At 45.7% G+C, this 69,985-nt stretch overlaps 4 protein-coding genes and 1 long non-coding RNA gene across 9 annotated transcripts in view; 2 read left to right on the forward strand and 3 right to left on the reverse strand.

The window, feature by feature from the left end:
- Positions 1-1,227: 1,227 nt before the first annotated feature.
- LOC309816493 (zinc finger protein 75D-like) lies at positions 1,228-19,397 on the reverse strand. Of its 3 annotated transcripts, none has more exons than XM_082644069.1 (9): positions 18,329-19,397; positions 16,386-16,904; positions 14,675-14,870; positions 13,883-13,974; positions 13,479-13,605; positions 11,909-12,000; positions 11,492-11,618; positions 9,478-9,588; positions 1,228-9,295 (listed from the first exon to the last, which is right to left on the reverse strand). In XM_082644069.1, the coding sequence occupies exons 2-9, from the start codon at positions 16,794-16,796 to the stop codon at positions 8,616-8,618; spliced, it is 1,836 nt and encodes a 611-aa protein (XP_082500195.1). In that variant the 5' UTR covers positions 16,797-16,904; positions 18,329-19,397; the 3' UTR covers positions 1,228-8,615. The 3 variants fall into 3 exon arrangements, with proteins under 3 accessions (XP_082500195.1, XP_082500194.1, XP_082500193.1); XM_082644068.1 differs by having other exon boundaries at positions 11,909-12,060; positions 13,883-14,040; XM_082644067.1 differs by having other exon boundaries at positions 1,228-9,298; positions 11,909-12,060; positions 13,883-14,040.
- A 4,027-nt stretch (positions 19,398-23,424) lies between these two features.
- Positions 23,425-25,071, forward strand: TIGD7 (tigger transposable element derived 7; the record flags this gene model as incomplete). Its single annotated transcript, XM_082644536.1, has 1 exon — positions 23,425-25,071. One exon carries the CDS (start codon positions 23,425-23,427, stop codon positions 25,069-25,071), a length of 1,647 nt encoding a protein of 548 aa, XP_082500662.1.
- A 6,249-nt stretch (positions 25,072-31,320) lies between these two features.
- ZNF263 (zinc finger protein 263) lies at positions 31,321-38,317 on the reverse strand. 3 transcript variants are annotated; one of them, XM_082645236.1, is made up of 6 exons: positions 37,502-38,317; positions 36,442-36,622; positions 35,919-35,953; positions 35,528-35,654; positions 33,859-33,975; positions 31,321-33,344 (listed from the first exon to the last, which is right to left on the reverse strand). In XM_082645236.1, exons 1-6 carry the CDS (start codon positions 37,886-37,888, stop codon positions 32,176-32,178), a joined length of 2,016 nt encoding a protein of 671 aa, XP_082501362.1. In that variant the 5' UTR covers positions 37,889-38,317; the 3' UTR covers positions 31,321-32,175. The 3 variants fall into 3 exon arrangements, with proteins under 3 accessions (XP_082501362.1, XP_082501361.1, XP_082501363.1); XM_082645235.1 differs by having other exon boundaries at positions 35,919-35,992; XM_082645237.1 differs by lacking the exons at positions 35,919-35,953; positions 36,442-36,622 and having other exon boundaries at positions 37,502-38,313.
- Positions 38,318-57,846: 19,529 nt separating this feature from the next.
- On the reverse strand, positions 57,847-62,800 carry LOC309817176. The gene is made up of 2 exons (XR_014296098.1): positions 62,722-62,800; positions 57,847-59,952 (listed from the first exon to the last, which is right to left on the reverse strand). It is a non-coding gene; the product is annotated as an uncharacterized lncRNA (long non-coding RNA).
- MEFV (MEFV innate immunity regulator, pyrin) overlaps positions 59,997-69,985 on the forward strand; it is a 12,095-nt gene continuing 2,106 nt past the window's right edge. Inside the window, exons 1-6 of the mRNA XM_082645238.1 lie at positions 59,997-60,427; positions 62,287-63,105; positions 65,072-65,451; positions 65,886-65,981; positions 69,044-69,274; positions 69,690-69,712. Coding sequence (XP_082501364.1) covers positions 60,151-60,427; positions 62,287-63,105; positions 65,072-65,451; positions 65,886-65,981; positions 69,044-69,274; positions 69,690-69,712 — 1,826 coding nt within the window. The 5' untranslated portion in view covers positions 59,997-60,150. The remainder of the gene's footprint in view (positions 60,428-62,286; positions 63,106-65,071; positions 65,452-65,885; positions 65,982-69,043; positions 69,275-69,689; positions 69,713-69,985) is intronic.

The raw sequence follows: 69,985 nt of genomic DNA on the forward strand, positions 1-69,985 counted from the left end.
CGTACACTGCAGGAGGCACAGGTTTGATCCCTGTTCAGGGAACTAAGATCCCACATGTCACGCGACACAGCCAAAAAAACAAACAAAACTCTTTTGGCAAATACGATATAATTGCTCATATACTAAAATGCCTAAATTTTCATAGGAGTTTGCTTTGTCTCAATGTATTATTGAGAATGTATCTAGAATTTACCTGGGGACGCAGTGATTAAGAATCCGCCTGCCAATTCAGAGGACACGGGTTCAAACTCTGGTCTGGGAAGATCCCATATGCCACAGAGCACCAAAGCTCATGCGCCACAACTACTGAGCCTGTGCTGTAGAGCCTGCAAACCACAACTACTGAGCCCACGTGCCACAACTACTGGAGCCCACGTGCCACAACTACTGAAGCCCACGCGCCTAGAGCCTGTGCTCCATAATAAGAGAAGCCACCCCAATGAGAAGCCCGTGCACAGCAGCGAAGAGTAGCCCCCGCTCACCACACCAGAGGAAGCCTGCGTGCAGCAACGAAGACCCAGTGCAGCCAAAAATAATATAAAATAAAATAAATTTATTTAAAAAAAAAAGATAAGATGGAGTGGGAAACTGACCATGGAAAGTCAAACTGCCAAACAAATGAATAACAAAAATATACAAACTGTTTAAATGATGTATAGGGGCCTAGAGAATGCCCACTACATCCTCAGTCCAGCTTTTATTTATTTAGGTTTGGATGTGCTGTGCAGTTGGCGGGAATCCCCGACCAGGGATGGAACCCTGTGCCCTCCTTCAGTGGAAGTGTGGCGACCTAACCACTGGACCACAAGGGAAGGTTCCTCCTCCTCACCCCAGCATTCTTTAGAAGCAAAAAGGCTAAGTGAAAATCTCAGCACCTAAAACAATGCCTGGCACGTAGAAAGTGCCCAGTAAACATCTGCCCAGTGTTGAATGAATAAATGAACATTCCCAGCACATATCTCTCCAAAAGTTTTAGGAAGCAAACATCCACAGGTAGAGATAAAGATGGAACCAGGGGGCTTCCCTGGTGGCGCAGTGGTTGGGAGTCCGCCTGCCGATGCAGGGGACACGGGCTCGTGCCCCGGTCCAGGAGGATCCCACATGCCGCGGAGCGCCTGGGCCCGTGAGCCATGGCCGCTGAGCCTGCGCGTCCGGAGCCTGTGCTCCGCAATGGGAGAGGCAGCAGCAGTGAGAGGCCCACGTACTGCAAAAAAAAAAAAAAAAGATGGAACCAGGATTTGGTAGCAGGTTAATATGTCAATTTGGGAACTGCAGGTGATAAACACTAGTTATGGCACCAAGAATACTGGTTGCAAATACACTTTGTTGATTAAGTCGATATTTATAAATGATAAAGTATGGTAAGTTATATTGGCCATAAAGGGATCTTTCAAAGCAGATTATACCACACTTCTAGACTATTAGAGCACTGGATGTTGAAGCACAGAATAATTACCTTAGAATAACACCAGAAGAGGATCAAGGTAAGGGGTGGACACCAACCAAAAAAAAGAAGAGAAAATTCCTCATGAAGAGGAAGTATGGCACCAAATGAGGAAGGAAACAGAAAAGGTGTATTAAATTTCCACTTCATTTTTCATCTTAGCAGTTAGTTAAATGTGATGGGTAATACTAACAAAAAGAAATATGACCAAGCAGGAATGCTTAGAGGTAAGTGAATTACAATAAATTCTAATTTTTTACTATTCATTTACACATTATTTCAAGAAAAATAAAGATGAAAACCAATGAAAGTAGGTAAATGAGGGCACTTTGAGCTCCTGGGGAAATGTCCTATATGAACATGTTAGACAGTACTTACTATTATTATTTTGTTCTTCAGTGGCTTCCAGAAAACCAACAATTAACTACTGCCACTGGACTCTTAATGCATGAATCACTCTGATGCTTGTTAAAAGTTAGCAGTTGATCATGTAGTTTCAGCTTACTAATAAGTTGGTCTGATCATTACAGGCATCTAGTATTCCTTCTGGACCACCCTCATTATGACGTATTTGGGTTGCCTGTTGTTCTCATAAATGAATACCCCAGCGGGGAGACCAAGAGCGTCCTCTTACAAAGTCACCTTGAGAAGTTGTTGGTCAAGTTCTGGTTGCCCTCTGAGGGAGGGAAAGGAAGTTCCCACGTTCTCAATTAAGACTGCCTCTTGTGGAGAGAAGGCTTCCACAAGAAGGAGAATTCTTCTTTGAAAATTCATTCTCAAACATGGTTTAGGGCAAAGACTGTCAAGAACTGTTTATCTCTTATAAATGAAACTATTTATGCATGAAATGTCATAATGTCTGAGACTGGCTTTAAATATTCCAAAACAACCAACCCAGTCTCCCCAAGCAAAATAAAAACCAAAAAACTGGAGTCCATCCCATCAGGAAACTTACGCAAGGCTCTTAGTTAGTCTCATCCACCAGAGAGCAGACAGCAGAAGCAAGAAGAACTACAATCCTGCAGCCTGTGGAACAAAAACCGCATTCACAGAAAGATAGACAAGATGAAAAGGCAGACGGCTATGTACCAGATGAAGGAACAAGATAAAACCCCAGAAAAACAACTAAATGGAATGGAGATAGGCAACCTTCCAGAGAAAGAATTCAGAATAATGATAGTGAAGATGATCCAGGACCTCAAAAAAGAATGGAAGCAAAGGTCGAGAAGATGCAAGAAATGTTTAAAAAAGACCTAGAAGAATTAAAGAACAAACAAACAGAGATGAACAATACAATAACTGAAATGAAAACTACACAAGAAGGAATCAATAGCAGAATAACTGAGGCAGAAGAACGGATAAGTGACCTGGAAGACAGAATGGTGGAATTCACTGCTGCGAACAGAATGAAGAAAAAAGAATGAAAAGAAATGAAGACAGCCTAAGAGACCTCTGGGACAACATTAAACACAGAAACATTCACATTATAGGAATCCCAGAAGGAGAAGAGAGAGAGAAAGGACCCGAGAAAATATCTGAAGAGATTATAGTCAAAAACTTCCCTAACATGGGAAAGGAAATAGTCACCCAAGTCCAGGAAGTGCAGCAAGTCCCATAAATGATAAATCCAAGGGGAAAAACGCTGAGACACATAGTAATCAAATTGGCAAAAATTAAAGACACAGAAAAATTATTGAAAGCAGCAAGGGAAAAATGACAAATAACATACAAGGGAACTCCCATAAGGTTAACAGCTGATTTCTCAGCAGAAACTCTACAAGCCAGAAGGCAGTGGCATGATATACTTAAAGTGATGAAAGGGAAAAACCTACAACCAAGATTATTCTACCTGGCAAGGATCTCATTCAGACTCAATGGAGAAATCAAAACCTTTAGAGACAACCAAAAGCTAAGAGAATTCAGCACTACCAAACCAGCTGTATAACAAATGCTAAAGGAAATTCTCTAAGTGGGAAACACAAGAGAAGAAAAGGACCTACAAAAACAAACCCAAAGCAATTAAGAAAATGGTCATAGGAACATACATATTGATAATTACCTTAACCATGTATGGATTAAATGCTCCAACCAAAAGACACAGGCTTGCTGAATGGATACAAAAACAAGACCCATATATATGCTGTCTACAAGAGACCCACTTCAGACCTAGGGACACATACAGACTGAAAGTGAGGGGATGGAAAAAGATATTCCATGCAAATGGAAATCAAAAGAAAGCTGGAGTAGCATTACTCATATCAGATAAAATAGACTTTAAAATAAAGAATGTTATAAGAGACAAGGAAGGACACTACATAATGATCAAGACATCAACCCAAGAAGAAGATATAACAATTATAAATATATATGCACCCAACATAGGAGCACCTCAATACATAAGGCAACTACTAACAGCTATAAAAGAGAAAATCGACAGTAACATAATAATAGTGGGGGACTTTAACACCTCACTTACACCAATGGACAGATCATCCAAAATGAAAATAAATACGGAAAAGAAGCTTTAAATGACACAATAGACCAGATAGGTTTGATATTTATAGGACATTCTATCCAAAAACAGCAGATTACACTTTCTTCTCAAGTGCACACGGAACATTCTCCAGGATAGATCACATCTTGGGTCACAAATCAAGCCTCAGTAAATTTAAGAAAATTGAAATAATATTAAGCATCTTTTCTGACCACAATGCTATGAGATTAGAAATCAATTACAGGGAAAAAAACGTAAAAAACACAAACACATGGAGGTTAAACAATACGTTACTAAATAACCAAGAGATCACTGAAGAAATCAAAGAGGAAATCAAAAAATACCTAGAGACAAATGACAATGAAAACACGACGATCCAAAATCTACGGGATGCAGCATAAGCAGTTCTAAGAGGGAAGTTTATAGCTATATAAGCCTACCTCAAGAAACAAGAAAAATCTCAAATAAACAATCTAACCTTACACCTAAAGGAACTAGAGAAAGAAGAACAAACAAAACCCAAGGTTAGCAGAAGGAAAGAAATCATAAAGATCAGAGCAGAAATAAATGAAATAGAAACAAAGAAAACAATAGCAAACATCAATAAAACTAAAAGCTGGTTCTTTGAGAAGATAAAAAAAGTTGATAAACCATTAGCCAGACTCATCAAGAAAAAGAGGGAGAGGACTCAAATTAAAATTAGAAACGAAAAAGGAGAAGTTACAACAGACACTGCAGAAACACAAAGCATCCTAAGAGACTACTACAAGCAACTCTATGCCAATAAAATGGACAACCTGAAAATAATGGACAAATTCTTAGAAAGCTATAACCTTCCAAGACTGAACCAGGAAGAAATAGAAAATATGAACAGACCAATCACAAGTAATGAAATTGAAACTGTGATTAAAAATCTTCCAACAAACCAAAGTCCAGGACCAGATGGCTTCACAGGTGAATTCTATCAAACATTTGGAGAAGAGCTAACACCCATCCTTCTCAAACTCCTCCAAAAAACTGCAGAGGAAGGAACACTCCCAAACTCATTCTATGAGGCCACCATCACCCTGATACCAAAACCAGACAAAAATACTACAAAAAAAGAAAATTACAGACCCATATCACTGATGCATATAGATGCAACAATCCTCAACAAAATACTAGCAAACAGAATCCAACAACACATTGAAAGGGTCATACAACATGATCAAGTGGGATTTATCCCAGGGATGCAAGGATTGTTCAATATACGCAAATCAATGTGATACACCATATTATCAAACTGATGAATAAAAACCGTATGATCATCTTAATAGATGCAAAAAAAAAACCAATAAAAAACTGGAGGGGATAAATGACAAAAGTTGGCAAAATTGTTAAAGCCTATATAGGGGCTTGTCATATTACTTTCTCTATTTTAAATATGTTGATAATTTCTGTAATTAGTTTTTTAAATTAACTAATTCATTAATTTTTGGCTGCATTGCTGCTCGCAGGCTTTCTCTAGCTGTGGCGAGCGGGGGCTACTCTTTGTTTTGGTGCGCAAGCTTATCATTGCGGTAGCTTCTCTTGTTGTGGAGCATGGGCTGTAGGGAAGCTGGCTTCAGTAGTTGTGGTGCTCAGGCTTAGCTGCTCTGCGGCATGTGGGATCTTCCCCAACCAGGGCTTGAACCCGTGTCCCCTGTGTTGGCAGCTGGATTCTTAACCACTGCGCAACCAGGGAAGCCCCATAGTGAAAGCTTTTAAATAGGTATATATAAGAACATTGTTCCTCTCCTACATATATTATCTTAAATCAGGTATTGTTCTATGTATTAGAATGATTTGTTACAATGAAGAGAAACCCCAATCACTCTGGTTTAAACAATAAGAGGAAACGTATAGATTTATGTCGCTAAAAAGTCCTGGGCAATTCTAGGTGTCAGGTGATTCTCGATTCTACCGCTCAGTGGTGTCTCTAAAACCTGAGTATTTAACACTCTGCTCTGCCTTCTATGGTGTTAGTTTCATCCTAAGGTTCACATCTCTCCTATTTCAAGAAGACTGTCAACATCTACTGCGTTACATATGTCATCCAGCAAGTGCTGGATCTGTTCTAGCATTTCCAACAAGACAGGCCACGTTATGCTGCAGAAACACACAGCACCAACATCCCAGTGATTTAACGCAACAAAAGTTTATTTCTTATTCCTATAAAGTCCATTGTAGGTCTGGGAGACTCTGGAACAGATACCCCTCCCCAATGTGGGGTGCTCGGCATTCCAGACTGTTCTGACTTGTGACCCCTCTCTCTGTATGTGCTTGTATGACTGAGGCAGGAAAAGACAACACTAGGGAGTCCTGCACCAAAAAATAAATGCTTAAGCTGAGAAGTGAGAGTTCTGCGCATAACCTACTGCTCAAAACTATCTCAGGATCCTGTCTAACTGCAAGGAGAAAAAAGTCTAGCCACTCCCTTCTTACTGTTCACTAGGATACAAGCTCCATGAGGACATGCATTTTGTCTCCTTGTCCACTACTATATCCTTAGTTTAGAAGACTACCTGGGCACATAAAAGGCCCTCATTAAATTGAGTGAATGAATGTAGTGTCAGCAAGAAATCCACATGTATATCTTGGGAGAAGAAGCAGAGTCCCAGGGGTGTAAGGCTGAGACTGTTGGGTAAGATCTATGCAGACCAGAGCTGCAGAGCTGGCTGAGCTTAAAAAATAAGCACACTGGTATACTGGTACAGTTCATCTTAGAGAAGAAAATGAAATCCTGCTGACAGCAGCAGACCAAAACCTCAGGTGACTTACACCATAAAGCACTGAAGCCAAGGACCAAATCAACCGAGCAAACCACCAACACGAGTGCTCAGCTCCTGGAAGGAGCTGCAACAGCCACAAATGCATCTGCTCCTTTAATGTAGTCAGTCCACCCAACATACCACTGGGGACCAGGGGAAAGGGAAGGACATGCACACTGACTGAGACCCTGCTATTTCCCAGGCCGTTAGGTGCTTTTCCTTCATCAACCCCTCTAATCCCCAGAAAAACCCTGAGTTGAGTGTTATCTCTATTTCATATGGAAACTGGAGATTTAAGAGTGTTTCAGTAATCAATCAAGAAACAGGAATGTTTTACAAGCTAGAAATAGATACAGTACAATGTCATCTAGGCTGGCTGGGCAGGGACAACATACAGATGAGTCCTGCTAATCTTGCCCTCAGGCCTGACTGATGCAGCTAAGTGACAGCCAACAGACCCACTCGCTATGGGGTCTTAACAAGCCCCTGGATCTCTTATTTCCTTGTTTAACTCCTTTCCTGATTACACCTAGATGCTCTATCAGGAACACACCTGCATCACTGTTGTAGCTAAAAGGTGGAGCTACAAGAAAATCCACAGCCTACAGAGATTTTCAGCAATCTATCAAATGTGTACACTAAGGCTGTTACATGATACAATGGAGAAAACAGAAGGATGACCCTTCCTGTTTAAGAGTTACAGTGTAAGTCAACCAACATAGATGTGTATTTTCCGTCCTTGCCTACCACTCAGCATCCTCTCCCAAATCTTTGCTTTTGGGAACTGGTATCCTGCTCACTGGATTCCCAGAGTAACATGCCCTGTGACCCACAGGATCCTGGTGCAGTAAACACTCCAGTTCCCAGACAAATGTAACCCTCTCCTTGTTCTTAATGACATACAAAAGCCAAGTTAAAATGCAAACAGATAAAAACCTGAGAAGGTGATCCTGAATTGCCATTAATTTCCATTTAGACCTTGGAAAAGTGCTCATTTTCATGGCTGTTTTATCCTATTGATATTGTGACGTAAGTAAACAGTCTAGTTTCTTTTACTCAAGAAAATTCTTCTTTACATGGCTAAGGATTCCAACCCGTTTCCATATTATCTCCTTCTTAGAGGTATTCTCCCTTTTCCATCCACCACCAGAGAGGCATACAATAGTGATTAGTTCACCTGGGCAGAGTCCCTATCAGTGAAGTAAATACGATTTCATCACAGTAAAAACTGTACTTATTCCAGAGCTGAATTTGCTAAAAAGTTAAAAAACGAACTCAAACAATGTCCAAATTTGTGAACAGTACCCGATGATGGGACAGTTAAGAAAATCCAATTTGGTTCTTCAAAAATTTTACATTAGAATTCATTTCTGCCCATGAGATTATTGAAATTGGTAAACCTGGAAGACAATGGTATGCAATTAAACATATTATTGCTTTCTGTTTTGGAAGACCATGCTACAAATGTTTCTAACATGTATGTTTAAGAGTGGCTGGGGAAATCAATGCAAACCAACAATATTCACCTCTGTGACCACAGAAGAATTCATGGCTGCATCCACTATTCGAAGCTGAATTTGCTATTTTGCCAAATACAGTCCCAAAACAGCTTTTCTCTTTACTCTGAATGTTCTTAGAACACCTCTCCTGCTAAGGAATTCCCTGAAAGTTTTAGTAAAAACAGCAAGTAGTACAACTACTAACACATTCCCTGCAGACTCAACCTTGATTCCTTCTGTGAAGCATGTTTATTTCCCAAAGTTTCCTGATGAAGAATTCCACTGATGAAAAATTCTTCATGCTTCATAATTTTGTACTTTTCATAACTTTAAGGTCAAGCTCCACTTGGTGAATTTCTTCAGACTGAGGACACTGAACAAGCTTCCCTTTACTGGTGGAGTTTCTGGTGTCTAAGAAGGCTTGAGCGTCTGCTGAAGTTTCTCCTGCATGTGCTACAGGTATAAGGCTGCTCACCTGTGTGAGTTCTCCGGTGTTTAATAAGGTGGGAATTTTGACTGAATTTTTTTCCACATTCATGACATGTAAAGGGCTTCTCTCCAGTGTGAGTTCTTTGGTGTGTGTGGAGATTTGTATTTTGACTGAAGCTTTTCCCACACCATGAGCATTTATATGGTTTTATTCCTTGGTGTGTTGTTAAATGCTTATTAAGATCTGAACTCCACCTAAACCTCTTATCACACTGCTGACATTTATATGGTTTCTCTTCAGTGTGAATTCTTTGGTGCTTGATAAGGTCAGAGCTAACTCTGAAGCTTTTCCCACATTCCTGGCATTTAAAAGGCTTCTCTCCTGCACGTTCTTTTTTGTGAAGATCCATAAGTTTCAGCAGCTCTTGTTTCCAGGTTGAAAGTTTCTTTTTTTTCTTCACTGGAAAATCTCGGTGCCATTTCCCGACCCTATGCGTATCACCATGATTTTCTTTGCCCATTGTTTTCTGGGGGACTTTCAATCTGGCCTTTTTTGATGCTATATCTACTGGTGCTTGTATTTCTAAGTCACAAAGACATAGAGGCTGAAGATTTTCAGTGTCATTTTTGAGCTTTAGCCCTGCTGGAATAAACATAAGAAACAGCTAACCATATGACAGAGCAAGAAAGCCACAGTAATGAAGAGAAAAACTGGATGACCACTAATTTTTTAAAAAAACAGATAAGCAGAAGTGTAAAATGTTAAGCCCTTATAAAAGTTCCTATTAAGGCACATTTCCTTTCTTCCCATGGTGTACTTACCTGTAGGCAGCTCTCCAGAATTGTCCTTGAACTCCAGGGATCTTTGAACCCACGGCTCTTCCCCCTGCTCTAGACAGGAGATCACTTTAGGTTTGGGGAGCACAAATAATGCTGTGAAATGGAAAAACTGAGGTCAAGGATTGGTAACAACAGTAGTCCACTAATTCCATACTATTTCAGGAAGAGCAAAGGATACTTTAACAGTTTGCAACGCCAAATGGTTAAATGGATAGACTCATATCTGGTATCATGTTCATAACATACTTCATTTGTGGGTGGATATGCAAAGTAGAGACTGAGAAATAAACCTAAGCTGGACCAATGAAAAGGATATAGGGCATGGGAATCCAGTGCATGATCCCCATCTTCTGCTACCAAGAATACCCCATATTCTACTAAGGTAGGACCAAACTGCAAAGGCTGTAGGAAGTATACCTGGTCCTATTAAGTCTTTAGGAAGACTCATACTGGGTAAGGCCAGGTCTAGGGGAGTCAATGTGAAGGTCAGTGGGCTGGGTATCATAAACACAAGTGATTCCTGTTATACTACAGCAACTTTCAATTTAGCTCTCAGGTACCAGACACTGGACCAGGAAAGATTTCTACCATTCCCATAGCTCACTGGTTCACATCCAGGTGGAGGAAACAGACGAGAATTACTTAGTGGACTTTCTCTAAATCATATTGCCAAGTATGGAAAGTATTCATCACTCAGTCATTCAATACATATGTGCTGAGTGGCTATGGTGCACCAGACACCCTCTATGTGCTAAGGATACAGTGGTGAATAAGCCAAGCCCCCTGATCTCACAGAGCTTATCTTCTAGTGCAGAGTGAGACAATCTAACATTAATAAACAAGCAAATAAAATGTCAGGGAGTGATAAATATTTTGAAGAAAACTAAAGCAGGGTAAGAGAACATTTAAGATTCTGCTTCTGTGAAGGTATTTTAGATAAGGCTGTATGAAAAGCCTCTTTTAGAAAGTGATATCTGAGCAGAACCCTAAAGTGAGAATTTTACCATGCGGCAGAAACGTGGGCCAGGCAGAGGGAAGGGGAAAGAAATGAGCACATCAAGTTCATGAAACAGCAAGATGAGCAGTGTGAACAAAGAGGCCAGAGCAAGGGCACGAGTGGCAGGAGATGACAGCAGGCTGCTGAAGAGGGGCCAGATTTTGGAGGGTCCTGAGAGCCTTGGTAAGGAATTTGGATTTATTCTGAACCTTATGAGAAGTTACTGCAAGGTTTTTTGTTTTGTTTTGTTTTGTTTTGCGGTATGCGGGCCTCTCACTGTTGTGGCCTCTTCCCGTTGCGAAGCACAGGCTCCGGACGCGCGGGCTCAGCGGCCACGGCTCATGGGCCCAGCCGCTCCGCAGCATGTGGGATCTTCCCACGAACCCGCGTCCCCTGCATCGGCAGGCAGACTCTCAACCACTGCACCACCAGGGAAGCCCTATTGCAAGGTTTTGAAGCAGAAAATGTCATGATCTGATCAGGTTTTTAAAAGACTCTGGCTGCCATGTAGAAAACAGACTGAGAGGGCAGGAGTGGTGGCAGTTGGTGCCAGTTAGAAAGTACTGAGGTGGACTTTGATAGAGATGTTGCTGGCTAAGACCAGGATGCTAACACAAGAAGCTGAGACATGATCAGACTCAGGCTACACTGTGAAGGCAGATCCAAGAGTGATGTGTTAGACTTAGGGGGGTATTATGGCAAGATCAAGGTAAAGGATGACTGGATGTTTCTTACTCTGAGCAAGTGGATGAGTGGGTATTCCTTTTACGGAGATTATAAGGGCAAGTTTGGAGGGAAGAAGAGATCAAGAATTCCAAATAGTGTAAGGAATGTGTACTTAGAAAAAGCTCCCTGGTGATCTTTTCCCTGCCTACACCATCTAGTTGAGAACCAGTCAGCTACTACAACAGAGACTCCCTCACAGGGGTGCATTCTCAGTACACCAACAACAGGATAGATTAGTCCACTCCTATGCTAACGGAAGGGGAGAAGCTTTACCTAGAGAGATGACAGTCTCATAGTTTTCTTGCATTACATCATTGTAGAGGGCCTTCTGAGTGGGATCCAGTAACTCCCATTCTTCCTTGGAAAAATACATGGCCACTTCTTCAAATGTCAACAAGCTCTAAAGAAGAGAATGGGCTTTAGCTCAGTACTTGCCACTACAGAAGCAGCCCAACCTTCTGAGCCACCAACTGCATGGTAAGCCAGTCACTAAAGGAACTAACAGCACGTGAATTTTTTTTAAGTGGGAAAAGGCAGAGAGGAAGGAGGCAAGGGATCCGCAAATAGCCTGGGAGGTGCCCAGTTCCTGAGGGGGATCATCTGGGTTAACACCTCTGTGCACCTGCTGGGCAGCGTGGGTCAAGGGCAGCAGGGAGAAGTAGCCCTAAGAAGCTGGAAAGCACAGCTCACCTGGGATTCAGGCAACACGAGCTCAGGTGCCACTGTCCAGTCTTTGGCATTTGTCTGCTCAGGAAAGGCTAGGATCTGGTGAGCAGGCACCGCTGTGGAAGAGTGAGAGGAAATTTCTCTCCCTTCTGTCTTTGAACATACTAGGCTCAGTTCTGAAATATAGAAGATCCTGATCTTTCAGCAGAAATGGAACACTTTACAAGTGTTATGTGGTACCTAGAAGTGGCTATCTCATTTTAAACAAGAATCAAGCATCTACTAGCCCCTAAGATGGGTTTCCCAGTTGACTCTCTTCAGTTTTCATGAGTGAAGTCAATAAAAGGAAGTCTTGTTTTTTTCCTTACATGACATGAATTCTCCTGAGATGGACAAAAATTAGAGGTGTTGAAAAATGTAGTACTGAGTCCAGTGTGCCAAGTAAAGGAAATGCAAAGGTAGAAATGAGCTTGGTGAGTTCAAGAAACAGCAAGAAGGGTTTCCCTGGTAGTGCAGTGGTTAAGAATCCGCCTGCCAATGCAGGGGAGACGGGTTTGAGCCCTGGTACAGGAAGATCCGACATGCCATGGAGCAACTAAGCCCACGCGTCACAACTACTGAGCCTGTGCTCTAGAGCCTGCGAGCCACAACTACTGAGCCCATGTGCCACAACTACTGAAGCCCACGGGCCTAGAGCCTGTGCTCCGCAACAAGAAGCCACAGCAATGAGAAGCCCGCGCGCTGCAGCGAAGAGTAGCCCCCGCTCGCAGCAAATAGAGAAAGCCCGCATGCAGCAATGAAGACCCAACGCAGCCAAAAACAAACAAATAAATAAATTTATATATTTAAAAAAAAGAAACAGCAAGAAGACCAGTGCCGCTAAAGAGGACTGAGCAGGGCAGGAATGGCGGGAGATGAGGGCAGGAAGGTGAGGAGGGGCCAGAACCTGGGGGGTCCTGGGTGCCTCTACAGGGAGTTTGGATTCATTCTGAATGTGTGAAAAGTCACAGTAAGGTTTTGATGCAGAGAAATGTTCTGATATGATCCAGTTTTTAAAAGATTCTGGCTGTGCTGTATGGAAAACAGCCTGCAGGAGGGGAGGAATGGTGGCAGGGGGTGCCAGATAGAAAGTACTGAGGTGGACCTTGTTAGAGATGTCACTGGCTTACACCACGATGCTAAAGCACAGCAGGCTGAGACTTGGTTGGACTCAGGCTACACGGTGAAGGTGGAGCCAAGAGGACTAGTGATGCAGTTGTACTACTGCGGTTTGATAAGATCGGTGTAAAGGATGACCAAGTTTTCTGGGCTAAAATATTGGGTGAATTGTGGTGTCCTTTGTGGAGATGGGAAAGTTAAGAGCAATTTGGAGGGAAAGAAAGCAGGAAGGATCAAGATTTAGGATAAGGAATGATCATGTGCACTGGGAAAAAGCTTCCTGGTGATCTGGATATACCTTTTCCCTGCCCACACCATCTAGTTAAGAACCAGTCAGCTACTAGAACAGAAACTCTCTCACAGGGGTGCATTTCAGTACGCCAACAACAGGACAGATTACTCCACTCCTATGCAAAGAGAAAGGGACAATCTTTACCTAGAGAGATGACAGTCTCATAGTTTTCTTGCATTACATCATTGTAGAGGGCCTTCTGAGTAGGATCCAATAACTCCCATTCTTCTTGGGAAAAATACATGGCCACTTCTTCAAATGTCAACAAGCTCTAGAGAAGAAAATGGGCTTTAGCTCAGTACTTGCCACTTCAAAAGCAGTCCAACCTTCTGAGCCATCAACTGCATGGTAAGCCAGTCACAAAAGGAACGAACAGCATTTGATTTTTAAAAAGTGAGAAGGCAGAAAGGAAGGAGGCAAGGGATCAACAAAGAAGTGCCCAAAATCGTGGGGAACATCTGGACTAACAGCTCTGAACACCTGCTGGGGAGCATGGGTCAAGGGCAGCAGGGAAAGGCAGCCCTAAGAAGCTGGAAAGCACAGCTCACCTGGGACTCAGGCAAGATGAGCTCAGGTGTCACTGGCCAGTCTTTGGTGTTTGTCTGTTCAGGAAAGGCTAGGATCCGGTGAGCAGACACCGCTGTGGGTGAAGGAGAGCCACAGGAAATCTCTCTCGCTTCTGTTTCTGAATATCCTAGGCTCATTTCTAAAATACAGAAGACCTTGAGTTTTTCAGTATTGATGAGACACCTTTACAAGTGTATGGTGCCCAGAAATGGCCTTCTCCTTGTTAATGAGAACCAAGTATCTACCAGCCTCTAAACAGATTCCCCAGTTTTCATGAGCAAAATTAACACAAGGAAAAACCCTTTTTATTTTCCTCTCATGACACAAGTTGTTCAGAGTTAGACAAAGCTTAAACATATTTGAAAATGACGTACTCAGGGACTCCAGTATACAGTAGGAGATTTTAATCATTTATTACTTCTTTCCTGGTACACAATTTTCTCCACATTCCACCACTGACAACCCATTTCTGATCCCAATTCCTTCTGTATTTTATGAGGACAAGGTGGGCCCGACCCTCTCCACTTTTCTAAAAAACTGAGTTCCCAGTGTCATTAACAGGGTTCTGTGGTTTGGAGATTTCTGTATCTTAGGCCAACCCCCACCTTCAGCCACACCTGGTCTGCTCTACCATAACCTGGGGGGCATCCTAATTGCTAACGTGGCTGCATTAGTAGATCCACAGGGCAGGGCAACCAGAAAGTGCTCACGCGTTCTGGATTAAATTACTATCGCAGCTCCCAAGAGAAGGAAAGTAACATGAAGCTCCTTACCCCTCTCACATATGGGCTCAGTTTCTTTGTGGGTATTCCTGGTCAGCAGCTCTTGTAGACTCTGGTGTGTATTCCAAAATTCTTCATCCTGGGACATGCCCACTTGCTGGGCCTCTGCTGGCTTCAGCTTGAAGCCTGGGGCCTCTGCTGTTTCTCCCAAGAGCACTGCCTCCTTTCCCAGCTCATGGTCTGCAACCTAGAAATAATGCCCATCCTTGTTACCATGGAACTTACTTTTGGTTTGGGAGTTGGTGGGAGAGGGAGGAAAAAGCAGAGTGCAAACTGTGGGAAGAAGGAGACACTAAAGGAAATGTCATAAAGACTTAAAAGAGATATGGGACCACCAATTTTCCACAAGAACTATACACAAAATATAAGAATATTGGCAGAAGAGGAAAAAAGGTGTGGTTACTGCCAGCGCTCCAAGACAGCAGCCCCCACCCTCTGCATCCAGCCCAGCTCAGACCACTAACAGGGTTGCACCCGTCATCTGCTCTCATGATTCCTTGATAGACTTTCTCTCCCAACTTAGATTCTTGCCTTGGTGGTTTTCTGTCTTCTCTCTCAAAAGATTAAGGAACTGAATTTAAAAGTTGTCCTGTCAACCAGATTTTCCACATGGCCAGGGAAGTCTCACAGAGGATTGGGGTGAAATGGAGAAAAATGTGGGAGGAAAGAGCCAGGGCTCTGAGCTTCCGATGGCGCAGTGGTTAAGAATCTGCCTGCCAATGCAGGGGACATGGATTTGAGCCCTGGTCCAGGAAGATCCCACATGCCAGAGAGCAACGAAGCCCGTGCGCCACAACTACTAAGCCTGGGCTCTAGAGCCCAAGAGCCACAACTACTGAAGCCCACGCACCTAAAGCCCGTGTTCCGCAACAAGAGAAGCCACCGCAATGAGAAGCCCGTGCACCACAACAAAAAGTAGCTCCCGCTCGCTACAAGTAGAGAAAGCCCACACACATCAATGAAGACCCGATGCTGCCAAAAGTAAATTAAAAAAAAAAGAGGGTCAGGGCTCCAACCTATCCCCAAATGATTTTGACACAAAACGTGTGCCCTCCCAGTATTCTCAGTAGGCCTATGAAGCCAGCTGGTATGCCACCACCTGCCCAAGGGCATGCCCTGGTTCCCTGCTCACAGCAGAGCCAAAGAACAACAACTGAGGGAGGGCAGTGGAGGCCCTTGTCTACGGTACAGAGGACACTATCCCTCACGCTCTTTCTTCTCTCAGCTACTCTGTTGGGATTTCCAAATCTTTCTTTCCCTGTTTCCTTTCTACTTTTTCTCTTCCTGGGCAGTCTTCCTCTAGTTGTTTGGTTTCTCCTTCTCTTTCGTAACTTCACTCTTCTTTGGTCTCTAGGAATTCCTCCTTTTCTGGATCTGTTCCTTCCTCTCCAACTCCTTATTGCCTTTTGTTTGTTTAGAAGAACTTGAGGCCCATCTCCTTCGCCAAGCCAGACTAGGCTCATTACCCTCAACACACCCTGGCTCCAAAGAGGGCAAAAAACAACTCTCTCCCTAAGGCCAGGGAAGCCTCTCTCAGGATTTCTTAATCGTATGCACCGACTATGGCTGTGGATCTGTGCTTTCGTATCCTGCTTTACATGTCCTAAAGGGACAACAGAAGTTACCTATTTCACAATTAATTGTCTCAATACATCCACCATCAGCCTATTTCACTGTACACAACAGGAATCTTTCTTCTCACCCCATTCCTCGTTTGACCAGATTCCCTCTGCAAGTGTTCTACCAGGACCACAGCCTCCTCAATGCTCTGTAGATGGTGCTTCTTTATGTGGGTCTGGGTGTCCCTGGGCAGAACGGACAGGAACTGCTCTAGCACCACAAGTTCCAAGATCTGCTCTTTTGAATGAATCTCTGGCCTCAGCCACCGACGGCATAATTCCAGAAGCTGGTCAACAGCCTCCCGGGGTCCAGCTGCTTCATGATAGAGGAAGCTCCGGAAGTGCTGGTGAGACCTCTCAGGACTGAGACTGTCCATTTGGGGGGCATATTTCTTATGCTGACTGGAGCTCCCTGTCACAGGTCCCTTGGTCTCCCACAGAGTCCTGATCTGAGGGTTCAAGTACTCAGCCGCCTTCAGATCTATGGTCATCATTCTTCTCGAGGAACAATTCTGCTCCTGTATTGGACACACCTCCAGCACTACCTCTGACAACTGAGGCCCAGTCTGGTCTGGAACAAAATCAATAAAAGGATCTTCTTCCTAAGGCATTGAGGGCAGAAAAAAGTGCATGTCAGTTACAAAGTCAGATGAACTTTACTACTTGTTAACTATTATGAGAAACGTGAACTTTAAAAATCAACTGCCAGGCCCTTGTTTCTCTCCTTTTCTTTCTATTATTCAGCTGAATACAGCACAACTTATTAAAGACAAATGCCAATAAATCACTTTGCCTTAAAAAAAAAAAAAATCAGGAAAGGTTGGTGGGTGAAAAAACTAGTACCCACTGGCTCCAAGGAGTTTGGGGATTATCCAAAGATTTAATTGATGCACTTCCTATGCCATCCTCTCCGTGTAAAGGAAAGATCAGGAGAATATTCTGAGTTTCTCTTAAATTTCAACATATCGTCCTAGTCTGTCTTCAGTAAAAGAGTACAACTTCTATGACCTTTATCCTTTTGGGAAGATGGAAGCATTCACTTCCTGGACCATTTGAGGTGCTCCTTTCCACTGTATGAAAACTGGCAAGAGAGCTGAAACAATGAGACCAGAGTAGAAGAAAAGTAATTCAGAAAAATGGAGCCTTATTCTTCTCAAAAGCATCCCCCAACTAAGTAACTAGTTGCTCTACATTTGTCTTGGCATTTCTATGCAAGACATATAAAGAGCACCATGCAGAAGATGTATACCTGTGTATTTTTCCTTTCCTTTCCAAATTCACTTATGTATGTATGTATGTATGGCTGTGTTGGGTCTTCGCTACTGCGCATGGGCTTTCTCTAGTTGCAACGACTGGGGCCACGCCCCATTGAGGAGCACAGGCTCTAGGCGCTCCGGCTTCAGTAGTTGTGACTCGCGGGTTCAGTAATTGTGGCTCGCGGGCCCCAGAGCGCAGGCTCAGCAGTTGTGGCCCATGGGCTTAGCTGCTCCACCGCACGTGGGATCCTCCTGGACGAGGGCTAGAACTGTGTCCCCTGCATTGGCAGGCTGATTCCCAACCACTGCGCCACGAGGTCAGTCCTATACCTGTATTTTTAATTTCTCGTTACTTGACCTAGGAAAAATTACAGCTGATCCTCGTTCACAATGTTTATCCAAATGTCAATTGGGAAAAAAAGGACAGCATGTTAGTTGGTCATGATTACATTCAGCTGCTACATTTCTCCAGGGCTCATTTAGACCTCTAAGCGAGGCTGAAGACAGCCTTATGAGGCTCACTTTCCCTGAGGTGATCCAGCAGAAAGGGCACCGAAATTCTGCCCAGGAAGCCATGGTGTTCACAAACGGCCGGCTCCCGACGGCTCTGAGGTGCTGGGGACACTTCCCAGGCTTTTGCATCAGAGGAAGCTGATCTGACTGAGGCTGGACCGCCCGTTTCTCCCTCAATAACATCAGCCAGTAAAAGAAACGCCGGCGGAGGCGGGAAAGTGAACACGACCGCCCGGGCGCGCCCGCGAGCACTGTACCTGTGGGCAGTGTCCGAGCCGGCTCCCGCCGCGCGGCCCTGGGCGCCACCCGCACAAACGTTGGAGAAAGCGGCCTCACGAGCCTGACGGCGGGCCTCGCCCCAGACAGTCCTGTCGCCCGGCTCGGAAACACCACCGGCCGCTGTGCAGCGGCCCCGAGCAGCGGCCGGCGTCTCTCGGGGGCTCCGGGGCCGGCGCCGAAGCGGAAGCCGCTTCTAGGTTACCTCGGACGACTTGGCTTCGTGAAGGTCGCTCCCTCTTCCCGGGGCTCTACCACAAGTCGCCGCCAGCCCGGCCACCGCTCTAAGGAGGACAGCTCCCCGCCACGCGCCACTCAAGGGCGAGCCCCCGAGGCCCCGGGGTTTGGGAGAGCAGGCCGGGCACTATTTAGACCCACCTGGCCCCCCTACCCCACCTGAAAACCTCCTTGCGCAGCGACCCGCTCTCCAACCGGAGGCAGAAGTGACGCACTTCCGGGGAGGACCCGCTCAGCCCCGGCTGGGTCCGTGAGCGCCGCTGCTCCAGGCCGCTCTGGGTGACCGGCCTCCTCCCCGGGTTCAACCCTGGCGGCAAGAAAGAGTTAAGGCCACCGAGTCTCCAGGCCCGCCCAGCCTAGAGGGCCCTGCGCGCGGCTTGGCGCCCTTGTGTCGCCGTCTCGCGTCCCAGCTCTGTGGGGCGCGTGCGTCCAGGTCGTTCCTGTGTCGTGTTCGGGCTGCCAGCGGAGCCTGGTGACCCGGGCTCCGCCCTGAGGGTCACCGTTCCCTTCCGTGCGCTGGGCCCCCTGCCTTACCGCGGCTCAGCCGGCCGTGCCCGAGCTGCCGGCCAGGGCCTTGTCGCAGCCTCCTACAGTACGAGGCCATTTTGTCCCGGTCAGGATCGACGGCCCCTGAGGGGTGTGTACTCATTTCTGGGCAGTGCGTGCACACACGATTCTGTTTTTTCTTGTGAGGTAGGTTTTTACTTGTGAAATAGGTTCCTTTTATAGATCTCCTTGACAGAGAAATGAGAGATAAGGAGTGACTTGATCGAGGTCACATAATTCACCAGTGGCAGGTCCTCCAGTGGAATTTAGGGCCCCTTTGTCCTGTCTTCTGCTTTTTCCACCACAGCGTGCTCCCTGGAGCATGGGAACCTTCTTTTCATCTTGTCCTATAGTGTCTGGTAGAGTTGCCTGGGTAAGGTAGGCATTCCATAAATATTTACTGAATCATATTTATAAGAATCTGAGTATTTTGGTTGTTGGCTTCCAGTATTTCTAGTTGTCAGTGTTTTCATAGTGCCAGCCTATACTAGTCAAGGGATAATTTATTAAGTCTACTATGTGTAGCCAGTGCTATAGAGTCGATAGGACAGAGCCTTTGATTCAAGGGATCTGGCAAAAGGACTGAGGCAATTTCATAAATACCAGCAACACAAGGTAGGAAAGGGTAAGACATAAGCTGAACACCGTGGGAATTACAAGGAAATGAAAGTCGATTTGGGGGTTGGGGAAAATTATAAAAATCCTTGAGGGATTTGCCCACAGCAGGGAGTGGGGTCACATTCCAGGCTGAGGGTAAGGTAAGAGCAAAGCCTTGAAAGCTTCAGAGATGAGCATGTGAGAAAATCTGTAGTACTTTTTTTTTTTACTAAATGTAATTCGGGTACATTTAGAGAAAGAGTTAGAGTCAGAAAATAAGTTCTTGTGGATCTACTATGGAGCGCTTGGAATAGAAGTGAAGAGATTGCATTTAATAAAGTAAATAAAGAGCATCATTTGAGGGTTTTTGAGGGAGCTTCTTTCCAGGGCAGTTCATCTGGAGCTGAGTTTAAGGTGGGAACAAAAATGGAAGACCATCACAAGGTCATTATGCTATTTTTGCTTTTAGGTAGACTGGTGTTACACTCCTCCGAGGCATAGATCTTGATCCTTTTTGAGGGAGAGAAAAGGATTAAGCAGAGGTGATAATAATAAGCATCTGACGGGAATTCCCTGGCGGTCCAGTGATTAGGGCTCTGTGCTTCCACTTCAGGGGGCACCGGTTCTGTCCCTGGCTGGGGAACTAAGCAGCCAAAAAAAAAAAAAAAAAAAAAAAAAAAACATCTGCCTAAGACGCTTGAATATATTTCAAAGCAGATTCATTTTCTTAGAATCTCAGGTTGGGACTTAGTTTCTTCAAAAGTAACTGCTTCCACAACCTAAGTGTCCATCGACAGATGAATGGATAAAGAAGATGTGGCACATATATACAACGGAATATCACTCAGCCATAAAAAGAAACAAAATTGATTTATTTGTAGTGAGGTGGATGGACCTAGAGACTGTCATACAGAGTGAAGTAAGTCAGAAAGAGAAAAATAAATACCGTATGCTAACACATATATGGAATCTAAAAAAAAAAAGTTATGAAGAACCTAGTTGCAGGACAGGAATAAAGACACAGACATAGAGAATGGACTTGAGGACACAGGGAGGGGGAAGGGTAAGCTAGGATGAAGTGAGAGAGTGGCATGGACTTATATAAACTACAAAATGTAAAATAGATAGCTACTGGGAAGCAGCGCATAGCTCAGGGAGAAGGGAGATCAGCTTGGTGCTTTGTCATCACCTAGAGGGGTGGGATAGGGAGGGTGGGAGGGAGACACAAGAGGGAAGAGATATGGGGATATATGTATAGGTATAGCTGATTCACTTTGTTATAAAGCAGAAACTAACACCATTGTAAAGCAATTATACTCCAATAAAGATGTTAAAAATAAATAAAAATAAAATAAAATTAGACTATGCAGGACTAAAGAATTATATGTGATTAAAAAAAAAAAAAAGTAACTACTGCTTCCAGTCAGAACCAGTGGGCAGTAAAGCTCTTAGCATTGAGATCCTCATCATCTGGACCAAGGCTGAGCATATAATTGGAACTTGAACTGAATAAATGGAGTTCTGCCAGCGGTGCCCCTGAATTGGCAGGCCTGATTCATAACATAGGTAGGGAGCTGGTTAGTGAACAAGGGGAGAAGAAAGTGGGAAAAGAGACCCTATGAAAGGAAGAAGAGGAAGCAAGGCACAAAATGGTGAATTGTGAATGAGGGTCACTGATGATTGTCATCATTTAAAGTTTGGTGCCATAGTTCCTTACCCTTGCTGTGGAGCCCACAAAAGTCCCCTGAGTCTTTCCTTTTGATTTCACCTTTCCCTGACTGGGCACAGTTTGAGAAATAATGAATGTCCATCTGGAAAGCAATGAAAGTAAACACATGCAGTTTATTTTGAGATACCACACAACTGCCATAGTGGGCTGAATGGTTTTGCTGGGTGACTGGCTGCTTTAATGGTGCTGCTACTGGCTAACAAACACTTTCTTTTTCCTTTTTCCATTTATAATAGTAATTGCCTTAGTTAGAGCTGCCTCTTTTAGAAGGTTGCTTGATCCTAGGCTGTCATTGGCTCCATACCTTATTAACTATCGTACTTTCATGATCCTCTTAGTACTCTGTAAAGCAGCTGACATTTCTTACAACAAATGTTAGAGGAAAACTAATGGTCTGGACCCTTCTGGGTTTCTAGGTGAGAGGGTTTTGAGAATTCTGTGTAGTTGAGAAATGAATGAAAGTCAGTTGGGCTCTGCCCTAAAGGAGAGGAAAAATAACAGAAATACCATTTTTCTCATTTCTCTGACATACTTTCTTTCTTCATAGCACCTGGAATGGATAAAAGTGGCAGTTTTTATTACTTCCCATGAGGTTGTGTATCTGGAATAAGAACCATGAAATTAATCTAGAGTAGGACATTTCTACAGACATGGAATGGCACTGGGTGGCACCAGGAGGACTTGAAAGGAATATTTGAGGGCGCAGAGCTATAGAAGAGTTTGCCAACAGAAGGACTTATGGGAAACAAGTAATCAGAATCACCAACAGAGAAACCTTTAAAATTTCTTCAAGCAATGGAAAAATTGAGTCTTAGGTCAAATTAAGTAAAATCTATAATGAAGAGAAATCAGATAAAGTCTCAAATATAAAAAGTATGTTACTTAACACTAAGTGTAAATTTAGGAAAACAATCACAAGGACAGATCTTTTAAATACTTTTTTAACTACTGTAAAATTTTTATAAAACTTTTGGACTCATCTCTAAGAATTGCCATGATTCTGAAACTTGATAATATCCCAAATATGGAACAGTTCAGTGGAAACTAACACTTGAGAATACACCAGATGTACACAAGGAAGAAGACCTGAGAGTAGAAAAGTACCAGTAACAAATACATTATTTATATACTTACAGATTACCTTGGTAAACATAAGAAACACTCAAGTTAAAGCTTAGTCTTTGAGAATGCTGTATTGAATGCAGTAAAAGTTGGATTTCATTCATATGGACAACAGAACCTACTTTCTTCTTCACCGAAAGATACAACTATTCCCAAATTCCAACTCTCTAGACATCCCACTGTCAGGGTAGCTTGGAGTATTTATCCAAGTGGATGGACTGCTGCCCAGTGAACATTACATGCAGAGCAATATGAGCACCATTTTCCTTTCTGGCAGTGAGGTAAAATCAGCTTGCTTTGGAAGAGGAGAAGCCACGCTGCATCTCTGTTACACAATATTATTCTGTCCTTGCCTTTAAGGCTTTCACACTCCCTTGTGAAGCACCACTTTTTATTGAGATTTATCTTACCTGAGTCTGTCCCTCTTGTGAGCACATCTCACCTCCTCTCTTCCTTTTGTGTCTTTTCCTGTATTCAGTTAGGGAGAGTATGCAGGTATTCCTGTTATTCCTGACTGGTGCTGCTGCATCTGTCAAGGGAGAGAAGAAAAAGCGTTCAGAAGGGGGTTTCTGAAGACTGACCATCCGTGTCTTGCAGGAGCAACAACTAGATCGGACCTTGCAGTGGCAATTTTCTGAGTTCAGACCTTTACCTCTAGACTAGCACTTCAATCATGAGCCCTTATCCTTTTTAGCCCATTACCCTTCAGTATAAATTCCTATGCCTTCTGGGGGGCGTTGTGCTAGTTGGGGGGATGGGGAGTTGTTTCATTTTTAATTTTTTTTTTCCAATTCAGTAATGCTTTTTCCTTTTTACCCCTGTTGATTGCCTGAAACCAAATTCAGTATGAATAAGAGAGGGAAATATACAACACTGAATTTGGAGGAGAAAATGAAGGTTCTAAGTAGGATTGAAGCGGGACGATCTCTTAAAAGTGTAATGGATGAATTTGGAATCAGTAAATCAACATTTTATGACATTAAAAAGAACAAGAAATTGATTTTGGACTTTGTACTGAAGCAGGACATGCCATTAGTAGGGGCCGAGAAGAGAAAGAGAACAACAGGAGCCAAATATGGTGACGTGGATGATGCAGTCTACATGTGGTACCAACAGAAGCGCTCAGCTGGTGTCCCTGTGAGAGGCGTGGAGCTTCAGGCTGCTGCCGAGAGATTTGCACAGTGTTTTGGGCGAACAGACTTCAAAGCTAGCACGGGTTGGCTTTTTAGATTTCGAAATAGGCATGCAATTGGGAACCGAAAAGTATGTGGGGAACAAGTCCTACGTTCAGCTTCAGAAAATGTTGAGCCGTTTCGACAAAAACTGTCCATGCTTATCAAAGAGGAGAAACTGTGTCTTGCTCAGCTGTACAGTGGGGATGAGACTGACCTCTTTTGGAAGTCAATGCCAGAAAATACTCAGGCAAGCAGAAAAGATATCTGCCTGCCAGGGAGGAAAATAAACAAAGAACAATTGTCTGCTCTTTTATGTGCAAATGCAGATGGTACTCATAAGTTAAAGTCAATCATTATTGGAAAATCAAAGCTGCCCAGAAGTGTAAAAGAGGACACATGTACATTACCTGTGATATACAAACCTAGTAAAGATGTTTGGTTCACCAGAGAATCGTTTTCAGAATGGTTTTTTCAAAACTTTGTTCCTGAGGTCAAGCACTTTCAAGTTAATGTTCTAAGATTCCATGAGGAGGATGTCAGGGCCTTGTTACTTCTGGACAATTCTCCAGTTCACCCTTCCACTGAATCACTAACCAGTGAGGATGGTCGAATAAAATGCATGTTCTTTCCCCATGACACTTCAACCTTGATTCAGCCAATGAATCAGGGTGTGATCTTGAGCTGCAAACGACTTTACAGGTGGAAGCAACTTGAGGAGAGTCTTGTAATTTTTGAAGAAAGTGATGATGAGCAAGATAAAGGAGAAAAAGGAGTTTCCAAGATTAAAATCTACAACATAAAAAGTGCAATTTTTAACTGGGCAAAGAGTTGGGATGAAGTAAAACAAATAACCATAGCAAATGCGTGGGAAAATCTTCTTCACAAAAAGGAACCTGAATATGATCTTCAAGGCTTAGAAGATGGGGATTATAGAGAAATTCTTGAGAAATGTGGGGAGTTGGAAACCAACCTGGATGACGACAGGGTGTGGTTAAATGGGGATGAAGAAAAGGGCAGCCCCCGGCAAACAAAAGGTGGAGTTACAAAGGAAGTTGTTCAAAAAGCGGGAGCTGAGGAGCAGACTGCTGAATTTAAGTTATCTGCTGTAAGAAAGAGTTTGGACTACCTTCTTGACTTTGTTGATGCAACACCTGAGTTTCAAAGGTTCCATTTTACACTGAAAGAGATGCAACAAGACATAATCAAGAAGCAGTTCCAGAGTAGAATCCATTCTAGAATTGGTAGCTTTTCGAAACGTAGGCCTCATAATATTAAGGATTCCTCCAATATGCCTTCAACTTCTGGTTGTAGTAATTAGATATTGTGTTTAAAGATTTCTGCAGTTACGTAATGATACATGAATTAGACTTGTTGTGAACTGTCATTGTTTTTATCAACTGACCTCACTTTGCACAGCAATGCCCGTTTATATTATTTATAAAACACACGATTTGAAAGTAATAAGTTTGGGGCTTTTTGATGTATAAATATGTTCATTAATCTATATTTTTTTCTATTTTAGACAAGGACTTGAATAATGAGGAACTATTGTCCCAGATTATCTAAGGTGAAATGGATGTGGGGAAAGCATTAAAGTCTAAATGTATTCACAGCATATAACAAAGAAGCTATATATATGCTGACTAGTTATTTAAGAAGATAAGGGCAGACTTGGTTTTCAATTTAATGGTATGACATACTCTGCTCTTGTAAATGAGTTACCACCTGTTTAGTGTTTGTTTTCTTCTTATTGTGGAAGTGACATATGCTGATTATAAAAAAGATACATAAGAAAGGTAAAAAGCACCCGAATTCTGTCAACTGATGATAGTCTCCCTTAACACTTTGGTATATTTCATGTATTTTTAAAAATAGGTAAGTTACATTGTAAATACAATTTTATATCTTATTGTCTTAACATTTTTGTTACTTATAAAATTAGCATTTGTGAACTACAATGAGGTATCACCTCACACTGGTCAGAATGGCCAATATCAAAAAATCTACAAACAATAAATGCTGGAGAGGGTGTGGAGAAAAGGGAACCCTCTTGCACTGTTGGTGGGAATGTAAATTGATACAGCCACTATGGAGAACAGTATGGAGTTTCCTTAAAAAACTAAAAATAGAACTACCATACGACCCAGCAATCCCACTACTGGGCATATACCCTGAGAAAACCATAATTCAAAAAGAGTCATGTACCACAATGTTCATTGCAGCTCTATTTACAATAGCCAGGACATGGAAGCAACCTAAGTGTCCATCAACAGATGAATGGATAAAGAAGATGTGGCACATATGTACAATGGAATATTACTTAGCCATACAAATTGAGTTATTTGTAGTGAGGTGGATGGACCTAGAGTCTGTCATACAGAGTGAAGTAAGTCAGAAAGAGAAAAACAAATACCGTATGCTAACACATATATATGGAATCAAAAAAAAAAAAAAAGGTTCTGAAGAACCTAGGGGCAGGACAGGAATAAAGACACAGACGTAGAGGATGGACTTGAGGACACGGGGATGGGGAAGGGTAAGCTGGGATGAAGTGAGAGAGTAACTGACATACATACACGACCAAATGTAAAATAGATAGCTAGTGGGAAGCAGCTGCATAGCACAGGGAGATCAGCTCGTGCTTTGTGACCACCTAGAGGGGTGGGATAGGGAGGGTGTGAGGGAGACATAAAAGGGAGGAGATACGGAGATATATATGTACAGCTGATTCACTTTGTTATAAAGCAGAAATTAACACACCATTGTGAAGCAATTACACTCCAATAAAGATGTTTAAAAAAAAGAAAAGAAAAAAAAATAGCATTTGTGGAGACACCCTTCAAGCCTAGCGTAGAATGGATTATGGAAGAAGTTGAGGGGGAATGTCAGATGATCATACTGGACAGCACTCTACTTCAATGCATTAAACACCTGTTTTCCCCCCAATCGTCATAAAGTCCCAGAATAAATGACTGGCAGTCATACCCTTTTCAAAAGTATTCATTGAGGGAGTTCCCTGGTGGCCCAGTGGTTAGGATTCCAGGTTTTCACTGCTGGTCCGGGGTTCAATCCCTGGTTGGGGAACTGATATTCCGCAAGCTTCGTGGCACAGCAAAAAAAAAAAAAAAAAAAGAAGTATTCATTGATTTTGCACATTTCATGTTGCTAGGCACAGAGTGTGGTGTTGGGCATTTAGAATTACAAAGAAAAGGAATAGGAACAAACCAGCGTTGGATGTGTAAGAGCTAAGATGAGTACAGAGAGGGCTTTGCGAGTGCTTGGGTGGTAGGGGACATATCTGAGCCGGGCAAGTGTGACTTCTGAGCTGGCCTTTACCGTGTGGGGGAAAGAGGGAGAAGGGCAGTCCGGGCAAAGGGGAGCGTCTGCACAGGCTGTTCGGTGTGAGAGTGCATCTCCCCTCGGAGGCGGCAAGATCCCTGGATGGTTGCTGTACGGGCCGCTAGCAGAGAAGAGGAGCAAAGACAAATAAGGGTCAGATTTTCAGTGCCCTTGGAGGTCATCCTAAGATTTTAGACTTCGGGCTGGACCCCCGTAAAGTCCTGTCGGCTCTACGTCCTGAAAGTCTCACCTCGTGTCCACTTCTCCCTCCTCACTGCTCGTTTCCTGGTCCAGGCGGCATCACTCTCTGCACCTGTCTCCTTAGTCTCCCGCTCTGCTTTCTCGTCCTCTCCCATCCGTTCCCCGCCCTGCAGACAGACAGAGCTAACACAAAATTGAAGAGGTGCCTCGCGTGCTTAAGAGCTTTCGTGGGCTTCTAGGCCCGCCCTTCAACGACCGTGAGACGCCCCTTCCCACTTGCCCACCCCCGCCCAGCTCTGTGCTCGCCGCATGAGGGAACACTAGGGCGGGCCTAGACGCCCGGCCCCGCTGTCGGCCCTGGGTTAGCGCGCGCACCTGCGGGCAGGGAAGTTTCGGGGAGTATTGTCGCGCCGCTGGTAACCGCTCGTAACCTCCTGGGCGGAAGGAGAGGGAAACCCTTCGCCGCGCCGCCCGGCCCAACCGCCAGAGTCGTAGCCCGCAGGCGGCGCGAGGCCAGGTCTAGCCGGGGAGGGGCGGGGCCTGCTTGGAGGGTGGGCCTGAGGAGGGGGCGCGCCCCGGCGCAGCCGGGGAGCGCGTGCCCGCGGACCCCCCGGTGCGGTGCGAGCGGAGGTTCCCCGGGACTGCGGGCGGAGGGCGGCCTTGAAGGGAGACGCGGCAGGTGCGTGCGGCCGGGGCGAGGCGGCTGCCGAGCGCCACCACCCCCTAGCCGTTGCTCCTCCCGGGCCGGCTTGGGAGCCGTCCTCCATGGGACCAGCCGGTGGGGCACGCGGGCGGTTCTAGGGGCGCGGCGCCCTGTCCTAGATGACGCCGGAAGCTAAGCTGCGGGACGCGCAGACTCGTTGGCTTTGCCCAAGCCTGAGAAAGGACTCAAGTTTTGGGTTCTGGAAATCATTCCTGAAGACGAGAGCTGCTCGGAGAAACGCAGGCACCTCGCTCTTGTACCAGTGGCTGGGGCAGGATTCCCAAACTTAACCTGGACCCCCTACCAAGAGAACGAGAAATCCCCTCAAGAGCAGCTTCACCCTCTGAGTGGGGAACCACACCCAGGATTTAGAACGTTTTCCTGCCTAGAGGGAAAGTGGGGATGGAGAGGCAAACACAATTCCTCGTTATGTCCAAAACACACCCTAGGATTTCAGAAACTTCTTAGTATTTTCTTTTCCCATCCTTTCTGCCTGAAGAAATCTCACTATCTCCCTGAAGCAGCTTTGGATCCTGGTGAGTCACCAGTTTTGATTTCTTAACAGAAGCTTCTGGGACATTCAAGGTGTCTCAGTGATGAATTGAGGACATTAACTGGAACGTTTGTCAGAATTGGGGCGGGGGCTGTGCCATTTTTCATTAACCATTTTGTCATTGTTGAATTCACCTAGACCATTACCTCTGCCTCCTGACTGCGTTATTGAGACCTGTAAGTTCTTTCATTACTGCAGTAAAAATTCTTAAAGTGTTTTCTGATAACTTTCCCTGGAAAAAAACTAAACAACTTGGTACTGTTTTAACACTTCCTCTGGTCTCTGGTGTTAGGGGGCTTTGTCCCCATTGATGTCGGGCCTGCTGCTTTTAGTCTGCCTCTGCCAGGCTTCTGCTTACATGTGCTACTGATTCTCCACCCAGGAGCCTTTCTGCTGGTCTCATGTGCTACCTTTGCTACAAGGGTATGTGGCTATTGCTCAGGGTCAGTCCACATCTCCCAGTTCTCCTTTGTACCCATTTGGACTGAAGGGGCAGGGGTCTTTATTGCCCCCAGCATTAGTCTCCCTTTGACGAAAAAGCCTGTTGGAATCTGTTCTGGTTTCTTTTTCAAGAGGACTAGTGGGGTAAAAATAATAATGTAAAACGTATGTGTGTAGTGTAAAAGTATATATACTTGGCCCTCCCTTGCAGTGCCTTCATGGAACCCTTTAGTAAGGGCCTCTGACCCACTTTCTGAAATATGACTATAACGATGAAGTCATCAATCCTGACTGTCAATAGCAGACTGCTCCCCAGAATTCCTGCCAGCGTGGTTTTATTTATTTATTTACTTTTTGGCTGTGTCACATGGCTTGTGGGATCTTAGTTCCCCAACCAAGGACTGAACCCAGGCCAACTTGCCAGTGAAAGCGCCGAGTCCTAACCACTGGACCACCAGGGAATTCCCCAGCATGGTCTTACATTGCTCTTACTACCAGGTACTTAAGAAGGCATGGTGGTGTGCTGAATTGGGCGATTGGGACTGACGTGTATACACTGATGTGTATAAAATTGATGACTAGTAAGAACCTGCAGTATAAACAATCAAACAAAAAACTAAAAAAAAAAAAGGCAATTTGCCAGTTTTATCTACCCACAGGTGGCACAAATAGGTATTTTCTATATGCCAGGCTCTGTGCTAAGTGTTTTACAAGCAATATTTTGTGACATCACCTCATGAAAACAAGGCCAAGAAGAGCTCTGCATGTTAAGTTTGTTAGAAGGGGAGTTAGACTGGGGATTGGGTGAAGTCTACTATTGGAAAGCCTTCTTAGTGCCAGGAGTGAACACCTGGGGGTCCTCTTGCTCTGGCTCAAACTGTAGTACTCCAAGTAGGAGCAATGCCAGTTAGACCACATCCTAAGATCTGTATGGATGGTATTATGGGGGATGAGGGATAAGGATCTGAAGGAGAGGGGTGCTTTCTATTCTCATGAGGTTTACAATCCACATAAGTTGCCATCTTAACCAGAGTGCTTACTAACGTCAACTTTACACCACCCACCCACTTCATGGCATCGGCAGCCACAGCGGCCCTGTCCTGCTCCTACCACTGTCCATTCCACATTAATCTCTTTCAAATCCTCACCTCCCTTCCCTGACCCCCAAGCCCCGCACTACCACTGCCCTCTTGAGGGTAAGAGAATGGTACAGAAATGAGAAACAGATATAAGCAAGGGTGGGGGGCACGCAGGGTTATTTCCTTTACTTAAAAGTGCTATATTTAATAGCCTGTTGCCAATCGAATGTTTCATCTTTTTGTCCCAAAGAACAGCTAGTTAGATATTTTCCTCCAGGGCCAAATCCTGAGATGTTTTCCTAGCATCAGAATTTCCACTCCTAGAATTCTCCCTGGTATTCTACCTCTTTTCCATAGAAACACACTCCTAGAATTCCTATTCCTGATTCCCCATTCTGAAATGTAATGCTGTCTCCTAATAATTTTGCCCTCTCCTATATCTCCCTCCACTAATGGGCAATAACACAGTTATATCAGAACCATCTTTTCCTGGGAATCATTTGCTCGACCAAAATAACTTGTCTTTGACGAGCCAGATCTTCCTTTACCTACTTTGCAAGAAAGTAAACATTCTAAACAATCAAAAGACAATGTTCAGGGCTTCCCTGGTGGCGCAGTGGTTAAGAATTCGCCTGCCAACGCAGGGGACACGGGTTCCAGCCCTGGTCCAGGAAGATCCCACATGCCGCGGAGCAACTAAGCCCATGTGCCACAACCAGAGACTGCGCTCTAGAGCCTGCGAGCCACAACTGCTGAGCCTGCGTGCCACAGCTACTGAAGCCCGCACGCCTAGAGCCCATGCTCCACAACAAGAGAAGCCACCGCAGTGAGAAGCCAGTGCACTGCAATGAAGGGTAGCCCCCGCTTGCCTCAACTAGAGAAAGCCCGTGCGCAGCCATGAAAACCCAACGCAGCCAAAAAAAATAATTTTTTAAATTAAAAAAAAAAGACAATGTTCACAGCTGTACACCATAGAAGGAAAAAAAAAAAACCTTCTAGAACACCCTTATGACATCACCCCAAGCAGCCACTGGACTTGACCCTTTGTTACCACATAGCAGTCCCAGCCTGGAGCCAGCCAGGGCCACGCTCCCTCCCTCAGCCTGTCTGTTGTCACCTTTGTCAGAACCCTCCTTAACAACCAAGTAAGACCACAAAGAGAGAGCCAGGTCCTCAACCCAAAGCAGGTGGAAGACCGATCAACACTGGAGGCCAAGTCAAAGGCCCTCAATGATGAGTCACACACTCATGTTTCCTGAAGATATTTATTACCATCCAAACATATTTTCAACAGGGAAAGGCATGATTCCTAATTTCCCCAGGATCCATGTTTTCAAAGTCTCCCAGGGAACCCATCTTTCATGGAACCCTCTGAGGACTTGATCTCTGCAAAGGGTAAGCTAATTAAGACCCCAGTTTCCTCTGCCAATTCCTGGGCTGACCTGCAAATTCCATCTTACTATTTCCCTTAGGTCTCTGGTTCCTTTTTGTTTGAGGTGACAATTACATGCATGACCTGCCAATGAGCCCTAACGTCAGGCCACTGAGGGCACTGTGGTGGCTGCCCGGGATTGCTTGTGGCTTCTCAGCCAGGCCTTCAGAAGAGCTGCAACTCACCACCAGTCTTTCGGTGCCTCCAGCTGGTCTCCCAGGAGACCTGGCCCCTCTTCTTTGGTCTCCAGGGCCTCAGGAGCCCAAAAGCTCCTGATGAATGTCCCAAGTGAGGAAGCAATACCAGGAAGTCTGTGGATTCCCAAAGTTGTTGGGATACACACTGGACACAGTAAGGGACCCAAGTCTCAAGTTGGCTAAATATGCTGAGGGGGTAGGTGTGCCCTGAGACTGGAAGAACTTCAGAGGGGACTCCACCCTGAGAGGGTCACTTCAAAGACTTGCCATCCTCACTAGTTCCAACAGAATTCCTTTTCAGTTTTATGCTAATCCTTTGCTGCCTCTGCACCTCCCTCACAACGACCCTCCCCTGGTTCCTCTTTGGAGTAATTACCTTAAAGATGCAGATCATGCTGGGTAAGGAATACCAGCTCTTAACAAGAGGCCCCTCTGAATATGCCACCTTATCTGGGCCCAAAAGAAATCCCATTGTTTCTAGCCAGTGTGAGTTCTCTGATGACTCATAAGGCGTGAACTCCGAGAAAAGCTTTCTCCACATTCAGAACATTTATAGGGTCTCTCTCCTGTATGGGTTCTCAGATGACGAATCCGATTGGAGCTGTGAGAGAAACTGTCTCCACACTCATGACAGGTATAGGGTTTCTCTCCCGTGTGAATTCTCTGGTGTCTGATTAAGTTGGATCTATGAGAGAAGTTTTCCCCACAGAGGGTACATTTATATGGTTTCTCTCCTGTGTGTGTTCTCTGGTGTCTGGTGAGGTGCATGCCCTGCCGGAAGCTCTTCCCACAAGTTAAACACTGAAAGAGTTTCTTCTCTGCCTTGTGGGTCCCATGATTGGCAAGAAAGAGAGTGCTGTCACTCACTGCTTCCCCACACTCAGAGAAGGGGTACAGCCTCTCTTTCTCGTGAGTTCTTTCGTGAATAGCAAGGTGAGAGCTGCGAGAGAAACTTTTCCCACACTCAGAACACTTATAAGGTCTCTCTCCTGTGTGAATTCTCTGGTGCCTAAGGAGGTTGGAACTGTGAGCAAAGATCTCCCCGCACTCAGGGCACTTGTAGGGCTTTTCACCTGTGTGCGTTCTCTGGTGCCTGTGGAGGTTGGAGTTGCAAGAGAAGCTCTTTCCACACTCATTACATTGATAGGGCTTTTCACCGGTGTGGGTACGCTGATGCCGAGTCAGGTGGGTATTCTGACTGAAGCTTTTTCCACACTCGAGGCACTTATGGGGCTCCTCTCCCAAGTGTGCTCTGTGTAGTGACAAAAAGTGTGGATGCCCGCCAAAGATTTCAGCGCACTCCACACCCATACACAGTCTTTCTGCTGCATGTATTCTCTGGTGCCTAATCAGGTTCGAATTGTTAGAGAAATTTTTGCCACACAAGGGACATAAATGGAGCTTCTTCGGCTGCAGTTCCTTTGGCCGCCCCAGTTCTCTGCAACTTGTGGCCCCCACTAAGGACTGCTCCATCCGAACCTCTGGGGGAGGCTCCCAATGCTCTTCTGCCCTGTCACGAGGCCTTCCCTGCTCAGGACTCCAGGGTACCTCCCCTCCGGCCTGGCCAGGCAGCAGCGCCCGAGGGTGGATGCTCTCAGGGCAAACGGACTGAGCACTTTCTTCCAGATTGTCAAATTTCTCTTCCCCTGGAAGATTGAGAGAAACCAAACCCGTGTTATTTCTACACCAGAGAAAAGGAAATCCCATGTGTGCTACTGCCTGTAGGTCAGAAGTCCAGAAGGGCTGGCTCTACCTCAGTTTCCCATCTTCCCCATATAGGTAAAGCACCATAGACAGGCATCCACATAAGAGGTGGGGCCATCACTCAGGAATCAGAGCTCAAACCAGTCTTGAATTCCCTTATAGGGGCCCCGACCTCCCTCTCCAAATGAGCCTCTGGCTTCTGCCCTTGGGGAATGGGTGAGATGGAGCAGGACTGGGACTAGGGTGGGCAAATGAGCCCAGGAGTGAATGCCTCCTTACACTTTGCACCCTGGGTACCTCGCATGCCATCACTGGGATGGAAGTGGGCAGTGGGGACACTGGAAGAATGTACCTCCCTGGCAGTGGTGATGGGCTAGCCTTACACCAAGACCCTCAAATGCCTCATTCCCAACAGCAGGAGGCTAGCTGCGCAGGCTGCTCAACTGCGTTTCTTACCTGGAGCTGGGCTTCTGGGGCTCAGGCCCTCCTTGCAAGTCTGGACACTGGGATCCCAGGGCTTTCCTTCTTGTTCCACCTGGGTGCTCAGGGCCTCCTGACTGGGAACCTGAGACTCTGTTCACAATGAAAGAAAAGGATTTCTATGTCACCATTTTCCTCTTACCAGGCAGGGCAAACAAAGATAGTCTTGTTCCCTGCCTTCAGTGAATGGATACAGAAATCTGACAGCAATTACTTGGAACATACACTAAACTCTTCCCACTGGTTACCCCTAGAGAAAGAAATTGGAGGAAGGAGACTGTGGCTTTTTCTTTTTACACTTTTGCAGTACTTGGGATTTTTTGCAATGAGAATGTAAAACTTCTGTAATTAAAACAACAATCAAACAAACAAACATGGTCAGGGTGGTCAGTTCCTTGAGGAATCAGTTTAATACTGTGAAAGAGCCTTGACTCTTATGGATACATATAAAATAGAACTAAGTTTGACTGGGCAACTCCAGAAGGAGAAAATGTAATATGATGGACAATCAGAAAAGGACCTGGGACTCTGAGAGGACCCTGAGATTAAAACCCAAAAGTGCCACCCTGTGCTACGCTCACTCCAACTCCAGCAAACACGGACTTTAAAAAGTTTAGTTTCAAGAACTTGTGATCCGAACTCTTCCTATTTAGCACTCACTGAAACAGCTGTGCTCAACTTAGGGCACCAAGCCACAGCACAGTGACAGAAAACCTGGAGAAGGCCCCCGTGAAGGCAACCAAACCCAGCAGTGATCCCCTTGCAAAATTAGTGCAAGTGACATGATAGCTGTGCTTCTCTTTACGAAAACCTCATGTTTGAAAACAAAGTGCAGTGTGACTCTACCAGGTGTGCATCAATATAGCTATAATGGTAACATACACAATCCTGTTTTATGTTGTTTTTTAAGACTCCCCCCAACTTTTTATTATGAGAATTTTCATACATGCAGAAAAATGAAGGAATTATACAACACCCACACACTCTCCACCTAAATCCAACTATCAGTTTTTGGTCATATTTCACAGACCTCATTTTTAATCTCTGCATAATAGTTCAACACATAGATGCATCTTAATTTATATCTAACTTACTCAGACTCTGTTTTAGATATATATCATTTCCAACTTTCCACAAAGCCTTCCCCCTTCCTGAATTCTTAAGGACTGGGACAGCCACTGAGCTGGAATGTTGATGCCAGTGCCCCTGAAATTTGTGCCTCTGGGGAAGAGCCCAGAAATACTAATGGAGCATAGAAAACATAAGTGAGGTCAGAAGAATAAGCATTTTGAACTTGCAAGGCATCAAGAACTTAGAGCCCTAAAGCATCCTGTGATCTGTGTGTGAGGGGTGGGAAGTGGGGCTGGGGTGGCGGGAGGGGGTGGGCACCATTGGATTTGACTTGTTCTGCCTTAGGAAGTTCATTATGGCTCAGACTCCCCGCCCTCAGCCCTGGCAGCTGGGGCCCTTAAGTGTGCCAACTGTGGCACCTGGCAAATATTTAAGTGATCTTAGTCCAAGGGACTTTAGACAAAGGCAGGTCGTCTGGCTGAACTCAGAACTTATACCCGGGAGGTGAGCACCTAAGGGACAGGACCCTGGTCAGAAATGGCTCAGCCTTCATCCCTGGAAAAGAAGTCCTTACCCAGTGAGTCCACATTCTCATAACTCTCCTGCACCGTGTCCTGGGAGAGGGCCCTCTTACTAGGATGCTGATGCCCCCACTCCTCCTGGGAGATGTACATAGCCACGTCCTCTAAGCTCTCAGGCAACTGAAACAGCACAAGATCGCCTTTAGGCCCTGAGGCACCAAGAACAATTCAAGCAGAGTCATGGGTTAAAGGGGCAAAACCCAGGTGTGCTGAGGACACATTTCATGGGGAAGAAGGGGTAGGCCTACAAGTGAGGTGTGGAGGACAAATAAAGAAGGTGGGGAAGATGCATGTGGTGAGGTAAAAAGGATCCTCTCCAAGTGGCAAAAGGACCCCACCCCGACAAGAGCAACTGCGGGGAGACAATGGGAACTTCCACATCACCTGGGGCCCAGTCAGCTCCTTGTCTTCCATGTTTCCTTCGGGAGGAAAGAGAGAAAGCCAGGGAGCAGATAATGCTGAAGGTGACAGAAATTATGATGAGAACGGCATTCCTAATTCTTGGAAACCCAAGGATTATCACCACACAGTATCCATTCCCCAACACCCAGTCTCTGCTTTGAGGATCGAACACTGAACAAAAGAAGGCAACCGAGGAATAATAAAAGCGATATTCAAAACAACAGAGTACCAGCAGTCTTCCCTGCTGGCCCAAGCATTAAAGCCCTCGATCATTCACTGAGCTCTAAATGTCTCCGTTCTGCATACAAAAGGGCTTACTAAGAGATCCCCCTCCCTCCACCCACCCCAAGAGGAATCCAAACCACTTCTAGGTCTTGCACGCCACATCTGGAAACCCTCAGGTCAGAAATGCCCCCTCCTTGGCAGCCATGCTGCATTCTGCTGGTGTCAGGGGCAACCCCAAAGCCCCTCCTCCCTCCCACTTGCCCAGAGAACTGTTCCTCACCCCTCTCCTTTACAGTCTGGGGATCCCTTTTGGGGCTGGGGCCTAGCAGCTCCTGCAGCCTGCGGCCAGGGCTTCGCTCAGTCTCCATTGGCTCCAGCTTGAAGCTCGGTGACTCTCGTGCTGTTTCCAGAGGCAAAGGCTCCTCCAAAAGCACTTCTGTTCCCCGCCCATGGTTTGTCACCTGGGAACCAACCCACATCACTCACCATCACAACAGGGCCCAAAAGGAAGGGAAATTAAATTAGTACAGAATTCTGAGGGCAAGCCTTCAACGGAGAACCACTGGCAATCCCTTTGGACCCACCAAGAGAGAAGAATGGTTTACAGTAAAACCAAACTTTTCTGACCCCGTGTACACCTGAGAAAATGTGTGTGAGGGGTGGGGGAAGTTCACTTCCAATGCACACCTTCCCCACACAGCTCTTCTGACACACCTCACTCCCTCTCACTTTCCCCCACCTTTTCAAGATGCGTCCGTTCCTGACTACTGGGTAAATTAAACTTGGGTGGCCCTAGGGCAAGTGGCCTCAGAGATTCAGCGCCAGTTTTTTAAGTCCACTATTAACGGCCACCCAGCTTTGTAGAGATTAGACTGCTGACTGTAATATAACAATAGCTAACAGCTATTAAGCACGAACTGTAAACCAGTAGTGTGATCAAAACTACATCCTGCTCTAATGCTCAAAGCAACGCTAGAGAGAGGTATTTTACCATTCTCATTTTACCAAATCTGAGGCCCAAAGAAATTTAGTAACTTGCCCAAAGTCCCAAAGCTAGTACGAAGCAGAGTGAGCATTTGAACCTAGCGAGCTAACTCCTGGGCTCACACTAATGCAGAGACACTGCCTCCATGTGGAAACAGAGCACTCTTCACTGCTCGCTCTGTCCACTTGGGGAAAATCTGGAGAATGAAAGTTCCTCGCTAAACTACAAAAAGGCTTCTTGCCCACCTAAGGTCTACTCAGGGCAACCAAGTAAATTCGTAGGGGTAACTGGGCCAACGCGATGTCCCAGTCCTCAGGGCCAAACAAACCGCAAATAAAACAGCTCTTTCTCTCACCTGTTGCCTCAGTCTCCCAAGCTCTTTCTGCATATCCTCCACCAGAGTCACCGCTTCCTCGCCGCTCTCCGGATGCAGCTCCTGCACCCTGCTCTGGATCTCCTGGGGCAGGATGGTCAGAAACTGCTCCAGCACCAACACCTCCAGGATCTGCTCCTTGGTACGCATCTCAGGCCGCAGCCACCCGTGGCAAAGCTCCTGGAGCCGACTGAGGGCTTCCCGGGGCCCAGCGGCCTCTTGGAAGCGGAACCGTCTGAAGCGCTGATGGGAGGCCTCCGGGCTGGGTCCTGGGTCTGTCGGGGGCAGCTCCTGGCTCCAGGCGCAGTCCTCCTCCAGTTTCACTATCAGGAGCCCTTCCCGGTCCTGGAAGCCCGGACCCGACGCCATCTTCAGGTCCCCACACCGCCTTGGCCCCGAAACCTGCTGCGCCCAGTTAGGAAGGCGCCCCCGGCCCCGCGCAAGGATGGCGGGCGTCCACAAGAGCCGGGGGCCCCGAAGCCCCAAATCCCGGCCGAGGAGCCCGGCTCCAGGGCGGGCGCAGCCGGCTCCGGCGCCTCGGCGTCAGTCGTTTGCGGGCGCCGCCGCACCACCCCCTGGCCCGCCCCCGCCAGGACCGCCCCAGGGCAGGACCTAAGCACCGCGCTTTCCCCCTTGCCGCGGACTCACGCAAGACTCGAAGCTCGGCTCCCACGCCGGAAGTCCCAGAGCGCGTTAGGCGTCAACAACCAACGGCGCCTGCTCCGGACCAACTTCCCGGTCACGTTCCGAGAACTCTAGTGCCCATTGGGTCAGGTCTCGCCACACACTCACCGCTGACCAACCAGAAGAAAAGATTTGCCTGCAGGGGCGGGACGAGCGAAGGGCCAATTGGGGACGAGAGGCGGGGCCATCGGGCGAGCTCCGGGATCTCAGAAACCCCTGGGAGCCGCAATCCGTACGTCTGTTTGTGGAAATTAAGCCCAAATCGGGTGTGACCGGCGGACTACCAGGGTCAGAATCCCTCGGAAAGCTTACTGAAGTTCAGATCTCCGAGTCACGCGAGATCCTGTGCTTCTGAGTGTCGGGGTGGGGCCCGAAAATCTGAATTGTTAACAAGCTCCTCCACAGACAAGTGGAAAAATTCTTCCCCCACAGACAAATTTGAGAATCGCTGTCCGGGTCAAAATGGATATCAAGGTGGTCCCCACCCGCTGCAGTTGGGCGGAGCTGCAGGAGAGGGTCCACCCGCCCGGGCAGCCTCCGAGGCATTTGAGCCAGGGTCCACTCGACCGCCTGCTCAGCGCCTGGGAGAGGCGGAGAAGAGTGGGCCACGGCCGGATCAGTGCCGCCGCAGGGCCTGCGGAGAGATGCTGTAGGCAGCGCGGCCCGCGCCTGCGCCCTTGTGGTGCTGGCGCTGCGGGGCCGGGTGCGGAGGCCGTCAGTGGGGAGAGTGGGCTTGTGGCCCGTGGCGCTCTCATGTCCGCCCAGGGTCCGGCTGCAGGCGGCTGGACGTCCCCCAGGGCCGCTGCGGACCCAGCCCGCACCACCGGCTTCCGATTTTAAAATTGCCGGGGGCGTGCCTTTTATTGTCCAGCCCTGAGGGGGCGAGATCCTTGCTCATCTCCCTCCTCGGTCCGCCATGAAATTTCATCGTGAGGGGCCAAGTGGAAGGAAACCCGGAGGGTCGATTCCCTGGACGGCGCAGTCGAGGCTTTGTGCTGGTGAGGGGAGGGCTGCCCAGCTGTGAGACACGGCCCAGGTCGGCCCACCTCCTCCATTCCCGCCAGCGACGGTCAGGCCCATGGTCTCAGGAGATAAAAGGGTCGTGGGGTTGAATCATGACAAACAGTAATCGTTTATTGAGGGCCTGCTTACATGCAACTGGATCCTCACAGCACACAAAATTGTAGGAACGAGACGCTATTATTATCATCCCCATGTTACAGAGTGTCAGTTAAGTCACTTGCCCAGGATCAACTTTAGTCTGTCGCTAAAGCCATGATGGTAAAGGGTGATGTAGGGACGAAGAGGATCAACTTTCAATGACGGGGTGGAGAGAGTCCTGAGTACTGTATTTTTTTTCTTGTTACACTTGTCTACTTAAAAAAAGAAATGCACAACGTGAGAGTTGTGAGTTAAGTTTTATTTGGTACAAAATGAGGACTGCAGCCCAGGAGAGAGCGTACCAGATAGCTCTGAGAAACTGCTCCAAAGAGGCAGGGGGGAAGGTCAGTATATAAATGATTTTGGTGAAGGGGGAGTACATGCAATCAAGCACATAGTTTTTACAGAAGGTTTCTGCTAGTCTCGTGTAGGTTACTGCTAGTCACAAGGAGCAGACGTCACCGTGAAGGAATTTAGTGCTTTTCTAGATATGAGGAGATACAAGAATTGGGCTCATAAAATTGGCTCCTGAAAATATCTAACTATCTGAAGACCTGTTCTGCCAGTTTTTCCCAGAGCACAGAGTGCCTCATTTCAGCTCTCCACCCTGAACTCCTTTCAAGGGGTGTTGAAAGTCAGCAGCTGCCGCAGCACGATTTAATCTTTGTAGAGGTAGATGGCAAGTGCCAATGGAAAATGCCAATTTGTAGTTGACACCCTCCAGAGAAAAGGTCCACCAGCTGTTGTGGCAAATTCAGACCCAGAGGCCTCACAGCACACAGGCTGGTGCAGGTCCGTTTCAGAAAGCCTTGTTGAGACATGTGACTTCAGAGTCCTGTAAGACCATTTTTTTCATGTTTTAGATCTTCATATTTCAGGAGAAAATAGATTCTAACCTAATAACCACCTCTCTGGCATTTACTATGTCATCTCAGATAAGTTATTCAATCTCACTAAGCCTCAAACCTCAGTTCCTTCACCTGTTTTGAGGGGATAATACTATACCCACCTTATAATACTGGGTGAGGATTAACCAGTCTAACATATGTAGGATACTTAGAATCATACCTGGCATTTAGTATGAACTCAATATTAGCTGTTACTAATGCACAGCAAATTCCTGAAGGCTTACGCTATCTCACAGAAAAGCCACTCGGATTATTATTGCAGGATGTGGAGCATGGGAATGTTTGCAAAACTACACATACCTTGAGATGGTAAGAATGAAGGATAAACCAATTTGCTATCTAAGTTCCTTTTGATTTTAGGTTATTAACAGGTACTTAAAGCTAGATAGACTTTCAGAGTTATTCAGAATTACTGATAGTATTCCTCCATTACTTTGAGGCCTATCTATATTCAGGCAGAGAAAATAACTTTTACAGATGGTATTTTATAGTCAAATACCAATTTGACTGGGAGTGGTGTTACAGGCCAGCAGAACTATAGGGGTTCATTTGGGGCAGGAGTTCTTAACCTAGGGTCTAGAAATTCTAGAGCAGCAGTTCTAAGTACAATAGAACTTACTGTGATGGCTGAGCACTTAAAATGCAGCTAGTGTTGCTAAGACCCACTAGGTAGTGGCTACCATCAACACAGTTCTAGAGGGTCACATGGGTGGATCTGGAGATTTTGTAAACCTTTTGATATTGTACACAAAACTGCATGTGTACATGTATTTTCTAGGAAGTGGATCCATGGCTCTCATTAAGTTCTCTAAATGATGAAAAAGATTAAACCCACTACTTTAAGACTGGGTGAAATGTAAGTTAAGGGAAGTAAGTATGCCCTCTAGTAACCACTGTTGATTTCACTTTCTTATACAGTTGACCCTTGAACAATGCAGTGGGGGTTTGGGGCGCTAACCCTCTGCACATTGGAAAATTCATCTGTAACTTTACAGTTGGCCTTCCGTATCTGTGGTTCTGCATCCACGGATTCAACCACCATTGGGTTGTGTAGTACTGCAATATGTATTTATTGAAAAATTTCCATGTGTAAGTGGACTCATGCAGTTCAAACCCATGTTGTACAAGTCAACTGTATTTTCTTGTCCTTAGCTATCGGTGGCTCCCTATTATGTAGAAGAGAAAACAATTTTGAATTTCAGATTTAAAAAACCCTACTACTCCTGGTCTTAGTTCTCATGGGTACTAAATTCTGTCTCTAGAGCTACTTTCAGTCCTTACCTGAGCCTTATAGATTCCCTTGCACTCAAGGGGCAGGGTGTAGCTGTCTGTGCCTGGTTTTCAAAATGACATTTGATGAAATCTGCAGCGTTAAGAATTTCACATTTGTGCTCTTTGGGGTAGGAGCAAATAAGCAGCTCTCGTCATTCTGAAATGCTTTTCCTGACTCTCATCTTAGGATATCCTGGCCTCCAGGTTTCTGCCACCCTAAGCCTTTGCTATTTGCCACTCTCCCCAGTTTTGGTTTCTTCCCACTTTACTTGACTACAGTTTTCCTGTGATCTATGGCTTCAGGTTTGCTTTTACCTGTAACACATTACTCTTTGATCCCACAGTTAGCTTTGAAATCCAAACATAAACAAAATAGTGACTTTAAGTGGTATTTCATTTGAAACACATTTTCTTTTTTAAACAATTTTTTAAAGGAATGAACTGTTCTTTTTTAAATTTATTATTTATTTATTTATCTTGGCTGCACTGGGCCTTAGTTATGGCATGTGGGATCTTTAGCTGTGGCATGCATGCAGGATCTAGTTCCCCGACCAGGGATCGAACCCTGGCCCCCTGCACTGGGAGCTTGGATTCTTACCCACTGGACTACCAGGGAAGTCCCGAAAGACATTTTTTTTTTTATTGATCTGAAATATATTGCCCTTTCTCCATGAAAATATAAGGCATTTTGATAAAATGTTCTGGAATTTAAATTATCCTTCAGATTAACGTTAAACTAACTTGCTAATGTTGTTTGGTAACGTTAATATTTAAACATTTTCCTCTATTTGGATCTTAAATCACTATTTATCAACTCACATTTTACTGCAGACCAGTAAAGTTTGTTAGATGTGAGGAAGGAGAGGAAGGGACACAGAAAAAGGGTACAAACCATAACTGCTCTCAGTGAGAAAAGGAATGGTAGGACATGGCAGGAAATTGAGCTGGAGAAAATTTTACTAGTTGTCCTTAGATTGCCAGAAACACTGTTAGATACTTGTTTTGGTTAGTTTCAAGATAATCCACTTCTAGACTTCAGCTGAAACATATAAAGACATTTTTTGCTGGTCACCAACCAACCCAGTTCAGATACCAATTTTTATTTGAAAATCTCTTAAGTGAAAATAATCCAGGACATAGTTCCAAAACTCCCACTTTTACCTCTCTCTCTTTTCTTGGGACTCAATAAGAGAATGTTTCTCAGCCTTAAAAGAGTCAGAATTTTAGGAAAATTACTTTACATTTTAGTCCTAACTTAGATAATTCTATTATCAAAATATTCAAAAGATAATATAAAGCTAATTTAGTTTATTGACTTTAACACAGAATTCACTGCTCTTCCGTAGACTGGAGGACAATGGCCTTAATTAACCACAAAAGGAGCTTTCTCCTCATTTTAGTTTTGTCCTAATGTGGAAAAACTGCCTGACAGAAGTTCCAGGTGAAATAATCCTAACTGAAAACAGAACTAGATATAGAGAGGCTGTCTGCCCCAGAAATCAGTCTGAATTCAGAAAAACCAGTGGTGACCCAAACTAACATGCCTCCTGTCATGGCCAAGATGGCCAGTACCAAAGCTGGCCTGAGCTTCCCTGTGGAGCACAGAGAAGAGTCACGGGTGAAGGAATTGCAGGATTTCAAAGAAATCCCTCCAAAGAAATGAAACAATGATTTGACTTCAGGATAGTTGGGTTTTCAAGGAAAGAAAATTTCTTAATTGGAGCAAAAAGCTTTGGGATCTACTTAAGAGTTTCTATCATCCTGGGCTTCCCTGGTGGCGCAGTTGTTGAGAGTCCGCTTGCCGATGCAGGGTACACAGGCTCGTGCCCCGGTCCAGGAGGATCCCACATGCTGCGGAGCGGCTGGGCCCGTGAGCCATGGCTGTTGAGCCTGCGCGTCCGGAGCCTGTGCTCCACAACGGGAGAGGCCACAACAGTGAGAGGCCCACATACCGCAAAAAAAAAAAAAAAAAGAGTTTCTATCATCCCATGAGTCGTTTAGCACAACTCTTTCCCCCACTCTCTTTCTCCGTGGAATAGTGTGAAATGTTCAACTTCTGTTTCTTCTCTCAGATTCTGAGATCAGAAGAGAAAATGAAGAACCTTCTCCAAAGCAGAAAAAAAAAACCTGTGAACTCTGCATCCCTTCATTGTTACTTTAGAGGGAGATGCTTCCCATGGTTCTATTTTACAAAAAAAAAAAAAAAAAAAAAAAAGACTAAAAACATTTAGAAAGTCAGAGGAAAATGTTTAAATATTAACATTACCGAAAAATATTAGCAAGTTAGTTTGGTTAACATTAATCCAAAGGAAAGTCAGTGCTAAATCCTCAGACTTAGCAAAGCTTATAGATCATCATAACCGCTCTATAGAGAGAGATCCCTAAGAGCTCCAACGTGGAAGAACCTCTCGACATTAGACCTACTGAGCACCAGAGGACTCATTCAGGAGACGAGCCTCACAAATGCCCTGGCTGTGAGAGAAGCTTTCTTCGTTCAGACCTTTATAGATACCGACATCTCCACATAGGAGAGAGACCCCATGAATGCACTATACTTTATGAAAAGCAATTTGACAGTGTGTTTTAAGAATCTTAAAATATTTCTCCTCTTTTATCAATCAGTTCCACATCTGAGAAACAATTCTGAAGGGAAAAAACAAAATAAAACAGAACTGCAGCAATAAAAATAAAGTCCATGGGCCTCCCTGATGGCACAGTGGATATGAATCTGCCTGCCAATGCAGGGGACACAGGTTCGATCCCTGGTCCGGGAAGATCCCACATGCCACGGAGCAACTAAGCCCGTGCGCCACAACTACCAAGCCTGCGCTCTAGAGCCTGCGAGCCACAACTACTGAAGCCCGAGAGCCTAGATCCTGTGCTCCGCAACAAGAGAAGCCACTGCAATGAGAAGCCCGTGCACCGCAACGAAGAGTAGCCCCCACTCACCGCAACTAGAGAAAGCTCACGCGCAGCAACGAAGACCCAACGCAGCCCAAAAAATAAATAAATAAATAAAAGTCTTTACACAAACATCCACTGACAGAGACAGAACCTCCAATGGTGCCTCACTGCCCTGATAATAAAGCACAGATTCCTCAACAAGGCTGCAAAAACCTTCATGGTGCAGGCCCTGAATTGTGGCAACAAGTACTGCAGTTGACTCCTGCCCCCTCCCCAAGTCAGAATTACATTTCTTTTGGGCTCCTTCAGTGCCTTGTTTAGAGATCATTTTTAGCCCTTAACACAGTTCTTCTTAACTGGGAGGATTAACTGCAATCATACTATGACCTGTGTCCTCCCTGGCCCTTCCAACATACATACATCAACATCACACACATGACTAGAGTTTTACAAGATCGAGAACAGCGGTAATTCATTTCTTTATCCCTTAAAGTACCCTGTACATACTAAACATTAATAAATGTTTGTAGCTTTGAATTAAGAGATGTAAAATAGCTCTTGGAAACTAAGAACATGGAACATTGCATGGATATGCCTTATAACTTTTGAGCATTTTGAAAAGATAAGGGGAAAAAACAGTGCCCACCTCATAAGTACTATAAAGGTTAATGAAATGTATTTAAATGCAGGCTCTATACAAAATAAAGTTTCAATAAATATCAATGTATTTTATTTCTAGTCTTTGTTATTTAATGGTAAAAGTGTTTAAGGTTATGAGTTTTCCTCTAAGTGCAGCTTTAGGTACATCCCATAATTTCTATATAAAATATTCTCCTTATTGATAAGTTCAAAATAGTTTGTCATTATAGTTCTCATATTTCCTTCCTTCCTTCCCTCTCTCCCTCCCTCCCTCCTTCCTTTCTTTCTTTCCCCATGCAGCTTGTGGGATCTTAGTTCCCCAACCACTGGACTGCCAGGGAATTCCCATCATTGCAGTTTTTATTATTTCCTCTTTAAGCCAAGAGTTGGTCAACTGGTCAAGCTGGTCAAGAAAGTTTTCCTCTGAAAAAAAATTTTTTTTTACCGCATTGATTAGAAAATGAGATTCATTCTATTTCTTCTTTGAAAAGTTCATTTCGGTTTTCCTGTGGACTTATATTTAATAAAGTGCGTTAATTATCCCCCAAAGCCCTAGAAAACAAGGGTTCTATCTATAGGACAAAATCTAGAATAGTCTTGGACCTCTCAAGTATTTTTATATCTTTGGAAGCATCTTTGGTGCTGTGTGAAGGGGAAGTGAGATGGGAGTTTAAGTTGCTTCCCAATTCTGCCTTCTGTTTTTTTGTTTTGTTTTGTTTTTTAGCTTCCTCTTCCCTTGCTAAGAGGTTTTAAAAACAAACAACAGGGTCTTCCCTCGTGGCGCAGTGGTTGGGAGTCTGCCTGCCGATGCAGGGGACACGGGTTCGTGCCCCGGTCCGGGAAGATCCCACATGCCGCGGAGCGGCTCGGCCCGTGAGCCATGGCCGCTGAGCCTGCACGTCCGGAGCCTGCGCGTCCGCAACGGGAGGGGCCACAGCAGTGAAAGGCCCGCGTACCGCCTCTAGGTAGTGCGGCAAACATTAAAAAAACAAAAACAAAAACAAAACTACTGTATGGATCTTTTTTTTTTGGATGGGCCATGTGGCTTGTGGGATCTTAGTTCCCTGACCTGGGATCAAACCCAGGCCCTCAGCAGTGAAAGCACAGAGTCCTAACCACTGGATCACTAGGGAACCCCGTATGGATTTTCTATAGCAATTGTTAATCACTGCCTAACTATTAAAGCTGGCAGTAAAATAGGATACTAAAGGACCTAGGAGAGGCTCATCCCTTTCTCTAGCTGAGACAGTCCTCTTCTTAAGATGCCATGTTTTTTGTCTCTTGAAAGCAGAGAAATCCTGCAGGGGCCACTTTAAGATTTTTTTTCACTTGTGACTTTCCAGAATCTGCAGTAATTCTTTCAGTGTATTGAGGATGTTGTATAGGCTAAAATCAAGGAAGTCAAGGAATAGACTGGTGAATCCACCTCCAAGGGGCTCACAGTATGGTAGGGAGTGAGATACAGGACACTTTGCCCTGCTTACCTATTCATTTTCACATTCCCAAAAAACCATCCTAAGGGCCCTCCAGGAAACTTCATGATCTTTAATTCTTTTTTTTTTTAATATTTATTTACTTATTTGGCTGTGCTGGGTCTTAGTTGCAGCACGCAGGATCTAGTTCCCTGACCAGGGATCCAACCCGGGCCCCCTGCACTGGGAGCACAGAGCCTTAGCCACTGGACCATCAGGGAAGTCCCCCATGATCTTTAATTCTGAAATGAGTACCCACTGTGAAATCCTCTCACATTTCTAGCCTAGTGATCTGGGCAGAATAATCTCAGAAACACCCAAAGCTCAGACTTAAGCCTCCAGGCTTGGCTCCCAGCTTCCTCTCAAGTCTCCTGTAAAGATGTAGAATGGGGTGGGAAGGGAAGCTCAGCTATTGGCCTCTCCTTAGCACTTATAATCAGTTTATTCAGCCCCTAAATCTGGGCATTTTAACAACTGGAATGAGGGAAATTCTCCCCAGAATGATATAGGTAGCCTCCGTCCTGTCTTTTCCGGTTGCCAAGACCTCCCAGAGGTCTAGCAAAGCCTATCCACACATTTTTAAGGCTCCTAAAAAATTAAAATATTATTAAAATTGTGATATATTTTACGTATTTGCATTTAGCATCTTTAACACTGAACACAAGAATATGACTCGGGTGTTCGACTGGAGATAACTTCAAAAATCTAAAACTTGAGGCCCTGGGACTTCCCTGGAGGTCCAGTGGTTAAGACTCCACGTTTCCAATGCAAAGGGCAGAGGTTTGATCCCTGGTAGGGGAACTAAAATCCCACATGCTGCGAGGCCAAGAAAAAATAAATTAAAACTTGAGGCCTTTCATAAAGGTGAGACCATACCAAGTGGCCCCAGGAGAGGCCTATCCATCCCTATTTTGCATTTTATATTAACTGGGGCTCCTCCTAAGGGGGAGGGAGAGTGAAGGGCAGCAGCAGAGAACTAGCGGCCCTCACCTTGGTCTGGAGTGGGGCATACTTCCATTGCCCTAACTCCCCAGAAATACAGTTCACCCTGGACAGGGTGGCACTCCTCCTCTAAGATGTTCTTCTCAGGGTCCTCCAAATGCTAGAGAGCCCCCAACAATGACCAAGGCAAGGTGGTAAAAGGCCTTGCAGCTTCCATCTTGTTGGCTGGGGGAACTAGCTCTAGAAGGCCATGAAAGACATCTGACTACCCTGCCAGCAATACAAGTAGATGGTCCAGAGATGTTTCTTATAAAATAGAAATAAAAAGTCAAGCAAATAGACACCATAACATTAATTATGAGTGTGGTTACATAGGTATTTATGTTCTGTGTATTTGAACTAGTTCATTAAAAATATATCCATCTCCAAGGAAAGAGGCACAATGGCATGATTAGCAAGGTTATCCCAGGCAATCTCACTGTTGCTTTGAAGCAGGGCTTGCACTCCAGCCTCAAGAAAAACTCTCTTCCAGAAAGGAGAGGAAGAAAGTTGTAGGTTCTGCTAAGGCGGAGGCACAGGGGAGCACAAGGGGCAGGGAGGGACCTGGGCCCTTGGCCCTGACAGGTCTTCCTGTCGGTTCTGTATGCTCTAAGATGCTGGGAGTATGCTTTGAACCTTTGCATTTTTTTTTCAAGAACTTGCTGGCAGAAAAATGAGCCACTAACCTGAGTCTTCCTCCCAAAGGCTCCACTCTGTGTTCTTCTCCCAGAAACTCAGGGTTTGCCAAAATCCCTGGGGGTTTATCAGGCAACTCCAATGGGGTAGAGCTTCCCCTGGGAAGTAAACAGGCAGCTTGTAGGGTTTATGTTGTTCCCCAAAGTGCTGTTTTCTGTCCTGAGCCATTTTGTTCAACAAGGCCCATGAGCAAAGGACTTACAGGTTAAAAATCAGACGAGCACAGGCAGAACCTGCTCACAAGTTGTTTCATCCTTGCAGCTGGCTGTAGCAAGGGGGTGAAAGATGCCACCTCCTTAATTGTAAAGTCAAAGCGGGGTTCCATGGGGAACAGGAGTCATCCCTGGAAAGGGAGGACCCAGCCTTTTACCATCAGTCAAGGCTTCTCAAGGCTTCCTGCAATTCCATGACCAGGTCCACACAGCCAATCCACTGCTTTGCCAACAATGATCACTGGCTAACGTGCTAAGGCGCTGCTTCTGGAAACTACTGGTACTGGAATAGTTATAATCTAGACCAGTGCTTCCCAGCCATGTGCACATTGGAATCACCTGAGGAGCTTTAAAAAAACCCTCTGATGCCTGGTGTGTCTTAAGTTTATTAGAGCTTCCAAAACAAAATTCCACATCCTTGGTAGCTTAGAAACAACAGAAATTTCCAACCATTCTGGAAGCTGGCAGTCCAAGATCAGGATGCCAGTATGGTCAAGGGAGTGTCCTCTTCCACGTTGCAGACTGCCAACCTCTGTGTCCTCAAATGGTCAAAGGGGTAGGGAGCTCTGTGGGGTCTCTTTTATAAGAGGATTAATCCCATTAATGAGGGCTCCACCCCCATGACCTCAGCAACTCCCAAAGGCCCCACCTCTTAATACCATCACATCAAGCATTAGGATTTCAGCATATGAATTTCGAAGAGACATAAACATTCAGACTATAGCACCTGGGTACCACCCCCTAGAGATTCTGATGTATTTGGCATCTGGACATCAGGATTCTTTACAGCTCCCCAGATGATTTAATGTGCAGCCCAAATTGAGAACCAGTGATCTCGACATTAATTTGAAGAATTAATAGGAAACTTGGAAGAAAGCAATAGGCCTGGCAGAAGATTTCCAAAGAGGCTGTACGTTTGTAATGACTGATGAAAGACATGTGAGAGGTAGGTGTGCTCTGTTTCAATGAAGGTTACTATAAATCATGTGTCAGGTTGAATTTCCTGTTAAGAGTCTAAGTGTAGTAAGTTAAAAAATGGCTGCAACTTCATGATTACTTCTCCTATTGACAGGGGGTGTCAAATCCTCTTCCCCCGAATCTAGGCTGGCTGTAGTGACTTGCTTAGGCAATAGAATGAAATGGAAGTAACTTTCTGGGACTTCATAAGAAGTCTTGAAGCTGCCATCTGGGGCCTCTTGGACTGCTAGCTCTGGGAACACCAGCCTCCATCTAGAAAGTCTGGTTACCTTAAGACTGTCATGCTTCAAGGAAGCCCAAGCTATGGAGACATGGAGAGAGATGCCTAGTCATCTCCAGCTGTTCCAGCCATCCTAGCCCAGGCACCAGACACAGGAGTGAAGAAGCCATTTTCGACATTCCAGTCCCAGCAGACAGGGAGAAGGGAGAAGAACCCAAGAATCACCTGCAGACAGCCAGCACTGATGCCTCAGACACACAACCCCAGTCGATTACAGCCATTCCAGTGATCCCCAGACATCTGAGTCACCCTAGATGAAGCTCCGGTCATGCGGAAGACATAAGTTGTCCCTGCTGTGCTCTGATCAAAATCCCAACCACAAAATCATGAGCTATTATAATAAAAAGATTGTTTTTACACTAAGTTTTGGTGTTATGCAGCAAAAGATAACCAGAACAACAGTAATACACGAATGGTCATGGTACAAGAATCAAAGAATAGAGATAGATACAAAGAAAACGAGGAAACTTTTCCATCACCCCCTCGCTTCACTTCTGCTCCCTTTTTTATAGGTAACGGTTGTACATCCTACCAGTCTCCTTCTGATGTGTTTACATATGTATATATATTCATTATATGTATTTATCATGCTACATATATAATATTTTCCCAGACTTTTTTAACTTTGCAGTGTGCCTCTGAAATCTCTGAATCTAGATGAATAGGCCTTTCTTATTCTTAACAGCTGCACAGTATGGCACAGTATGGGTGTAACATAATTACTATTTCTTCTGTTGATGGACATTCAGGTTGTTTCCAATTCTTGCTTTAATGAACAATTTTGTAATGAACATCTTATAATGCAACTTTTGTGTGCATTCAATAATTTCTTTAGAATAGAATCCTCGAAATGGAATAACTGAAGCAAAGGGTGTGTGCATTTTTCAAGTTTTTTGGGGGGGAGGTGGTAAAATATACATAACATAAATTTTACCATTTTAACTACTGTTAAGGGTACAATTCAGTGGCATTACATGCATTCACATTGTTGTATAACCATAACCACCATCCATCTCCAGAACTTTTTCATCATCCCAAACTGAAACTCTACCTATTAAATAACCCCCGTTACCCTCTGCTCCCAGCCCCTGGTAATCACTATTCTATTTTCTGTCTCTATGAGTTTGACTATTCTAGGTACCTCACATAGGTGAAATCATGAAATATTTGTCTCTTTGTTTTTGGCTTATTTCATTTAGCACAATGTTTTCAAGATTTATCCATGCTGTAGCATGTAACACAATTTCCTTCTTTGTCAAGGCTGAATTAAGTAAGTAGATACATCACTCGTCCAGTGTCACACAGCTGCTTAACTGTAGGGACATTATTCTCACTCAGGCAGTCTGACCCCAGAGCCTGCGCTATGAAGGCATATAAAGCACTCACATGATACTTGGTATATATAAAGTGCTCAGTATATGTTATCATTCGTTGCAGTTCCAAAGCCATGACTTTTGGAATTTTGATACCCCCACCCATGTCCACCATCACATCAGCCTTGGAAAATATTTTTCTGTGGTCTTTGATGTCCAATTTTAGCTTTGACTCACATAGTCATTTTCTCCTACTTCCTGCAGCATTAAGAATTGTTTCCAGCTGCTGGCTTTGGTGGAGGCTTGTACTGTGAGTGGGGATGGGAGTGGGGTGGTGTCTACTGTGCTTCCAGCTGCAGCCCCAGAGACCACGTGTGAGGGCACCCTCCATAGGACAGCAGGTGAAATGCCACCTGAGTTTTGATACTAATCTGTGCATGAAGGAACTTGTCCAGATACTAAGGCTTTGCTGAGCAAATATCATTTCAGTCATTTTAGCTTATTTCAACCATATTTTTAAAATGTAAGCTTCTGCTCTATATCTTCAGGGGAGTTAAGGCATGAGCCCTTATGCTCTTGTTAAAGACTCTGTGTCTGCATTAATTTGATGCCTGCAGTGTTATATGTGTGTCTGTTTACTTTAGAGTTAGGTCTGTTCTGTGTTTCCTTCAGTATTGGCAAACCTCACATATTACTTGAAAACTTCACATATTTGTTTCTCTATGGACACAGACTGCTGTTTTTGTTTGTTTGTTTTTTTGCGGTACGCGGTCCTCTCACTGTTGTGGTCTCTCCTGTTGCGGAGCACAGGCTCCGGACGCACAGGCTCAGCAGCCATGGCTCACGGGCCCAGCCGCTCCACGGCATGTGGGATCTTCCCGGACCGGGGCACGAACCCGTGTCCCCTGCATAGGCAGGCGGACTCTCAACCACTGCGCCACCAGGGAGGCCCCAACACAGACTGCTTTTTAAAAACCATTCCTAATCCTCTTCATTCCAGTGAAAAATATTCCTGTTAACGAGATTTTTGGAAAGTTTTTATTATAAAAATAATAAGCAAAGCATGAAAGTCTTCCTCTAAGACGGAGCTCGGTATACTTTCTGTTTTGCCTTGTTATTTTACACTGAAAATAAATTCACAGACTATGTTTCATGTGTCATAAAATGTTTACTCATTGAAAACCACACAAAAGTATAGAGGACATAGAGTAAAAAGCACAACCCCCACCTCCAATTCTACTCTCTAGAGGTTGCCACATTATTCCTTGAGTCTATCTTCAGATATTTAAATTTTAAAAATATTTTTCCCATTATTTACAAACATGGGATTATACTATCACAGTGTATGGTAAACGTGCTCTTCTCATTTAATAATATATATTGACCATCTTTGCACATTAACACATGGAAATCCACCACACTGTTTTCAAGGGATGCAGCGCAGCACATGGGATGGATTCACCAAAACTTACTAAGCCGGTCCCCAGGTGATAGCCATTTAAATTATTTACAGTTTCTGGTAATTCCCTGTCAGTCCAGTGGTTAGGGCGCATCGCTTTCACTGCCCAGCCCAGGTTCAGTCCCTGGTGGGGGAACTAAGATCCCGCAAGCCAGGCAGCCAAAACAGAAAAAAAATTGTTTACAGTTTCAAACTAATTGGCAAGTGTGGTAGGCAGGGGAATGTTCCAGAAGAATGACAAGGATCTGAATGAGAAGGTGCCCTTCACACCACCATGCTGGTGAATTCAGACTGGTTATGTTTACCTGAGACTAGAAGGTAGTCTTGATGGGAAGGACTTAAAACAAACAGAATGTTGGAACTAGAATTACAGCTAGACCATCTATTTGGGTGTTCCTTCTTTTTCTTTTTCTCCTGCAGTAGATTTAGATCGAAGGAAATCTTTCTTGAAGGTGAAATATGTAAAACAGTTAAAAAGCAGGGCTGGACTTCCCCGGTGGCACAGTGGTTAAGAACCTGCCTGCCAATGCCAGGGCACACGTGTTCCACCCCTGGTCTGGGAAGATCCCACATGCCACAGAGCAACTAAGCCCGTGTGCAACAACTACTGAGCCTGCGTGCCACAACTACTGCAGCTCGTGCGCCTAGAGCCCATGCTCCGCAACGAAGAGAAGCCACCGCAATGAGAAGTGCACGCACCGCAAGGAAGAGTAGACCCCGCTCCATGCAACTAGAGAAAGCCCGTGTGCAGCAACGAAGACCGAAGGCAGTCAAAAATAAATAAATACATAAATTTAAAAATAAAATAAAAGGGTTTCCCTGGTGGCGCAGTGGTTGAGAGTCCGCCTGCCGATGCAGGGGACGCGGGTTCGTGCCCCGGTCCGGGAAGATCCCACATGCCACGGAGCGGCTGGGCGCGTGAGCCATGGCCGCTGAGCCTGAGCGTTCGGAGCCTGTGCTCCGCAACGGGAGAGGCCACAACAGTGAGAGGCCCGCGTACCGCAAAAATAAATAAATAAATAAATAAAATGAAATGAAATAAAAAGCAGGAGCTGCTCTAGCTGACTTGGGCGGGGGGTTGGGGGGAGGAGTGTCTGTCGAAAGACCCCTGCTAGATTTCTCCAGGTGGACTTCAGAAAGTCCATGAACCCCCTGAAATGATATACGAAACTGTAGAACTGTAGATGCATGTGCTTTTTTCTGGACACACACACACACACACACACAAGAAAAACAAACAAAAGGGAATTCCCTGGCGGTCCAGTGGTTGGGACTCTGGGCTTTCACTGCCGGGCTGGGCTCAGTCCCCAGCAGGCGAACTAAGATACCGCAAGACGCGTGGCGCTGCCGAAAAACAAACAAAACCCCAAAAAACAAAAAACACTACCCTTATGGTCCATAAACATATCACTAGATTTTTCAAAAAGAATCATGATACAGAGTAGTTTAAGAACCTGCACTCTAGGGTTCCTAGGGTCAGCGTTTGAAAACCGAGAAGACGGCAGTGCTGGTGTTGGGGTTCAATGGTCCATTTCACAGCTCTTACCGGGACTGGAAATTACCGTTTACCCACCGCTCTCCTCCCCAGGAGATAAGCGCCTTGTGGCAGGGATACTACCTGCCGTGACCACCCTCGCCGCTGCTGACACAGTAAGAGGTCCACAGTAGGCACTCGGTAAATACTCGCCGTAAAACATGATCTATAGGCTTGTCAGGGGCGGAAGACTGGGGACCTACGGCCCCAGTGCAGCCCCGTGGCGCCGGATCCCGCGAGCCGGGGTCTTCACGTGCCGCGCTGACTCCACTTCCCAGCGCTGTGTCCGGGACACCAGCAGCTTCGGCCGCTCCTCCTCAGCGCCAGGAGTGCGGCCGCTCGGGCGGGAAGCAGCTATAGGCCATTGTCTGTAGGCGCCGGAGGGCCCGCCGACCCGCCCTCCGATTGGCTCTTCATACTCCCGGAGCCTCCTGGGAGATGCAGTTCAGAGAGTCATGGCACAAACGCCGACCCCGCGGGTACAGACCCCGGGGTGAGTCGCGCATCTCGGACTTTTCCCTCCCTCCGGCGGGGTCCCGGCAGGGATGGTGTGCCGGGCGGGTCTCCACCCCAGCGCCTGTCCGCCTGTCATTGCCCTGCGCAGACACTTCCCCTTTATCCTGGGGCCGTTCTTCCCGCAGACAATCCGCTCCTGCCCACCTCCGTAGACACCGCCCACGACGTGCCAGGCGCTGGACAACAAAGAATGAAGCTGGCTGGCATTTCTCCCACGGTGCCAGGCGCGCTTGCAATCATCTCATTGAATTCCAGAAACGACCCGTTTGACAGACAGGAAAACAAGTTCAGAGAGGTCGAGTAATTTGCCCAGGTCACACTGGTCCTAGATCTTGGATTCCCATATCTCCTCACCACTCCGGGCAGCTTCCAAACTCATAAACAGTTTCAGTGCAAGGTGGTGAACAGGAATGACCGGAGCACGAGGCAAGAGGGGTCAGCTCTGCCAGGGGTGGGAGGTGGGAGTTGGGAGCGGGGGCAGGATTATGTAAACCGAACCTCAAATGGTGCGGGGAAGGGAAAGCAGTTGCCTTTGGCTGTCAGGGACTGTATGCTCAAGGCCAGCCTCCTAATAGGGTCAATATAAACACTGGTAGAACAAAAACATTTTTGTTTCAATTTTTTAAATTGTAAAATGTTGGGACTTACCTGGCGGTCCATGGTTAAGACCCCGCTTCCACTGCAGGGGGTACAGGTTCCATCCCTGGCCGGGGAAACTAAGATCCCAGATCCCGCATGCCATGCGGACAGGACAAAAAAAAAAAAAAAAAGTTCAAATACATAGGAAAATTTAAAGAGTAAAATGAACACCCACTTACTCTCCATCTAGATTTAACAATCAGAATAATGTGTACTGCACTTTATAACTTATAAACACTCTTGCTTAAGGTTACCATAGTGCAAACAAAGCTCTCATTTGGTCAGCCGATTGGAGACCTATTCTGACACCACTACTGCATCACCTGGGACAGGTCAAACCACCCACAGCAACCTACTTTGGGAAGTTGGCTTCCTCTCCCTGATTTCCCATTCTGCTCAGGAGGTCGGAGGTTGTCCCAGAATTTGGTTCACCCTCAGACACCACAGTTACAGTATGTTTCTCAGAGGGAAGTTCATTGCCTGGAAATTCACTTTGAACTTAAATGGTTAGCCTCTCAAAGTCTCAGATTTCTCCCTTAAAATTCAATATACTGGTGGGTGAGGGAGAGTTTGGGTCACAATGGGATCCATTATTTTCAGTTCCAGGTTAACACAGGAACTCTTCCACGATCTTCTCAACAGGTCTTTCCATTCTCTTAATAAGAGATATGTATTATATTCAAATACAGTAAACCTCATTTATCATGATGGTTGCAGGGACAGGACTGAAATCAGCTTTGAAGCTAAGCTAATTATAAAATACTTTTTAAAAACTATTTTATTATAAAAGTAATACATATTGATTTTAAAATCCCAAAATGATACAAAAATGAATGTGGTAGAAAGTGATACCCCTGATGACCAGGAATGGAGAAAAGATCCGGGTGTCTGAGCTGTGCATCACTTAGGAGGAGAGCAAAAGTTGGACCCTTTGCAGCAGTTGCATTGGTTTTAGATTTGTCATGTCCCCAAATAAAGGCACAGAGGTACAGGGCTGAAATCTGCTTTGACGGTTACAAAGGTATAGTCACAGAGGTACAAGAAAGAAGAGTTCATCAACAATCCATTTTACTTGTTAAATCAAACATTTAAAATGCATCCCAAGGACTATAATCCTATTTTCACATTTCTTCATTTTAAATCACTGGAACCTCAAAAAATGGAAGCTTTGTGAACCTCTCTTGACCTAGAACGGCCTCAGTGGCAACAAAACACTGCTTTTCAAGAAGACCCTGCTTGGGCTTCCCTGGTGGCACAGTGGTTAAGAGTCCGCCTGCCGATGCAGGGGGACACGGGTTCGTGCCCCGGTCCGGGAAGATCCCACATGCCGTGGAGCGGCTGGGCCTGTGAGCCATGGCCACTGAGCCTGCGCGTCTGGAGCCTGTGCTGCACAACGGGAGAGGCCACAACAGTGAGAGGCCCGTGTACTGCAAAAAAAAAAAAAAAAAAAAAAAAAAAAGACAAGAAATCCCTGCTTCAGAATTACCCCTGTTGCAAAAAGTGTCACTGAAATTGCAAAATATCCTGCTGTAGACTGGAAAGCCCCACTTCCTGCCCGATTCTGTCGTAGCTGCCTTAGTCTTAGCTTAGAGGAGTTTCCTGGCCAGACAAGATGGCGTCAGAGATCCCAGGAACACGAAGGATGCTTTGTGGCATTGCACAATTTCATCATTTCTGTCTCAGCAGTGGGAGATTGCCTTCCGGAATCTTGTACAGGTCCTGGTCCCAGAGAAACCCCAGTTAAAACCCTTCTGGCCCAACCTGAGAATTTCACACATCTGACATTTGCACCATAAAGGTACATTTGGGTTCATTCACTTTTTAGGGAAGTTGTTGGGTTTGGGTATTATTTTCTCACCGGGATCCAGAAAACTGGATGCTGTCAGCTGTTAAACCCCAAACGCTGAATACTCTGTAAGATATAAAGCCCATGGACCAATCGGACAATAAAATAAATTCAACCAACCAGAACTCATGGAAGCCTTGATCCCAGGTCGGTCATACAGAGGGGCTGTTTGTTCAGCCAGGCATCAGAATGCTGTCACTGACCTGTGGGAATGGTCAGCATGGCCCATTTTGAGCCTCATTGGTCACTGAAAAGGTGACATCTACGGTTAGTGATAAATAGTAAAATAACAAAGTACCATCATGCAGGGAGACAATACTGCAAAGTGGTTAATAGAGTGAGTTTGAACCCTGGCTCTGGGCAAGTCTCTAAGCCACTAATCCCGGCTGTAAATGGAGATGATGAATCCTGCACTGAAGGGATACTGAAGAGATTTTAGGGAATAATGGATATAAAGCACAGAGTTTTTTTTAAAAAAGGCACAGAGTAAGCATCGTTGAAGGGTAATTGTATTACCAACAAAACATCTGTAGGCCAAACATTTCATGAGGAAGACACAAAGTTTAAACCAGGATATGCAAATGATGCCAACTAAGTGATAGAAATACCACCATTTTGCAACCACCACTCTAGCAACTGATTTAGGAAAGGATCATCAATGAAGGCTAACACCATGGGGTGAAAGATTGTGAGGGAGCGAGACCTTTCCACACACCGAGGTTCCATATTAATTACAAAGAAAAAAATGGCCTTTTACAGTGGAGAGATCTCAAGGAGGCGTGGATGGACCCTCAGTCTAATGAGGAAAGAATCACACAAATCTACATTGAGGGACACTGTGCTTGGAACGGACTTTTCAAAAACATTAATGTCTTTTTTTTTTTTTTAAATAAGAGGGCTTGACGAAGCAAGCCTCCAGGTCTGAGACCTCACCCACTGTCCCCACTTTATTTTTTATTTTTTATATTTATTTATTTAATTAATTAATTTATTTTTGGCTGCGTTGGGTCTTCGTTGCCGCACGCGCGCTTTCTCTAGTTGCAGCGAGCAGGGGGCTACTGTTCGTCGAGGTGCACGGGCTTCCCTTGCTGCGGAGTACAGGGCTCTAGGCGACCGGGCTTCAGTAGTTGTGGCTCTCAGGCTCTAGAGCGCAGGCTCAGTAGTTGGGGCTCACGGGCTTAGTTGCTCCGCGGCATGTGGAATTTTCCCGGGCCAGGGCTCAAACCCGTGTCCCCTGCATTGGCAGGAGGATTCTTAACCACTACGCCACCAGGGAAGCCCTCAAAAACAGTAATGTCTTGAAAGAATTTTAAAAGGTGAGGGGAATGTAAAAGTGTTCTAGATAAAAGGAGACTACAGAGATATGGCAACTAAAGGCAATGCAGGATCTCTGATTGGATCCTGGATTGGGACCAAATAAAAGCTATCAAAGACATTATCAGAACAATTGGGGAATTTGATTATGGAAAGCTTGTAGTATTGTAGCAACATTAAATTTCCTGAGTGTGATAATACTACTGTGATTATTTAAAATAATATCCTTGGGAATTCCCTGGCGGTCCAGTGGTTAGGACTCGGTGCTTTCACTGCAGAGGGCCCGGGTTCAATTCCTGGTCGGGAAGTTAAGATCTGACAAGCTGTGTGGGGGCAGCCAAAAATAAATAAATAAATAAATTTAAATAAATAATAAAATAACATCCTTGTATCCTCATTCTTAGTATTTAGGATAGCTAGGGTATTTGAAGTGATATCTGATATGTTTTCAATTTATTACGAAATGCTTCAAAAAAACAAAAAAGTGTGTGCATGTGTGAAAGAGAATCACCAAACATGAAATGTAAACGGTTGCTGAACCTAGGTAAAGGGTATATAAGTGTTCATTGTACTATGCTCTCAAATTTTCTGTGGATTTGATTTTTTTTTTTTTTTTTTTTTTTTTTTTTTGCGGTACGCGGGCCTCTCACCGTTGCGGCCCCTCCCACTGCGGAGCACAGGCTCCGGGTGCGCAGGCTCAGCGGCCATGGCTCACAGGCCCAGCCGCTCCACGGCATGTGGGATCCTCCCAGACCGGGGCACGAACCCGCGCCCCCTGCATCGGCAGGCGGACTCCCAACCACTGTGCCACCAGGGAAGCCCTGAAATTTTTTGAACCAAAAAGTTGAGGATAAAAATCAATGTAGCAGAAAGACACAGCCGTTAATGGAGGAAGCAGTCAGCTCCCCCCATACAAACTCCATTAGCTTTGGAGCCACCGCTGGGGCCCCACACTGGGCTGCAAGCCCTAAGAACGCCTATGCCTTTTTCACCCTTGTTTCTCCAGCATCCTGGTCCAGAACATGTGGTCAGTACACATGCATGCATGACACCCTCCCTCCGGAGTCTGCTCCCAGGAAGGAACGGCAGAGTTAGCACTGGGACAAATAAATCAGGATGGTGGTCCCAGGCGTGGCGTTTCGAGGCCTTCGTGTTGCTGGAAGAACCAGACAACTGGAACTACGTCAACAGGGGCGACCCCAGGACTTGTCTCCTGGTGGTGCCCTTCTGGCCTCACCTGCCTTCTGGCCTCACCTGCAGGGAGGGGCAGAGCTTGCAGGGCTGTATTTGCTGCTCCCCACCCCGTCATTGGCTCCAGAGGGTCAATAAAACCCCAAGAGTCTGGAGGAGAGCAGTTGGCCAGAGGGGCTGACCCTCATCATGGTTCTATCCAGCATGGGACCAGGGGCTCTGTTCCCGCCACTCCCACCCCCGTATCCTGGGAGGGGAGAGGGAAGCATCAGACTGCCTGCCCAAAGATCCAGAATCTGGAATCCAATCCCAGACCCTTCCTCAAAGACTCATCCACCACTATGCAGTCCAGCCCAAGTCAGTGAGAGCTGGGGTGCTGACGACCACGTGTCTGACAAGGCATTGAGTCCTCCCAGCTGGAAAGGCCTCTGAATCTGTAAGAAAGAGAACACAAACCAACAATGACATACTCACAGCCTTAGTCTCAGTTCCCACCAAAACACAGAGCATTTCCTGTGCCTTTTCCGTTATTTCACAAGCTGCTGATTAGTCTCCCTCTGGGCTCCAGGACAGACAGCTGTTTCTCCCCTCAGAAGCCAGACAGTTGCCTCCAGCCTCTCCTGGTCAATGCCATGGCCAAGACCCATAGTGACCATCTGCTGTACTCCCTGGAAGAGCTGGTGCCCTATGACTTTGAGAAGTTCAAGTTCAAGCTGCAGAACACCAGCCTGGAGAAGGAGCACTCCCGGATTCCCCGGGGCCAACTCCAGACAGCCAAGCCAGTGAAACTGGCCACTCTGCTGGTCACCCACTATGGGGAGGAGGACGCTGTGTGGCTGACCCTGCAGGTCCTGAGGGCCATCAACCAGCACCTTCTGGCAGAGGAGCTCAACAGGGCAATCAGCCCAGGTAAGCAGCCCCACGTGCCCTCCTCTCCCACTGCGACTGCTGGCTGTTTGCAGAGTGGAGTGGAAGGTACAAGAGGGACCAGTTCGGACCAGTGCGTCCTGACTTGGGGGTTAGGAGTCCGAGGTCTGCAACAACCCCGGTGACTTCAGCCAAGCAAGTCCTTTCCCCTTCTCTGGTCTTGGAAGCTGGAGTAAAGCTAAGGCTCTCAATGGCTTTTTTAAAAAAAACCCAGAAGCATGAGGTTCTGACTATGGGGCAAGATCAGGAAAGGCAGGAGCTGGATGCCTGTTGGTAGAGAATTCCTCACTTCATTTGTCATTAACACTTACATACAGATGAGTATCTTTGGGTGAGCAAGAAACTAACCACTCCTGTCAAGAGGGTTGATGGGTAATCTCATTGTTATCCACCTCATTTCAGTTTTGAGTTCTTCTCTAACACGTTACAAAGATATTTTAAAATTCTAAAAGGACTTTCTCCTTTTCTTTTCCTTCCTTCCTTTCCTCTTTCTCTCCTTCCTTCTCTCTCTTTTTCCTTTCTTCCTTCCTTTTATCTTATCTTTCTTTCCTTTTTTCCTTCCTTATCCTTCTTCTGCTACTTTTTTGCCGTAACTTTCTGATTTTATTACATTGTGATCAAAGACTGTGGCCTATTTGATTTCTGCTTTTAAAGACTTTTTTTGAGATTTGGGGTGGAGGGGCTAATCTGTGATCAGTTTAAAAAACTATTTTTCGATGTTTGGATTTTTCTTCTATTTCTAGACTTTAAGAATACATTAGGAATGCTTTCCATGTGCTTCTATGAGGTAGAAGAGTTTACATAACATAAAAATTCTCTGCTCTTTGAAAGAGTGATAAAGCTAAACTGTAGTCTGAGTCTGGTGTAATTTGATGAGTAGAATTTTTTTTGATGAGTAGAATTTTAAAATTAATTTTTTGTATTTTAAAATCTGGTTATTCATCTCTTCAGGGTTTCTTACCAGTTCTTGAGCCAGTTTTCATAACATATTTTTCCTAGAAAGCCAATAGCAAAGTGTTTTAAGCAACTTTAATTTTAATAAGGGCTTTTCAAGCCAAAAATTAAGGTACTAATTATAAGTTATTTTCATTTCTTTATTAAAGTAGTGGTTTTCAAATTGTATCCCAGGAAGACATTTCAGGGATTCTTTAGAATGTTAGCAAATACTTGAGTCAAATTTTATTAATTGTTTAACTTACAAAACTAACAAATTCATATTAAAATGAGTCATTAACCACATTTTAAAATATTGGAGGCCATCAGTGTGACAGTTCATGCTTGAACTTCTTTTTATGGAGACCTTGGAATTCAGCCCTTCCTGTCATTTCTGTTTAATTAAACATTGTTCTGAAATTTCCAGGCAAGCTGTCTTTTTAAAAAAAATACCATTTACACTTATCTGTGTTAGGATTTTCTTCACTTCATGAAACCAAAGGGGGGAGAAAACCGCAAATAAATTAATTTCTGAAGTTTTAACTGTCCTTCATAACCCCGATTTCAATTTTTTGTGCCGATCTTTATTGACTGATAAGAGTTTTGTAGATCTGTAATTCGCACACAAATGTATACCCATAAACTAGGGTTTTCACTTATATATTAAGAATTCTATGTAAGACCTTATATTGGAAACAAGTTCTCCTGCCTAAAAAGTTTGAAAAGCACTATTTCAGAAATAAGATAGCAGTTAATTAGTATGTTATTTAATGGTAATTGACTGCTGTTGTCTAGAATGTCCTGAACTTCTCTAATTTCCAAAGGGATTCTGTCTTCTCTCCCTTCCCCCAAACCTTGAACCTGAGCACTGGACATTTTCATGCCTTTTCATCTCATTGTCTTTTCAGGGTGTCAGGTAAAAGAAAGTGACACAGACAGTTCAGCAATGTCTGGTTCTTCTGGGGAGATTAAGCCCAAGAGTCTGAAGATACCAGATGGCCTGGAAGGTGACAAGCAGCGACAAAGTGGTGATGGGGCTGGCTGCCCACCATCCATCCAGCCCGAGGCTGGAAGGGGGCCCCAGAAGAAGCCTCTGGGCAAACTGAGAGATCAGAAAGGCTCTGAGGGCCTGGGTGTGCACAGCAAGCCAGGGGCCAGGAACACAACGCTGTCTTCCAAGAGAAGCCCCTTTCCCAGCAAGCCACAGGGGGAGAAGGGGAGCAATGTGGGGGTCAGGCTGCGCAGGAACGCCAGCTCTGCAGGAAGGCTCCAAGGACTCTCCAGTGGGTCATTTGCTGGGTCCCTGGGAAGGAGAGAATTTAAGATATCTGAAGCATATTTACCTTCAGGAAAGAAGCGACCCAAAAGTCTTGAATTTACCATTTCTCCAGGAGAGACAGAAGCTCTCAACCCAGAAACTCTTCTGCTTCAAGAGAAAATGAGAAGTGAGAATCTAGGCTCAGCAGCCACTCTGAACACAGGGGCTACTGTGGCTGCAGAGAAAGGATCCAGGAATCCAGAACATGCCATGACTCTGGAGGGGGGAGCACTCAGGAATACACTTTCCAGTGTATCACTGGCTGGAAAGAAGATCTGGGAGCATCCAGAGTCCACAGTACCTGCAGAGAAGAGTGGAACTGAGGCTCCAAAGACCTCTAAGACCTTGGAGGAGGTGGTAGGTGGTGTGCTCCATGATTCTTCAAATCCAGAAGTCCCTCCATCTTCAGGTAAGAAAGGACCTCAGAATCTAGAAGACCTGGCATCCTTAGGAATGATGACCTTTGCAGGTTTCCCCCTGCAAATCTGCTTTTATCCCCACTGTATTCATTTCACTGGATCTCTGGGTCCCCCTTGAGGTCCTCCACCCTTTGAGAATCTGATGTAGGCTCTGAATCCTGAAAAATGCATATCTGCACATTTTCATAAAATGTTGCATACATTTCAGTTAGTTAGTTCTTAGACACTCTGAAGTCCTTCTTTAGAATTCCCAAGGGCTTCATGGACCCCAGGTTGAACATCTGAGAAAGATTGGGTACAAATATCACCTTCTCACAATACCTCATGGCAGTATGTCATGGGGCTGTGATTCTGCTATTCGCCTCTCTCTGGGCAGGGAGGGAGCTGTTGACTAAAGTCCTAGGTCCCTTTTACTAAAGAGGCAGAAATTTAGGATGGTGATGGGTTGTGAATGACAGAAATGCCAAAATAACATAACTGAAACAAGATAGACATTTGTTCCTCTTTCACGTAAATGACACACAGGTGGTCCAGGACAAACGTGGTACACCATGGTCAGGAACCCAAGCTCCTGCTGCTTTTCTGCTCTACGGAGTTTGCTCTCAAGCTCGTGGTCTCAGATGGTGGCATCCTCATTCCAGGCAGCAGGATGGAGGGACAAAAGAGAATAGTATCACTTAGGGAAGGTTTTCGGAAGTTTCTAGATGCTGCTAGTGATGCCTCCATTTACTTCCTCTTGGCCAGAATGTACAGGCACGTCATGGGTTTGGTTCCAGACCACTGCAATAAAGCAAATATTGCAGTAAAGCAAGTCACATGAATTTTCTGGCTTCCCGGTGCATATGTTTATACTATACTATCATCTAAATTAAGTGTGCAATAGCATTATGTCTAAAAAGAAAAATGTACCTACCTTAATTTAAATATACTTTATTGCAAAAAAAACCTTTATTGCTAAAAAATGTTCACCATCATCTGGCAACACAGAGTTGCCACAAACCTTCATTTTGTTAAAAATGAAGAGTCTGTGAAGGGCAATAAAGTGAAGTGCAATGAAGTGAAGTGTGTCTGGAGTCACATGACCACATCTAACTGCAAGGGAGGCTAAGGAATGTAGGGTTTTTTTGGGTGGTGGCGGGGAGCAGCCATATGGACAGCAATCAATGCTATCACAACGGAAGGAGGGGAAAACGGTCACTGGGGAGCTCGCAGTCTCACTTGAAGATGTGATATGAATTCCTGGGACCCTGCGAGAGGACGAGGCAGGAGGGGACTCACGAATTGAGTGCATTTCTGTTCCTCCTGTATCTCCTGTCATTTCTGCTTTATGAAGCTGTGCTATGGTCTTGGGGCAGAGCTGGTCATAGCTGTAGGTCATCACGGTGGGCTATACCCTTCAGCCTTGTAAAGTCCCCTTCTTTACTTTCACTTCATGCTTCCTGAATCTGGATGTGAGCAGTGGCCCATTCATTCCTTCATTCAACACACACTTCCCAAATGCTCACCACATGCCAGGGATTCTGCTAGGGGCTGGGGGTCTGGCCATGAGCGAGTCACCATCCCTTGGGAGCTCTACTCAAGTTATGAGCAGTCTAGGTGGTGGTTAAGTGGCAAACACCAGTCAGAATGTCTTACTGTCTTTATATCACCTGTATCAGTGTACGTGCAGGAGGAAGGCATAGAATTTGTAGCAAAAGGTCTTTCTTTAGGATAAATGCCCAAGAATTCCAATCCTCAGGACTGGTATGAGATCTAGCCCTTAGCCCTCAGTCCCAGTGGCTCCTTTGCTGCTTCGCTGGAGGGAAGTCGGGGGAGGACAAGCTAGGGAGGGGCCTCAGTCTAACCGAGAATGTACATATCCCAGGCAAGGACTCTCGCTAAGCTGTGATTTGCAGCATTCCTTGGTAACATCTTGGGTTTGTCACTCATGAGATTTTTCCACTGCTATGTCCCCAGGGAGACTGCAGGACAAGGCTGTGTGTCCTCTTTGCTGTGCCCAGGAAGGAGACCTGGTTGGTGGCAGCTGCGTGCATGTTTCCTGCAGCTGCTCCGTTGCTTCTAGGGATCCTCAGGCTTCACGCGGCCACTCATCCAGCTGCCCTCGGTGCCAGGACTTGCTCCCGGGGAAGAGCCATGGAAGCCTCGAGTGGCAGGAGGGCCTGCAGATGGCCAGCCTGAGCCCCAAATCCCTGCCACAGTGTGAGCGTCACATGAAGCAGGTCCAGCTGCTCTTCTGCGAGGACCACGGGGAACCTATCTGCCTCATCTGCGGGCTGAGTCAGGAGCACCGAGGCCACCGGGTTCGCCCCATCGAGGAGGCCGCCCTGGAATACAAAGTAGGGCTTCCTGCAATGGGGTCCTTCTCTGCTGGGCACTTGAACACATCGGGGCTTGCTTCATTTCCCCCAAAACCCTGGGAGTTGGTGCATTGGCCAGCATCTTTGGGCTGTAAATGGCAAACACAATACAAAGTAAGCCAGCAAAGAGGGATTTACTGGTTCATGTAGCTCAGAGGTCTATGGGAGTCTAGCTTTAGGTATGGCTGAATCCAGGTGCTCACAAGAGGTCATTAGAAATCTTTCTCACTTCCTCTTGGCTCTGCTTCCTTTGGTGTGATGGATTCATTCTTCCTCTTTCCTGGGTACCTCTTCCTGTGCTCTTGGCTGCCTCACCCTCAGCTTTATTCCCTGAAGCAAGTTTTCCCATCTAGAGTTGGCACCAAGATGGCAGGAGCCAAGTTCAAGCTTTGACAAGTGCTCTTCTTTTCCAGGAACAAATTCAGAAGCAGCTGGAGCGTCTGAAGGAGTTGAGAAAATCTGGAGAGGAGCAGAGATCTCAGGGGGATAAGAAGACAGCAAACTCCCTGGTAAGGCTAGGGTGGTCTGTGGCCAGTCTCTGCCTGGATTCACCCCTGCAGAAGGAGGGAGGGAACCGAGAGTGAGCAGGAGTCCCTGAGGTCCTGTACTGGTTCACAGGGAAGCAGAGCCGATCACATAGTTAGAATCATCTGCTCTTGGGGGGCAGGGAATAACAGATGTCAAAGGATGAGCTTGTCCCTGGGGAGGGAAACCACCTCCAGCAAGAAGTGGCATCTCCCAGGACCCTGTCATGCTTTCTTAGACTCACCACAAAATGGCTTAGAGAAACGAATGCCAGTGGCTGTAGCTGAGGAATGGGATTGAGGAAAGGGAAGGAGAGACTTTTCAACTTTAAATACTCCTCTGTATTGTTTTTATAATTGTTGTTGTGGTCTATTGTACTTTTTTTTTTTTTACAAAAACCATGTTGATTTTTAAAATTCAAATGCTTAGACATTTTCTTTAAAACTGTGGTTTTAAAGAAATGCCACAGATCTCAATAAGTACAACTTAGTGGCCTTCCTGTTAAGCTGTTGTCCAGACTCGGATGCGTTAAGTTGCTCCTGTTTTCCCTGCATGTGAAGGAGCCTACCCCCAGAGCCTTGATTTATCTGGTGCATTTCTGTTGGTTGGATCCTGTCTCCCACTCTGAGTTCCAAACTTCTTCAGGGACCCGCCACACTGCAGTGGGAAACAGGCAAAGATAACAAAGGGCAGAATGGGAGGAGGGTGGCATTGGTCCAGGTGTCTGACTTTTGGGAAACTCTGAGTTGTAGTAAAATGAAAACCCTTTCCTATAATCCCAGGTGGCTTGGAACTTGTGGATGGAGCAGAGGTCAGGGGTGCCTCCCCAAGGAGTGTGAGGCAGCAGCCTGGGCTGCTCAGGGAAACCCAGGGAGACAAGAGGGTTCAGCCTTCCCTTAAGATACAGTGACACGGGTTCTGTGGAAAGGAGATGCTGTTTTCAGGCCTTTGCCTTCTCCTCCTCTTTTCAATAATTAAAAGAAATTTTTTAAATCATAGGGAAAGGGTTGGGAAAGCTCTTCTTTACAGCAGAAACCCAGATAAAACAAGTATAGAAGAATAATTGAATTAGAAATTTTCCACTATACAACTGACACCGACAGGGATCAGCAACAGATACTAAAATTTTTAGAGAAAATCGTTAGAGAACAGGATATTTACACACTCTCAAAGTACCACTCCCCAAATTACTTAGGAATTATAAAGGAAATAATATATATTTACAGTAGCGATATCTGGTAGACACTTCCTTAACCAAGCATCAATCCTAGTATGACTATAATGGTGATGGCAAACTGGACAGTCTTTGCCTCCCAGTGGGGTATGCTAGAAAGAACATGGCATTAGGTCTATGGTATTCTTGCTCCAAATGTTCCTCCTGAATTTAATCATGAGAAAAATTACAGAATTTTAGAATATAGGCCATTGAATGAGACAACTGACCTGTCCTCTTAAAAAAAAGTCCACGTTACTGCCATCAACAACAAGAAGTGTTCCAGACTCCATGTTTAGGAACATCACATTGGAAACTTGAAACTGGCCACGGTGGGAATATCAACACCACAGAAATGGCAAATGCCACAGCCCAGCCTTGGTTGATTGTTTTGTTGATTGTCTAGACTTAGAAAGTGTTGGAGAAAGTGTGACTTGTGCAGACCAGATGCACAGGTGCATGTCTGCGGTGCTGCATTCTAAAGACTGAGAGAACACTCTTCCGCACCCGAAACCCAGGACATGATTCAGCAGGGTTGCTGATGTCACAGAGGAAGGAGTGAGCTTCCACACACATCGAGTTTATAGTCTTACTCCTTAATTACAAGAAAATACCAAGCAACATCAGAACCACTCTCGTGTGTCGACTAAGGGACTACAGCGGGCGGGGGAACAGGATCCAGGCAAACATCCATGAAGCAGCCTGTGAGGCCCTGGGCTCTCTGGAATTTTCACCAGAGTTCTGTCCACTAGTATTTTTTGTTAATTGTGTGTATCAGTTTAGCTAATAAATGAATGTGCCCATATTAAAAACAGCAACAACAAAAGGGGAAGAAACTTTTTTGGTTCAAAAGAACTAAAGACTTAATCCTGTCCTTCTGAGCCAAAAATGAGATTTCTTCTGTCCAGTCCTAGTACATCTGAAGGGCCCTCTCCCTCCTTGGAGGAAGGAAAGATGCCATAGAGCCACTTCACATGTCCACAGAAGCTTTTTAGTGATGATGAGAAAGAGGATGGCAGAAAAGGTCATGGTTGGCCAGTGTGCAAGAATACTGGAAGTCAAGTTCACCTGCGTTCAAATAGATGGAGTGACTGACCCCTTTCAGGGCAGTCTGAGACTGTCGGGGAGTGGAGAGAACTCTCCCTCCTGGAGACTTTGCGGTCCTGACCTTGTCTGTTTATGACTCCAGACATATGCAATCCTCATGCTGCCTTTCAAGGAAGGAAGAATGTGACACCAGTTATCTTAGTGTTCTGGGGCTGCCCTAACAAAGTACCATAAACTGGGTGGCTTAAACCACAGAAATGTATGCCTCCCACAGTTCTGGACACAAGGTGTTGGCAGAGCTGCTTCCTTCTGAGGGCCGTGAGGGAAGGCTGCTCCAAGCCCTCTCTCCTTAGCTTTTAGGTGTCCCCTTCCCCTTGTGTCTCTTTACATGGCATTCTCCATGTGTGTGTATCTGTGTCCAAATTTCCCCACTCTAGTGGCCCACCTCACTCCAGCACGACCTCATCTTAACTAATTGCATCCTCAATGACCCTATTTCCAAATAAGATCATATTCTCAGGTACTGGGGTTAGGACTTGTAACACATACATTTTGGAGGGGACACAATTCAATGCATTTTACCAGGTTTTAGGGCATTTTCCAAAAGCCAACCTGTTCTGGAAGGTTCCAGCCCATTTTGCCTCCTACCCTGGAATTCAGGCCTGCAAGAGGCTGAGGAAGCCTGCTCTTACCCACCTCCAGGAGGTGGGCTTCTGCGGGTTCCCTGGGCACACACGTCTACCTCACCGCATAGGCCCCTACACCTCCCCGACTTCTGTTCCCCAGAAACAAGCTGAAACCCAGAAGCAGAGAATCCAGTACCAGTTGGAGCAGTTATGCCAGTTTTTAGAGCAGCAAGAGCAGCTCTTTGTGGCCTGTCTTGAGGAGCTGGGCCAGACCATTGGCCAAGTCAGGGAGACATATGGCACCCGGGTGACAAGGGACATCGCCCTTCTCGACAAGCTGATTGGGGAGCTGGAGGCCAAGCAGTGCCAGCCAGAATGGGAGCTTATGAAGGTAAGTGTGGCTGGGCCTGGCCTTCCCCCATCCACTGTGCACAGTAGGGTGACATGGGCTCCCAGCACTGCCATCAGCTCTGCCCAAGCCAGTGGGTGAGGCCCTTAGGGTCGGGGGTGGGACTTGGTCTTGGTGACCCACAATGCCCAGGCCCCTTCAATGAATTCTCAGGAGCCCAGGATGGCCCAGTATCTAGGGGATCCCGTGACATCTCCCAGAAGAGATCAGCAGAGTTTGGGTACAGTTATGTGCAGGCCCCAGCCGGGGTGCCACCTCAGCAGATTAGAATTAGAACTGGGGAGAGGTGCCCCATTTTTGCTGACACTGTGGGGCTGGGAGCCCAGGAGGAGAGGCCAGGAGTCAGCACAGCCCCTATGAGACTGGTAATAGAGAACTTCCCTCTTTTCTCTCCTAGGACATCGGAGTCACCCTGCACAGGTACCAAGAGGTCCCCTGATGATCCCTTGGGTGTCCTGCAGGAAGCATTTGGGGAGGCAGACCTAGGAGGGAGATGATCCCAACCCGGGGCCTGTCGCTCCTCCCTGGGTCTTCCCATCTCCTGCAGCTTCCGAAGGTGAAGGCCTTTCTGGACTTGTGTAGCAAGAATGGGAGCACAATCAGGAGGGGGAGCATGGGGTCAAAGACTGGACCAAATGAACATGGCCTGTTGTGTGGTGGTGGCTTCATAAGAAACCCCACCTAACAGACTGT

The sequence above is a fragment of the Mesoplodon mirus genome, assembly GCF_964341445.2.
Source record: "Mesoplodon mirus genome assembly, chromosome: 15".
Classification (NCBI taxonomy): Eukaryota; Metazoa; Chordata; class Mammalia; order Artiodactyla; family Ziphiidae; genus Mesoplodon; species Mesoplodon mirus.

Bases quoted from the DNA above. Each gene is read 5' to 3' on its own strand.
- LOC309816493 (XM_082644067.1), bottom strand. From the start codon at position 16,796: ATGATGACCATAGATCTGAAGGCGGCTGAGTACTTGAACCCTCAGATC. The intron at 12,061-13,478 runs GTAAAGATTGTC...TCTATATTTCAG, and splicing joins TGAGACTGTCATCTCTCTAG to AACTGAGCCTAGTATGTTCA. The intron at 9,589-11,491 runs GTAAAGCTTCTC...TCCATTTCACAG, and splicing joins TGAGACTGTCATCTCTCTAG to CATTATTTGTGCTCCCCAAA.
- ZNF263 (XM_082645235.1), bottom strand. From the start codon at position 37,888: ATGGCGTCGGGTCCGGGCTTCCAGGACCGGGAAGGGCTCCTGATAGTG. The intron at 33,976-35,527 runs GTAAGGACTTCT...CATTGTGAACAG, and splicing joins TGAGAATGTGGACTCACTGG to AGTCTCAGGTTCCCAGTCAG. The intron at 33,345-33,858 runs GTAAGAAACGCA...TCAATCTTCCAG, and splicing joins CCCCAGAAGCCCAGCTCCAG to GGGAAGAGAAATTTGACAAT.